Source organism: Amphiura filiformis, chromosome 15 (assembly GCF_039555335.1).
Source record: "Amphiura filiformis chromosome 15, Afil_fr2py, whole genome shotgun sequence".
NCBI classification, from domain to species: domain Eukaryota; kingdom Metazoa; phylum Echinodermata; class Ophiuroidea; order Amphilepidida; family Amphiuridae; genus Amphiura; species Amphiura filiformis.
This window is the reverse complement of record NC_092642.1, coordinates 46,785,785-46,849,401: the sequence shown is the minus strand read 5'-3', so window position 1 is coordinate 46,849,401 and position 63,617 is coordinate 46,785,785. Positions and strand designations below refer to the sequence as shown.

The window sequence follows — 63,617 nt, the reverse complement described above, 5'->3', positions numbered from 1 at the left end:
AGAATACAAAAGTTCAAGCATGTGTAATGCTTTGTACTAGTGGTATCGGTCCCAAACATTTTTTCAAAATTAGAAAAAATAAAATTGTCACCAGTTTTATTATAAAATAGAGTTGTAAGTTTGTTCCACAAAGGAGACACACAATCGCACTCACAGAATATGTGAGCTAAAGATTCATTTGATTTCTTACAAAAGAAACACAAAGGCGAATCTGTTCTACCAATTTTATAAAGGAAATTATTTGTGCAGATAGTTCTATGAAAAACTTTAAAGTAAAATGCCCTGAGGTGTGTTTCGATGGTACATTTAAAATTATTTTCATGAATGGATGTCCAGTCAATTTCCTCTTCAACTCCCAAAGTGTCAATCCAATAAACCTCTGTATTTTCTGGTCTATCCTGAGTCTTTAAAATGTTGTATGCAAATTTTGTCACTTTATTTGTTTCAAACAAAGTTTCCACAATTTTATCAAAAATGTTCACATCAACATTCATGGATTTTCAAACCATTCAATCAGAGTTCCATTCATGAGGGAATTGTATTTCCGTCTATCTCTAATTGGAATTTCATACTCAATGACAAGATCCTCAAAAGTCTTAACTAAATTGTAACCTCTATTAAGACCAGAAAGAGTAGAAATACCAAGATTACTCCACTCGGGATAAAAGAAAAACTGTTTTGTTTTCAGCCGGACAAATAAACTTGAAAAAAATAGTGTTTAATTTTTTAAAAAAGATTTTGGGGATTGAAATACAAAGCACTGAAAATAAATACAGAAGTTGTGGTAACAAAAGGCTTTTAATTACAGTTATCTTTCCAATCAAAGACAAATTTCTAGAACGCCAACAATTAAGGATTTGCTGAATCTGAATCAATTTTGGGACAAAATTGAGTTCATAGAGAGAAGTTAATAGAACTTATTGAATGACCCCTATAGAAGAAACGGTGCCCAAAACATCTAATGCCAAAATTCGATTGGGCCCGGGCCCCGTCGAGTTGCCAAAAACCCGGGATTCCGCCCTTTCTACCTGCAAAAAATGCCCCCCCTGGCATCTCCCCCCTCCTATATTCACCACCCCGGGGATACACATTGAGCCTAATACATTGCACCACACCAGGTCAAAATGATGCAACATTTAACAGGAAAGTTGTTTCGTCACCCGGGTTTTCTCATGTAACTCACCTCCTCCTATCCGGGTCTCCTCCCCACCAAAACTGGTAAGAATGTTGCCCCTCCCCCTTCAGAAAGCTGGCTTCGCCCCAAAAACGTTTAGGCTTTTTCGGAGATATGCGATGGCGTCACAAGAAAAACGCACAAAATGTCACATTTTGAACCAGTGGGCCTGGCCTACAAGTTTGTTTGATTTTATTTTGTTTGTTTGTTTGTTTTAATTTTTAGCCAAACAAATCAGCGAGAGTGAGAAAATATTGAGGTCTTATAGAGATTTTCTCCAAAATGGTTGTTTTTACATTAAAATTTGTGTGTTAAATGTTTAGATTCTTTGCCTCTTTTTTTCGAAATAATGTGTAGGGGCCTACTCTATCTTGTATCCCCCAATCTTGTATCTTGTCTGTGTAGTGGCTCGCCATCGATAGCGCCACCATTTAGGATAATCCTCTGACTAAAAGTCGCTCTACGCAAGTTGGCGCTATATCGATGCTGTGATGTGAGAACCAGGTGAGAACTCAGATTGGACAAGAAGCTACAAGAGCTGACAAGGTTTGTAGCCAAAGCTCTCAGGGGCCACTTAAGGGTCTATACATGCGTGACCAATTTTTTAAACACCTCCTAAACGAGTTTTAACGAGCAAATTTAGCCCCTTAATAAGATAATTTAATATAGAATTAAACCCCACAATGAGTTTTTGGCTAGTAAAAATGCAACAAACGTACCCTTTTTGGGGCGCACCTCATAGGCATGACTTTGTGAAAAGCTTCTAATTTCACTCTTGCTAGATTTACTTCGCAATTGTTTTGCTAAAATTATGCCCATATGCCCAACTCAGAAATAAAACCACAATTTGTTTGGATTTTATTTTATTATTGTTTTCTGATATGCACGGGATAAAATGTTGAGCGTATATTCTTTGTTTAAAATACAAAATTAATGGACTTATAAAAACACCTAATAAATCCAGACCTTTGTATGCCTTCAACCAGTTTACCGTGTGTCTTAGAACCCGATAGACGGTGACATTTGACCATACACTAGGATCCACAACATGCTCATCTATCATGGGAACAGTTCTTTTAAGAACTAGGGCAGGTGGTGTATGACGTGCAGTCCCTAAATTCAGTAAATTTTCATCGTCAACCGTGTAATTGAATGGGATTATTTTGAAATTTTAAAACGCTTGAAATATCACAAACAAATAGGCCTATGTTGATAAATAATATAAATACAAGCTAAAACCGTTGGGGTTCGATAATGAACCCCACAAACCTAACCGAGTATATGGAAAATGCCATACGGCCGGGCGGTTTCACGAGTTGCCGGCTCGATCATGTCATCCGCCGCCTGAACTAGGGTTTAAAAACCCTAATACATTTGTACATTCATCCTTGGAAGATTTGGGTACACGCAACTTGAGGTCAAATTTTGCACTATGATTATGTAATTGAGGTTATTGGACTATGCCATTGGGATGAGACTCTTGTGGTCCATAGTACACAGTAATGTTTGCTTAATTAGATGTTATCTTAATTAGAGCTCTAGTAGGCCAAAGGTTATTATTTGCATGGTATAATTGACTTGGAACGTTTGTTTGCTGGGGAGATGTGAGTCAGGATGTAGGTATCATATAATATGCCTCAAACCACGAATTCTTGTAAGATTAGTGCAGAGTAGGTTAGATATGAAAATGGAAAGTTACACCTGATTCGTGAACTGTGTCTTTTTGAAAGACTCTTCCTGTTTATCCTTCATCTCTATTTGATTTTCAGTGTATTAGCAAGTAGATGATGTATATGTATCACAGACGTTATACATTTATAAAAACTTAACATTTTCTATTGGCCAACATAGGCGTAGATCCCGGGTGGGGATAACCCCCCCCCCCATATTTTGCCAGGGGAGATTACTTATTTGTGTCTTCTATACTCATCATATAGGCCTACCCCTGCATAACGAAATTCAACAATATTCAATATCCAAAGCAATATCCTCACTATAATAGGTCCCAAAAACAGAATTTTTCCCCACCCCACATAATCGCAAATTGACACGAAAGCTTCATTCCCATTTATTTCATCCAAAATGGTCCTGTCATACACCTTCCCCAATCAAACACATTTCTCTTGCATTTGATCATCTTCTACACTAAACTAGAAAAATCATTATAATACCAAATCTACACACCATGGAATTCACCATCACGTCCAAGCGCACATTGGGCGCCCCATTCCTTTTTTAAAGGAATTTTTATTAGCTCTTTTTGGACTCGTCGTAATTTACCAAAAATTTGAAAAGGTACTCTAAACAAATATAAAATTAAACTCGTTAAATTTTAACGAGTTTTAAAATTTTATATTTGATTATACCTGGATGAATGACAACTTTCACAAACGTACCCTAAACAAGTTGTTCAGTTTCAGAAAACTACCCTTATTCTTGAAAATCAGTGTTTTTAGACTCTTAATGCATCACGCACGTAACTTTCCTTGCCTAAAAACACACCTTTTGCTTGTTTTGTACAGATGTGAGTGCCCCCGGCATAATACCTCTCCAAGGTATGGGCGCTTGAGTGGCTTCAACTCGGATTTTGAAAGTTGCACTTAGCTCCTATTCAAGCCAAATGCAGCTCGTGAATAATGTTTGATCAGCTTTAATGGAATCTGAAACAATTTATTGAATATATTCAAAGAAAGCAGCTTTGAAATTATTTCTCAGAAATGCAGCTCGTGAATAATGTTTGATCAGCTTTAATGGAATCTGAAACAATTTATTGAATATATTCAAAGAAAGCAGCTTTGAGATTATTTCACATATTTCATATTTATACGAAATGATTTGGAATATATTCATGAGGTGAATATTCATGAGGTAACGTCATTGATTATGAATATTCATGAGGTAACCTCATTATGAGGTCACTTCATTTAGTATGGATATTCATGAGATGACGTCATTGATTATGAATATTCATGAGATGAGGTCATTCATTATGAATATTCATGAGGTGACGTCATCCCGGGACGTCATTGATTATGAATGTTGACGTCATTCATTATGAATATTCATGAGATGGCGTCATTGATTATGAATATTCATGAGATGGCGTCATTGATTATGAATATTCATGAGTTGACGTCATTCATTATGAATATTCACGAGGTGACGTCATTTATTATGAATATTCATGAGGCAACGTTATTGATAATGAATATTCATGAGAGGACGTCATTGATTATGAATATTCATGAGGTGACGTCTTTGATTATGAATATTCATGCGGTTATGAATTTTCATGTGGTGACGTCATTCATGAATATTTATGAGATGACGTCATTGATTATGAATATTCATGAGGTGACGTCATGATTATGAATATTCATGAGATGACGTTATTGATTATGAATATTCAAATGAGATGACATCATTCATTATGAATATTCATGAGATGATGTCATTGATGGGTTGACGTCATTCATTATGAATATTCATGAGATGACGTCATTGATCATGAATAGTCATGTGTTGACGTCATTCATTATGAATATTCATGAGATGGCGTCATGGCTGCGAGTGGCATGATAGAGCCGGCAAGGGGAGTTTTGTGGGGTTCATTATCGAACGGGTTTAGCTTGTATTTATATTATTTATTAACATAGGCCTATTTGTTTGTGAAATTTTCAAAATAATCCCATTCAATTACACGGTTGATTTGACGATGGAAATTTACTAAATTTAGAAAATACACGGCGCATACCACCTGATTATGACTATTCATGAGGTGACGTCATTGATTATGAATATTCATGAGGTGACGTCATTGATTATGAATATTCATGAGATGACGTCATTGATTATGAATGTTGACGTCATTCATTATGAATATTCATGAGATGGCGTCATTGATTATGACTATTCATGAGGTGACGTCATTGATTATGAATATTGATAAATTGACGTCATTGATTATGAATATTCAAGAAATTTGGAGATTCAAGAGTCTTGTTAGAACAGAAGCCATTCATCTTAATAGATGGTTTTATTTCTATGGTATAGATTCAGAGAGTCTTGATGTAGCAGAGTCCATTGATCTTAATAGATGGTTTTATATCTATGGTATAGATTCAGAGAGTTTTGTTGGAGCAGAGTCCATTCATCTTAATAGATGGTTTTATATCTATGGTATAGATTCAGAGAGTCTTGTTGGAGCAGAATTCATTGATCTTAATAGATGGTATTATATCTATGGTATAGATTCAGAGAGTCTTGTTAGAGCAGAATCCATTCATCTTAATAGATGGTTTTATATCTATGGTATAGATTCAGAGAGTCTTGTTGGAGCAGAGTCCATTCATCTTAATAGATGGTTTTATATCTATGGTATAGATTCAGAGAGTCTTGTTGGAGCAGAGTCCATTCATCTTAATAGATGGTTTTATTTCTATGGTACAGATTCAGAGAGTCTTGTTGGAGCAGAGTTCATTCATCTTAATAGATGGTTTTATATCTATGGTATAGATTCAGAGAGTCTTGTTGGAGCAGAGTCCATTTATCTTAATAGATGGTTTTATTTCTATGGTACAGATTCAGAGAGTCTTGTTGGAGCAGAGTCCATTCATCTTAATAGATGGTTTTATATCTATGGTATAGATTCAGAGAGTCTTGTTGGAGCAGATTCCATTCATCTTAATAGATGGTTTTATTTCTATGGTATAGATTCAGAGAGTCTTGTTGGAGCAGAGTCCATTCATCTTAATAGATGGTTTTATATCTATGGTATATATTCAGAGAGTCTTGTTGGAGCAGAGTCCATTCATCTTAATAGATGGTTTTATATCTATGGTATAGATTCCGAGAGTCTTGTTGGAGCAGAGTCCATTCATCTTAATAGATGGTTTTATTTCTATGGTATAGATTCAGAGAGTCTTGTTGGAGCAGAGTCCATTTATCTTAATAGATGGTTTTATTTCTATGGTACAGATTCAGAGAGTCTTGTTGGAGCAGAGTCCATTCATCTTAATAGATGGTTTTATATCTATGGTATAGATTCAGAGAGTCTTGTTGGAGCAGAGTCCATTCATCTTAATAGATGGTTTTATTTCTATGGTACAGATTCAGAGAGTCTTGTTGGAGCAGAGTTCATTCATCTTAATAGATGGTTTTATATCTATGGTATAGATTCAGAGAGTCTTGTTGGAGCAGAGTCCATTTATCTTAATAGATGGTTTTATTTCTATGGTACAGATTCAGAGAGTCTTGTTAGAGCAGAATCCATTCATCTTAATAGATGGTTTTATATCTATGGTATAGATTCAGAGAGTCTTGTTGGAGCAGAGTCCATTGATCTTAATAGATGGTTTTATATCTATGGTACAGATTCAGAGAGTCTTGTTGGAGCAGAGTCCATTCATCTTAATAGATGGTTTTATTTCTATGGTACAGATTCAGAGAGTCTTGTTGGAGCAGAGTCCATTCATCTTAATAGATGGTTTTATATCTATGGTATAGATTCAGAGAGTCTTGTTGGAGCAGAGTCCATTCATCTTAATAGATGGTTTTATTTCTATGGTACAGATTCAGAGAGTCTTGTTGGAGCAGAGTTCATTCATCTTAATAGATGGTTTTATATCTATGGTATAGATTCAGAGAGTCTTGTTGGAGCAGAGTCCATTTATCTTAATAGATGGTTTTATTTCTATGGTACAGATTCAGAGAGTCTTGTTGGAGCAGAGTCCATTCATCTTAATAGATGGTTTTATATCTATGGTATAGATTCAGAGAGTCTTGTTGGAGCAGATTCCATTCATCTTAATAGATGGTTTTATTTCTATGGTATAGATTCAGAGAGTCTTGTTGGAGCAGAGTCCATTTATCTTAATAGATGGTTTTATTTCTATGGTACAGATTCAGAGAGTCTTGTTGGAGCAGAGTCCATTCATCTTAATAGATGGTTTTATATCTATGGTATAGATTCAGAGAGTCTTGTTGGAGCAGAGTCCATTCATCTTAATAGATGGTTTTATTTCTATGGTACAGATTCAGAGAGTCTTGTTGGAGCAGAGTTCATTCATCTTAATAGATGGTTTTATATCTATGGTATAGATTCAGAGAGTCTTGTTGGAGCAGAGTCCATTTATCTTAATAGATGGTTTTATTTCTATGGTACAGATTCAGAGAGTCTTGTTAGAGCAGAATCCATTCATCTTAATAGATGGTTTTATATCTATGGTATAGATTCAGAGAGTCTTGTTGGAGCAGAGTCCATTGATCTTAATAGATGGTTTTATATCTATGGTACAGATTCAGAGAGTCTTGTTGGAGCAGAGTCCATTCATCTTAATAGATGGTTTTATTTCTATGGTACAGATTCAGAGAGTCTTGTTGGAGCAGAGTCCATTCATCTTAATAGATGGTTTTATATCTATGGTATAGATTCAGAGAGTCTTGTTGGAGCAGAGTCCATTCATCTTAATAGATGGTTTTATTTCTATGGTACAGATTCAGAGAGTCTTGTTGGAGCAGAGTTCATTCATCTTAATAGATGGTTTTATATCTATGGTATAGATTCAGAGAGTCTTGTTGGAGCAGAGTCCATTTATCTTAATAGATGGTTTTATTTCTATGGTACAGATTCAGAGAGTCTTGTTGGAGCAGAGTCCATTCATCTTAATAGATGGTTTTATATCTATGGTATAGATTCAGAGAGTCTTGTTGGAGCAGAGTCCATTCATCTTAATAGATGGTTTTATTTCTATGGTACAGATTCAGAGAGTCTTGTTGGAGCAGAGTCCATTCATCTTAATAGATGGTTTTATATCTATGGTACAGATTCAGAGAGTCTTGTTGGAGCAGAGTTCATTCATCTTAATAGATGGTTTTATATCTATGGTATAGATTCAGAGAGTCTTGTTGGAGCAGAGTCCATTGATCTTAATAGATGGTTTTATTTCTATGGTACAGATTCAGAGAGTCTTGTTGGAGCAGAGTCCATTGATCTTAATAGATGGTTTTATATCTATGGTATAGATTCAGAGAGTCTTGTTGGAGCAGAGTCCATTGATCTTAATAGATGGTTTTATATCTATGGTATAGATTCAGAGAGTCTTGTTGGAGCAGAGTCCATTCATCTTAATAGATGGTTTTATATCTATGGAATAGATTCAGAGAGTCTTGTTAGAGCAGAATCCATTCATCTTAATAGATGGTTTTATTTCTATGGTACAGATTCAGAGAGTCTTGTTGGAGCAGAACCCATTCATCTTAATAGATGGTTTTATATCTATGGTATAGATTCCGAAAGTCTTGTTGGAGCAGAGTCCATTCATCTTAATAGATGGTTTTATATCTATGGTATAGATTCCGAGAGTCTTCTTGGAGCAGAGTCCATTCATCTTAATAGATGGTTTTATATCTATGGTATAGATTCAGAGAGTCTTGTTAGAACAGAAGCCATTCATCTTAATAGATGGTTTTATTTCTATGGTATAGATTCAGAGAGTCTTGTTAGAACAGAAGCCATTCATCTTAATAGATGGTTTTATATCTATGGTATAGATTCCGAGAGTCTTGTTGGAGCAGAATCCATTCATCTTAATAGATGGTTTTATATCTATGGAATAGATTCAGAGAGTCTTGTTGCAGCAGAGTCCATTGATCTTAATAGATGGTTTTATATCTATGGTACAGATTCAGAGAGTCTTGTTGGAGCAGAGTCCATTCATCTTAATAGATGGTTTTATATCTATGGTATAGATTCAGAGAGTCTTGTTAGAACAGAAACCATTCATCTTAATAGATGGTTTTATATCTATGGAATAGATTCAGAGAGTCTTGTTGGAGCAGAGTCCATTCATCTTAATAGATGGTTTTATATCTATGGTACAGATTCAGAGAGTCTTGTTGCAGCAGAGTCCATTGATCTTAATAGATGGTTTTATATCTATGGTACAGATTCAGAGAGTCTTGTTGGAGCAGAATTCATTGATCTTAATAGATGGTTTTATATCTATGGTATAGATTCAGAGAGTCTTGTTGGAGCAGAGTCCATTCATCTTAATAGATGGTTTTATATCTATGGTATAGATTCAGAGAGTCTTGTTGGAGCAGAGTCCATTCATCTTAATAGATGGTTTTATTTCTATGGTACAGATTCAGAGAGTCTTGTTGGAGCAGAGTCCATTCATCTTAATAGATGGTTTTATATCTATGGTATAGATTCAGAGAGTCTTGTTGGAGCAGAGTCCATTCATCTTAATAGATGGTTTTATATCTATGGTATAGATTCAGAGAGTCTTGTTGGAGCAGAGTCCATTCATCTTAATAGATGGTTTTATTTCTATGGTACAGATTCAGAGAGTCTTGTTGGAGCAGAGTCCATTCATCTTAATAGATGGTTTTATATCTATGGTACAGATTCAGAGAGTCTTGTTGGAGCAGAGTCCATTGATCTTAATAGATGGTTTAATTTCTATGGTACAGATTCAGAGAGTCTTGTTGGAGCAGAGTCCATTCATCTTAATAGATGGTTTTATATCTATGGTATAGATTCAGAGAGTCTTGTTGGAGCAGAGTCCATTGATCTTAATAGATGGTTTTATATCTATGGTATAGATTCAGAGAGTCTTGTTGGAGCAGAGTCCATTCATATTACAATATGGTTTTATATCTATGGTATAGATTCCGAGAGTCTTGTTGGAGCAGAGTCCATTGATCTTAATAGATGGTTTTATTTCTATGGTATAGATTCAGAGAGTCTTGTTGGAGCAGAGTCCATTCATCTTAATAGATGGTTTTATTTCTATGGTACAGATTCAGAGAGTCTTGTTGGAGCAGAGTCCATTGATCTTAATAGATGGTTTTATATCTATGGTATAGATTCAGAGAGTCTTGTTGGAGCAGAGTCCATTGATCTGAATAGATGGTTTTATATCTATGGTATAGATTCAGAGAGTCTTGTTGGAGCAGAGTCCATTCATCTTAATAGATGGTTTTATATCTATGGTATAGATTCAGAGAGTCTTGTTGGAGCAGAGTCCATTCATCTTAATAGATGGTTTTATATCTATGGTATAGATTCAGAGAGTCTTGTTAGAACAGAAACCATTCATCTTAATAGATGGTTTTATATCTATGGTATAGATTCAGAGAGTCTTGTTGGAGCAGAGTCCATTCATCTTAATAGATGGTTTTATATCTATGGTATAGATTCAGAGAGTCTTGTTGGAGCAGAGTCCATTGATCTTAATAGATGGTTTTATATCTATGGTATAGATTCAGAGAGTCTTGTTGGAGCAGAGTCCATTCATCTTAATAGATGGTTTTATATCTATGGTATAGATTCAGAGAGTCTTGTTGGAGCAGAGCCCATTCATCTTAATAGATGGTTTTATATCTATGGCATAGATTCAGAGAGTCTTGTTGGAGCAGAGTCCATTCATCTTAATAGATGGTTTTACAGTATATCTATTTTATGTATTCAGAGAATCTTGTTGGACTACCGTAAAACCTCGTCTACAAGCACACAGAGTGCTCTTGATGAAAGCTAAATTAATCCAGACACCATTCATTGACAAATTATGATATTATGGAGTTTGAGCAAATTAATTACCGATACAAGCATATACAAACAAGTACTATAATTGTAAGACCAATCTATAATTGAATACACGAATTCAAAACCCACCCATGTCCATGGGAAGTGATTTTGAGAAAAAAAACATGTGTATCATTTTAATTCCTTCAGTTAGATTTACCTGGTTAATATGGTAAGTTTTACGTGCAAATGAGTAGGTTAAACTGTATTAGGTATGACGATTAGCATTTCAGGGACATCGTGGTGTTCATTTTAAATGCTGGACTTGTGTGGGTTTTTTTAATCATATACAAAGACAATAATGTTGGAATGAGATTACCACTAGTAAGATAATACAAAATAAAGCACACAGGTATGTATAATGTTGATAAGCATTCTGCCATGTAATATAAACCACACATTTTCCTTGATTAAACCCATTTTTTTTTCCAAAAGTCACTCTCCAGTAATGAACGTGTTACAAGTGGACTTTTATACATACTGGATTTCAATCAATGTGTTACAAGACTCAAATCATAGACTTTGGTAGTTCTTTCATACATGCTATTTCTCCCATGCTCAATAGACACAGAGGATGAATTTGAGTTGTTCTTTCATACATATGACAGGCCTATGTATAGCAACAATTTCCCTGGCTTGGAAGAGCAGAGTCCATTGATCTTAAGCTTCTTCCACTTGATGGCTTGGAAGAGCAGAGTCCATTGATCTTAAGCTTCTTCCACAGTTCCACTTGATGGCTTGGAAGAGCAGAGTCCTTTGATTTTAAGCTTCTTCCACTTGATGGCTTGGAAGAGCAGAATCCATTGATCTTAAGCTTCTTCCACTTGATGGCTGGGAAGATGAGGACGACCACCTACAAGATAAAATACATAAAACCTTTTTCAATATCCAAAAATCCATCATAATATTTATTCCTAATAATATAAGATATCTTTGTGGTACCTCTTATAAGATTTCTTTTCCATCATATCGAAAAGACATAGGGCCTACAGTAGAATAAGCCCAATCGGCATTGGAATTGTAGGACAGTTTTTGCAGTTTTGGGACACTTTGTCCTTTGACCTTTCAGAAAATTCACAAATATTGGGTTTTTGTACGTACAAAATATAATCTAAAAAATTTTAATCTTTGTTGGAGTAATCACTCTATCTCTGTTGACATCTCTAGGTATAATTACAATTTATAAAGTACAGGTCGGGCGGATTCATCACTACTTCTTGAAACAATGAAATTAAATAAAAAAAAAATAAAAAAAATCAATTAAAAAAAATCAATCAATCAATCAATCAATCAATCAATCAATCAATCAATAAATAAATAAATAAATAAATAAATAAATAAATAAATAAATAAATAAATAAATAAATAAATAAATAAATAAATAAATAAATAAATAAATAAATAAATAAATAAATAAATAAATAAATAAATAAAAAAAAAAAAAAAACATGAAAAGTAGTGCTGTTGTCGAAATGATTTTTTCATGTTGACATGTCGGAATAATTAAAATCCCAATATTTAGGATAAGTATTGAAGCCGGTGTAATTCAAATTTGTTCACATTAATCTCAAAATGAATGAAATCCATCGTAAATGCATGCAATAGGCCTACTATTCCACTCGTTGAGGCGATAACAAGTCGGACGGATTCATCACTACTTCTTGAAACAATGTAAATAAATAAATAAATAAATAAATAAATAAATAAATAAATAAATAAATAAATAAATAAATAAATAAATAAATGTAAAACTAATATGCAGTACTTCAGTTGGGGGTATTTTGGCACTTCTTAGTTTACCCGACTTCTGTTTTTTATGTCGACAACTCCAAATTTATGTCGACATATCGGAATATTTTTTATGTCGACAATAGCACTAGAAAATTACATACCTTTCTGAAGGAGGCAGGCTTATACTTGCTGTATCCGACTTTTCAGTCTCCTCCTGTTCTTCTTCATGTACTTCTTCCTCTACTGTTTGTGTTTGTAATACTGGTTTTCCCAGAGGTATTCCTGATGGATTGATCTCCTTGGGCGCATCAAGAAACTCTGGTTTGAGGGGCAGCCCCAGAGGGTTCATGTCACGAGGAGCGTTTTTGTCGGCACTGATATGGTATTTTTCAGTCATGTCGAGTGGGTTATCAACTATGTTGTCGTGCATCGAGAGAAATAGTGGTATGTAGGCCATGTAATCGAAAAACGATATCTGAAAAAAAGAAGATAAATGGCCATAAAGATAAATATACGCATTATAATAAAAAAAATATATTGCTCCGAATCTCATTGATAATAAAATTTAAGCCGGAGGCCGAGGGCACTCGAAAATAGAAGTGACGCAGGCATATACTGCATCTGCCTATCAGTGTAGATTTTTGTCGAAAAAGGGGTCATTCAGTTTGGGCGCCAAGAAAATGGGGGTCCGAGTGTGCAACCGCTAAAAACTTGGGGTCATTGACAGTGAAAATTTGCCATTTTGAATCTACCATGTGCCACAAAAATGCCAAATTTGTTTAAAATAAACGCACGCGAAGAGTTGGTGTAAACCCCGGGGTGTAAATGTCTAAAAAAGGGTGTCATTGGGTGTATAACGGATGAAAAAAGGGGGTCATCGGGTGTAGAGCCGCCTAGAGCGTAGATTGAGAGGCATATGACGCATACCTATATAGATCTAGTGCCCCCCCGGAATTTGTCATATGACTCAATCTTGAAACATGAAAGCTTCGATATGCAAACACACAAACCCACCCCTGCACACATACATTATACATTTTTATTAGGATAAATACTTTTACAACAAACCTCTGAATTTTCATTGACATTCATTCGTGACATAACATAGCGTTCCTGTTCTCTATTGAGTCCGCCAGCAAGGAGTTCAATCCGTATAGACTCGGCACTGACATGGTTTGCACCATGCTCAGATGCGTTGATATTGCAGTAAAACATGGCCTGAACAGAAAGAAAAAACAGGTTATCATTAGTGCCAATTGCATCGTGCTCAAAAGTTAGAAGCAGAAAAGCAGATCTACTAGTTTTTGGGCGGGTATGGCGGTGGCCGAGCGGAACGAGTAATCGGAAGGTTGCGGGTTCAAGCCCCGGCGACGCCATCGTGTTGTGTCCTTGAGTAAGGCACTTTATCTCGATTACTCCTCTCCAACCAGGTGTATAAATGGGTATCGGCATTCTTAAATGCTGGGAAGGGTAACAGACTCGCTGTAGAGGAGGTGTAGCGATCCCCCTATAGCAACATACATAGAGGAGTCTGACCCAATCGCTAATGAAAGAGAGATGGGCACTCCGATCACTGCTTACCTTTACCTTATAACAAAAATGATGTAAAAGCCTAAAAGGACATTGTTACCAACAAAATAGACTATAAAAGAGAAACAGACATAGGCCTAAATCACACGATACGTTTAAAACTCTAAATATATTGGAGTCTTGACTCCAGTTTAATTAAATTAAGATTATGGTAAATTATCTGCTGAAATTATATTTAACATTTAAAGAACAGGTTTTTTATTAGGCCTGTACGCTAAGAAAATATCATGGTAAAATTGTTTCTTTACGGTTGCCCCATATAGTCAGAATAAACAAATCACCGAAAACTAATTTGGGCACAAAATGCCGAATTTTGAGCAAAGTTTTCGACATCCCCCATCATCATTATTCCCCTCTTTCTCAGAAATAAAAAAAACCTGGAAAAAAAACCCAATTCTGGTCTCAGAGTCTGGATCAGAATACCATAATAATTTGATTTGTTCTGTTCGGGTTTTTGACAACCCTGGATAACCTAAGAAAGCCTCTATTGAAGCTTATTTCCACTGGTGTCCATTTGAACACCGGGACGGGTTGGGAACAGTCAGGGGTTAACACCCTACTCTGCGAGATACATGTACAGGTATGGCTCTCTGCACACGGGACCGACGGCTTAACGTCCCCTCCGAAGGACGGAGTACTTTCATGGTTCATTTACCCAATTTTAAATGAACCATGGGGAGAGCAGAAGTCTGAATTTAATCTACAGAGGTTGCCAATTAATTTCAGACTTTTTTTTTCCAAGTCAATATCCAAGCAAATCGCCACCGCCGGGTATTGAACCTGGGACCTCATGGACTAAAGGCAAGTGCCCTAACCATTGCGCCGCGCTCTCCTTAATTTACCTTGTATAGTGTCATTTTTCTTTCTATATCCATCAAGTCTGACTGGTCAACAAGATACTTTCCAAATGGACTGAAATGAAATAAACAAAACGTGATACAAACAAGTACACAATTATTATACACGAACCCACACGAACCGGCGCTGTTGTATCCATTTTCAGACTGCCTATCGCAATATTATATTTTTAGAAGTAATACCGTATGATTCCACCTGCAATTGCATACCATAGTGTGTTTTTGACGAAAGAGACGAAAGACACCCTCTACAAAAACATCATTGGAATTTGAGCAACTACTTAGTATATTACTGATGCAGGCGGCTGTACAAACATGTATTATTGTAATATATTGCAAAGTTTTTGTGGGGGATCTCTTTCATTTCTCTCTCTTTTAGAGGCATGGAATTCTGCGGTAGTATGTTAAATTTAGAATCCGTCATAGTTATTAATCGCATTGCAGATTGAAAATCATTTGAATTTGTGCGGAAACACACTTTCAGTTTTATGTATACTTACTCCATGGAGCACATTCTTTCACACACTGCAGCGACAACGGCAAACATTTTAAACGTAACCTTGGTGTGTTCATCGATGTCTAGTACCTGTTCAGTGAGTACCAAAAACATAGTTCATTATCAAATATCATAATACGAATTAGTTCTATCTTCAGTATAATCTTGGTCAAGCGATTCTTTCAGTTATGCATGTTCGGTGAGCAATATTTCACTTAAGTCCAGCTCGGAATGGTCCTATAAAATTATTTGTCGTTGCTTTCCTCGAAAAAAGTTGGAAGTGTTATTTCTCTTTTGTATTTAACTTAACTTATCCATCATCCATGATCAATAAGTTACTTTTAACAGTCATAGGGGTCAAGCAGAAAGCCATGGGAAATGTTACACTTGCTACTTGCTAAAAACATACTAAAACTTGTAATGCGCATCTTAAAAAATTAGTGTGAAATTTATTACAATGCAAGCTCGCCTGCTTTGGAATTGCTCACGTGCATTAAGTACTTTTTAAAGACATTTCAAGACTTGGGTTTATAGTTTTTGACTTTTGCGTTGCCATTTAAACAATATTCTCAAGTTACTTTCACGAAAGTCGTTTTAGGACTAGGGCCAGGGTTTAATTATTTTTGACTTTTGCATTAAGCCTACCATCGTAGACAATATTCCCAAGTTAGTCTGTTACGTCTGTTTTAAACGTCATCTCATAAAATCTCCGGATCAAATCGTTATGAATAATGAATGAGAACTATAAATTTATTATACATTACCTTCAAAACGTATTCAATTTGTTTTCGTTTTATTTCGGATAGGCTCTGTACTCCGTCGAGGGCGTTCCGCAGTTCCTATAACGAAGCATATATGAAACCTAACAACGGTTAACGTTGGTTAAGGCGAGTCGGAGCGGTGCCTGAGATAGCAGTTAGGCTTAGGAACTGGTGGGTTCGAATACCCTGTCCTTCAACCCATCTCCCAGTAATTCCAGGTGAAGTGAAAAAACTTCATCATAAATCGGATAAATGGGTGTTTTGACGTATTTTTTGCCGAATTGTCTAAATCCGTGGCGTGGAACCCCCTCGGGACCCCCGAATGGGTCACCAAGAAATGTTCATTTTCTCCCCCCCCCCCCCCCCATGTTGAAAATCTTCCTAAGCCACTGGCGGTGTTTGTGCTCAAATATTGAGAAAAATAAAGCCCACACAAGAATAATATTGGTTAAAACTTTAAGGGACTGTGTAACGTAACGAGGCTTTCTTACCTGATACTCAAGACAGCAATCCTGATCATCATCCTCAACAACGAACGCTCGTCCGAATGGTTCTATCTTAGGGGCTTCGATCAGTCGGTAATGCGACAGAAAATCAATACTTGTATCTGCAATTTAATCAAGTAATTTTAAATTTAATTGATTGACTGATTGATTGATTGATTGATTGATTGATTGACCACCACGAAACATTTTAGTCATAAGGCTGCGTTTAAGTAGAACTATACGGTATACGGTATTCGCTATACCATATACGCTCATTCGATCAGGCTGAGTTCACATACCGTAAAAACTCGATAGTTAGCATATGTGCTTACTATCGGGTGGTTTGAAACAAGCAAACATGAAGAGCCCCATCCACAAAAGTGTAAAGGGTTTTGAGCAAATCATCGATACACATAATTAGGGGAAAGCGGGAGTGTTCGCCCTAGGGGCAGGTTCGCCCACCCCTTGTTTCTCAGCACTACGGCTATCGAGGAATTTAGTGATGGCAAAATTAGGTGACATAGGTCATGATAAACTTCTCATATTCGCTACGCGACATATAGGGACGTGTTCATCGAACTGCAGCCAAAACAAAAAAATTACACCAAAACGTAATTTTTTCTTGCATTAATAATGTTGTTTTATCATTGATACATAAATACAGATGGTTTTAATGGAAATCTGTATTTGGAACATATGGGATTTGTTAAAGATTTAATGTAGTTATAAACTCCTTAATCGATTTGTTTATTTTTGCATACCCTGAAGAAAATACAAAAATGTGCACAAGGGGCACGTTCGCGCTTTTGAGGATGGGGCACATCGTCATCATCCCTATATCTTCGTGTCAAAAATTGCTGTGATAGTACGGCGAATCCTCTCGTTTTTCAAAAGCTACGCATGGCGATTTTGTTCGAGATAGGCCGAGCTAAGGATAAGCATACCATTTACATGATATGAGATATCACACCGAGCCTGCCGCATAGTTTCTATTCTACGATTTGTGCATGATGATCAGTACCACACATGTGTTGCCATTATAGAAAATTCGATTTGTGGTCAGGTAAAACGCAGGTTTTGTTTCCAGTACACTAACTCGAAAAGCAATACACTAATTAGCGGGGCCTTACTGTTTGATGTGGATAGATTTTACTGCATTTTATAAGTAAAGATTTTGAAATCCAAAGTAAAAATTGTGATATTTTCAACTGTTTGAGAAATGAACTATACAAAGTAACCCCATTCTTCCATGGTAACCCGTGTAAGATCCAGCTGCTGTATCTATAATGCAATACATTACTGACTTTCTTTATCTGCGTCAATAATAGAATATCGATTTCAATCGAATTGAATACATGTCTCCATTTTGAGTTTGTACTACACCTCTGAGCGTTCAAGCGATCGATATCTAGCCAATCAGATATACGGTAGGCTTCCTTTTCTTGCGTTCGGTGAAATACTAATCGCCCGTCGCTCACCAACGGAGTATTAAGTTTATATTTATAACACTGGTTGTCGACACTGTGTGGGGCGTGTTGTGTTCGCCCTATATCTTCCCCGGGCGAACTTGCCCCAAACTGGAGGGCGGACCTGTCCCATCAGCCTATTATGCAAAATATTGATAATTATACCATTATACAAGGTAAAACTACTGAAAAGCATATTTTTTAAAGTTATGTGGTATCAGTATTACACATACCACCGTTATGTCCTAATCCATAATCCCCCGAAGTTGTAAACATTATACGTTTAAGCTCACTTTGGACCCCTACATTTTGCCTTGACCCGACCCCTGCAACAAATTTAGTGATTTCCCAGAAGAGAATGAATGCCCTGTATACTCTTGCTAAATGTTTGCATTGAATAGGACCTATGTTATTGTTACGCAATGTTTAAACCTTTTTTGTGATTAGGGTGAACTTACCCCACCATATGGGCGAACCTGCCCCATGGGGCAAGTTCGCCACTTTGCAAAACTTTTTTGTTTGCTCTATCCTGTTGCTATTGTAAGGCCTATAGTTCTGAGATTGTGGTCATATATAGCTAAGACATAGGGCTTTCACATGGGCTAATCAGGTCATCCCTAACCTTAAAATTGACATCGCTAGGCTGATCAGAAAAAAATAGGGCGAACACTCCCCGCTCTCCCCTACATACGAACAAGTAAACCTACAAATTTGTGTCTCAACCCCATTAGCTCAGTTGGTAAAGCGCCGGACTTTGGTACAATTTCATGTTTTCAAAAGCGCTCGATAGTAAGCAGATATGCTAACTATCGAGTTTTTACGGTAGTATACATCTATGTGAACTCAGCCTGATTGGAATGAGCGTATATCGTATACCGTATACAGTATTAGTAGGCATATACTTCTATGTGAATGCAGCCTAAAGGTGAACAGATTTGTCTTCCATGCATAGAGGGTGTAAAGATTTACTTACGTTTAATTTTGATTTCATGTTTATTTGAGTTGTTTGACGTAGTAGGCCTCTCATTATTGTTGATTGGTTTATCTGATTGTAATTCGGTGGCCGTGTTTAACACCAACTGAAGATGAGATTGCATGGCCTCTGGTTTTTCTTTGAATAATCTATTGACTCTGCGAACTCCACGAACTGTATACGCAAGGAAAAAAGAAACATGCATTAATTTAATGAACCGGGTTCAAGTTGACTTTTGTACCAATAAGTAATGGGAAAATACATGCGAGTTTCGATTGAAATAAGTGACAGTCTTAGCAGGGAGCCGGAAGAAGAAATGTTTCAGGGATAAAATATAAATGGAGACGGCAAAGAGAAAAGTGTCATTAAAATGATTAAAAATGGGACGAAAAATGGCCAAATGGGAACGATTTTTTTTGCAATCATATCAATGGTCAATACACGCAAAATGCTGAAAACAATTTAGGCATGCTTACTTTTTCCAAGCTCTGAAGGTGAGCTGGGTGGATCTTCAAATCCCGCCCAACCTTCAGTAGGAAGAGTTTCTATTACGTCATCCTCCTTGGTTACGTTGTCATCGTTACGCGATTGTAGACGTATCTCAGAGATTTCGCTGGTAGTTTCCTCTTCGCTACTATCGTGGGTCAGATGAGTAAGTACCTTAGGTTTACGTTTGGTAACATTTTTACGCTTTCTTTCGTCCCTTTCAAGTTTATCCTTGGCTGATTTTAATAAACTTTGGAATTCTTCGTCATCTGTTGAGCAATAAAATATGTTAATATATAATTACAAAAATGATTAGAGTCATAGGCCTAAGTGTGTTGATCTATTTGATTTAAGGGAAGACTAGGTATTGTGGGTCGAAGCAGCCAAAAAATATCGATTTTCATTATCTAAATCAATATATTATTGAAAAATAACACTTTGATGTTTTGCACAAGTTCATTTTGCAAGTCATATGCTTTGAAAACTTGCTTGATTTATTGTTGTTAATGAGTTATGTGCGTTTTACAAAAGCGTTGTTGTTTTAGCCCTCTTTATAACATAACTCAAGAACCACAGGACTTACAACAGTATATCTGTGATATATGAATTCTTCTACAGACTCGCTATGAAATGACCAATGCAATTATTTTGGCCAAAGCTCACTATATTCGTAAGATGCCACGAACTACCAAATTGCAACAGTTTAAAATAGTTGCTAACTTATACAATCAAGAAAAATGACAAAATTGCATTCAGTTTAACGAAAAATAAACATCTATAAAGCATGTAGGATTCAACATTTCAAAAGTACAATACTTTACTCCCAGGTAATATGATTATTCAGTCGGAGAACTTAAATGAGTATCACTAGACTAATTCCAATCAGCCGTCTACACTTCGCATGTACTGTGTATGCTTCGTAGTGACGACTGATTATCTTACAGCCAATATCATGACGGACTTCTGAAAACTATTCAATGCGACTTTGGTTGTGCGCCGTAGCGCGACTGACTAGCGGCGCCCGTGTACCGCGTCGCTGTACCGCGCCGCTGTGACAAGATCGCGCTCTGAACTTCTAAAAACAACAAACTCGGTCAAAAGGTCAATTTGGACACAACTGCGCATGCTCTATGCCACAGGAATCCTGTTGCAAAATCCGTCACTTTTTTTCCACATAGTTTTCTCAGTCGTCAATCCAGACGAATGACGACTGAGGGCAGCAGTCTAGAGTATCACACTGTCAATAAATGTTGACATTTTGAAACTTACCGATACCATTCTCTTTGGCAAGCCTCTCCTTTTCAAGTCTCTCTTCTTCACGTTTCTTTTGCCACTCACTGTAAATGAAGATAATACAGATGTAAATTAACATTACAAATATCTCACAAATGAAATTATGTCTGGTGCTGATTTGCATATCTATGGTCAGGGTCTAGCTCACAGAATTAAAATTTGTGGTCTAGCTATAAGAGATTTCGAATAAATGGTATTGCGATAATTGGTAAAACAACATTGGTGTGGTAATTGTTGTCTCATCTTGAAGTATGCGTGTGGTGGTATCTATAATGGTATGTGGGGCGTGTGTTTGTATCAGGGGCGTAGCCAGCTTTCTTGGTCGGGGGGGGGAGGCAAAATAAAATTTTCGGGGAAAAATTCGCAAATGCATAATTTTGACCCGGTATTATCGGGTATTATGCATGTATACCATTTTTTAGAGAGAATGTACAAGTCTTTGAGCTACCAAAAAGGCTTTATTGGGACAATGTGCCCGCGTGGCGAACAAAAAAAATGTATTTTACACTATTTGGCCCATGATCTGGGTGAAAAGGCCCAATGTGGACAATGTGCGCGTACCCAGCAAACACAAAAACGTTTTAAAAACGTTTTAAATAAGTTATATTTTGGCTTTTGGTTTAGGTAAAAACGTTTTAATAACATTAAAATGTCGGGTTATAGAAAGGTCATGATAACGTTTTAAAACGTTTTGTATGAAAACACACTACAACAATATTTTTAAATATAAACAAAAAATGTTATAGTAAACTATTTTTGCAAACATTTTTGCCAAATATTGTGTCAATACTTAAATAACATTATGTTAAAATATTTGAACCCAGCAAACACAGAAATGTTCTTAAAATGTTTTTTTCAAAACCTTTTAATAACATTTAAATGTCGGGTTATATAAAGGTCATGAAAACGTTTTTAAAACGTTATTGAAAATATTATGGGCAAACATTTTTCGCAAAATATTTTTTCAACCCTAAAATAACATTCTGTTTAGAATGTTTTGTATCAAGTTTTCAAGAATGTTTTTGGAATGTTATTAAAACGTTTTTATACCCTTTATATAACCCGACATTTAAACGTTTTCTGTAAAACATTTTTGTTTGCTGAGCAGTAGATTATCAAAAATGTTTTTAAGTTTATGAAAACGTTTTATACTCTTAATATACCCTTTATATAACCCGACATTTAAACGTTTTCTGACAACCTTTTATAACCTTTTGCGAATGATGTCGAAAACGTTTTGTGTTTGCTGGGTAGCGCGCATTTTTTGTTTGTATTTTACCCTATTTTGGCCCATGATCAGGATGAATTTGGGTGGAAAACGGACTCCTTGCCCCTTTTCTTTTCCTTTGCCTTCCCGATTCGCTCTTTGATTTTTTGTCTGAGGGGCACATTTCTCTTTCATTTTTTGTCGGAAGTCACTCTGCCTCCTGCCCCCACTGGCTACGCTACTGATTTGTATACTTACTCAAACCATTCCATTCCTCTACCATCCGTTTTTGTAATCATCTCAGTGAGACCTCGTGTACTGCCTTTGCTCATCTTGACCATGGTCTTGACGGCTTCTTTTGGTGGCAGATATTTGAATTCCTTCTTTTTACGGGATCCACGAACAACTCCTGAGTCATCTATCGTGTCATCATACACCCAATCCTCAGGCTCCTGTCTGTTGTGTGAAGAAAGAAAATGTCAAAATGCATTGCATATTGCATCGCATATTGTATTGCACCGCATATTGCATCGCATATTGCTTCGCACATTGCATCGCACATTGCATCGCACATTGCATCGCACATTGCAGCGCACATTGCATAGCACATTGCATCGCACATTGCATCGCACATTGCATCGCATTGCATCGCGCATTGCATCACACTTTGCATCGCACATTGCATCGTATTGCATCGCACATTGCATCGCATATAGCATCGCAAATTGCATCGCATTGCATCGCATATTGCATCGCACATTGCATCGCATTGCATCGCATATTGCATCACACATTGCATCGCATATTGCATCGCACATTGCATCGCATATTGCATCGCATATTGCATCGCATTGCATCGCACTTTGCACCGCACATTGCATCGCACATTGCATCGCATATTGCATCGCATATTGCATCGCACATTGCATCGCACATTGCATCGAACATTGCATCGCATATTGCATCGCACATTGCATCGCATATTGCATAGCACATTGCATCGCATTGCATCGCACATTGCATCGCATATTGCATCGCACATTGCATCGCATATTGCATCGCACATTGCATCGCACATTGCATCGCACATTGCATCGTGCATTGCATCGCGCATTGCATCGCGCATTGCATCGCATATTGCATCCCACATTGCATCGCATATTGCATCGCACATTGCATCGCACATTGCATCGCATATTGCATCCCACATTGCATCGCATATTGCATCGCACTTTGCATCGCATATTGCATCGCATATTGCATCGCACATTGCATCGCACATTGCATCGCATATTGCATCGCACATTGCATCGCACTTTGCATCGCATATTGCATCGCATATTGCATCGCACATTGCATCGCACATTGCATCGCATATTGCATCGCACATTGCATCGCACATTACATCGCACATTGCATCGCACATTGCATCGCATTGCATCGCACATTGCATCGCACACTGCATCGCATATTGAATCGCACATTGCATCGCATTGCATCGCATATTGCATCGTACATTGCATCGCACATTGCATAGCACATTGCATTGCACATTGCATCGCATATTGCATCGCATATTGCATCGCATATTGCATCGCATATTGCATCGCAACGCATATTGCATAGCATAGCGTAGCATTAATTGCATTGCATTGCATTGCATTACATTAAATGTTACATTACATTGTTACATTCATCATCATCATCATCCTTTGGCTGCGGAGCAGGCGACCACAAAATTTCTCAATGTTCATGATGTACAGGATAACAATTTATTTCAAAAGAATACCATGCATCTGCAAAAATTAATACCAGAGATCTTTCTTGCAATAAACATAATACCCCGTATTTGGAATGCTCTCCCTGCACATGGCACATATCCCTGCTATAAACTGCCGGCCATCAGACCTCACACGGAGGTTAACTGCTATCTAGGCGATCACTACTAAGATGCTCCTTTCTTGCTGTTGATCCCCAGATATGATTTGACATAAACAAATCACATCTATATCGCTGTTTAATTATATTTAGTATGATGGTATGATAATGAAACTTACTGTTTCTTCAAGACACGAGATATAGCCTTCCGAAACATCTTCACAGCTTTCTTCTCTTCCTTCTTTTCTTCTTTCATTTCTTCCATCATCTTCTGTTTTTCTTCTTCATCTTCGACGTCATTCATGTCAGACAGATCACTACTTCGTACACTACTGGCCGAGCTTGCAGAACTTACTCGCTCTAGCTCTTTCGCGATTGCCTTTTTCATCCTGAAATAATTATAGTTACGTCGTATAGATGAGTTGACTTCTGACGTCAATGCCTGGCAGTATGCGCACGCATCATCACAATTTCCATTGTTTTTTGCCTGGCAGTATGCGAGCGCATCATATTTTGTTCAGGGCTCGTGTTTTTAAAACTCCCGCCACATCACAATAAGGCGATTGAACAGTGTAGTGGTTACTTGGGGTTCACTCAAGCATATCGATATACCAGTCCCTTGCCTTTGTTGATAAACATTGAGGTCAACTCATCTATACAAAGTATAGTAATGAATCATGCAAAATAACGGGAGAGGAAACACAACAGGATTTAATAATAAATGCTAGAAGAGGAAACTTGGCGAAGAACCGGGTGAAGAACTGGAACGAAAGAGCAAACTATACCAATTCAGCCTTTGTATCGGGACAAGGAATTGCATGCATTCACAACTTTTCCAAAGAAAAAAAAACCCAACCAATTCCTCGCGTTTCAACGTTTCGTGCCCAACCCCGGATTTATCAAGTGTCTTAATTTAAAATTTCGTGTTCTCCCCTATACCTGCAAAGATGTTGTGTCCTTGAAAAATGTATGGACCACAATGGCCTCATCCCAATAGCATAGTCCAATAACCTTAATTAAACAATCAGAGTGCAAAATTTGACCTCAAGTTGCAGAGTATGAGTTTTTGTATCCAACGTTTTAAAGGCCATTCAATGAATGTATAAATGTATTGGGATTAAAAAACTGCGCACTATAGATGAGAATGTTTTGGATCCTAGTGTGTGTTCACTCGCTTTTACTGAGTAAATATTGATCGATCCATAAAAATATTAATATACTTACTTCTTTTTTTCTTTTTCTCGTTTTCTCTCCTTTTTTTCTTCCTTCTTCTCTTCTTTCTTCTCAGTCAGTTTTTGTTCAACCTTTTGTGCTTTTATTAGTGCCTTCTTTTCTTGTATCGCCTGTTCTTTTTCTTTGTCTTCAAGGGTAGCATCTACATCACTTATTTCATCGCTATGAACGGAGCTTACACTGGTGTCACTCACTGAAGAATCGCTGGAAGATGACAGGATTTTCTTCCTAATAAAAAGCCCGGGATAAAAAGAGACACGACGTCAAATAAAAGGTGAAGGGCCTATTGATATACGGTAGGTTGTCTTTTTTACTCTAAATTTTGGATGTTGTTGCACAGTTTTTAAAAGAAATTATAGTGCAGAGACGACAATAATATACAACATAATTATAATATCATGAACCTTAGTACAAAAGAAGTTCTGTTAAGGAGAATACACGAGGACATATGGGTTTATAGGTGTTTTGAGAATTTACAGACTAACAATCAGGCAGTAGTTAATTATACCGAATTGAACTTTTGCTTCTGCATGAATCCTCGGCAAAATGCACATTGATTTACTATCAAAAACAGGAGATAACTAACCTTTCTTGTCTTTTTTGTTTCTTTTCCAGTCTTTTAACTTCCTTTCGTTCCTTCTTCTCTTGCTTCTTCGTTTCCTTAACAACCTTTTTCTGAATCTTCACCTCTCGTTTTGCTTCCCTCTCCACTTTTCGTACCTCAATTTTCTTTTCTTTCTTTTCAACTTTTTCATCACCATTTTCTGTTGTTTCTTCTCTGCAATTTGAATTTTGCGTAGTTCTTCACTGACGTTGTCTTCAACGTCGCTGACGTCACTGATACTACTTGGATCGCTGACGTCACTGATTTCGGAACTACTGCTGGAACTTTCCGACGATGAGGATGATGATGATGAGGACGAGGAAGAGGATGAGGACGATTCCGTTGCCGAATCACTGAAAGTGTTGACAGTATGAAGGATAAGTTTAAAGTTTCCCATATAAAACAATATCAATGAGATGAGTCCCTACTTATTTTCAAGACTATTTCCTTATTTTTATATCATAATAATTATAAGATACAGGGTGTTTCAAAAGTCTCCTTAGGGATGACTTCAAAACTCACCCGCCGGTTGCCCGTCGGTAGCGAACACTTCCATCTGGTTCGAGTCGGTTTCTATTGTTCTAAACAATAGAACGCGGTTCAACTGCTATTAACCGCTGGTCGAGTTTTGAAGCCGCCCCTTACCATTTTATATTTTCATATCTTATACATGGATTTTCATATAGCAGTAGGGAAGATCAAAAAACATTATTTGAAAACTAGCGGTTTGAAATGGTCAAGCTTTTCGGATACCTTGTATATTAAATTATTGAAAATTCTATAAACATCATTATTTTTGTCACACCTGCTCCACCTGCTCTTACCTTTCTGTACTGGATGATGAACTGTCATTGGATGAGTTGTCGGAAGTTCTAGACCCTAACGTAAAAAAATAAGAAAATAAGATTCCCATTTATCACAACCTAGTCACAAAGCACATATTATTTCCTACTTTAGCACTTTCTCTGAACAGAGTAAGAGAAGGGTTCAAATGATAAAGGAAGTCCCTTTGTACGAGACATACAGGAGGAAGTTAAAATACTTGCAGCGTCAAGAAAACAGCAAAATCAAGATCAAGATGTTTCGTTTTCGAGGCAATGTTAGGGGGTTATTAGAGCCATGAGTAATTTTCTAGGGTGTTTGATTGGCGTAACATAATAAAAAAAATAGGGTAGGTCGGTCGGCATTTATTATTATTATTATTATTATTATTATTATTATTATTATTATTATTATTATTATTATTATTATTATTATTTTTATTTTTACACACACTTGATAAAGGCTTAGGAACTTTTTTTCTTTTTTCATTTTATAAAATTAATTAACTAATTAATTTATTTTTCTTTTGCAACAGTCTAGGGTCGGGCACTCGGGCCTATTTTTAGGGTCGGTCGGGTTACGGCATTATTGAATACAATCACATTACTGACCTGTTTCAGAGTCATATGAGTCTTCAGATGAGCTTTCGCTTCCTGATGAAGAGTCTCCTGCTCCTATTGCTGCTGATTTGGGTGGTTTCTCTTTTCGTTTCCTTGGACGACGTCTACGGCCTACTGATGAGTCAGAATCACTACTCGAGCTGTGTGTCGACAACAGATAGATGCAAAAGTAATTAAATAAGCCCAATCGACATTCTAACTTCCGGTTTTTGAGAGCAGTTTTGGGACCCTTTGACAAATCAGGAAAATTTACGTAATTATTATTATTTTTCTTATTATTGTCATAATGTTGATCATTAAAAATACTAAATAATTAATTTATAAAATACTAATATTTTTTATATTTGTTTTAATAATTGTTAAACATTTTAGATTATATTTTGTACGTACAAAAACCCAATATTTCAGAATTTTCTGAAAGGTGTCCCAAAACTGCAAAAACTGTCCTACAATGCATTGCAAACTTCCAATGCCGATTTGGATTTGCTTGTTGGTGGGGGTTTGATTTTGTTGGGGTGATTGTTTCTTTGCTGTTTGATTGTGGAATAATTTTTAGCTATTTTGCAGTGCTGTCGTGTTCATGAACCCACTAGCTTGTCTTCGGACTAGTCGCGTTTGAAAAGTAAATTATTTGAATACTATTTGAGCTCTATAAAATACAATTTGACCGATTGAGCCCATATTTTATTAGTATAGAGCTGCGAGTTTTGAAATATTGGACGAGACATAGCGAGACAAATAAATATTGGGCGTAAAGCACCCAATTGTATCATTATTACGTTTTGGATCCAATATTTTCACACAATTGGATTCATCAAAACAAATGAAAGTGATGGGTCCATTTTATGGAAAAAGAAATCCAGACTTTTTGTCATGCTTGTGGCCATTATAGAGATTTGGATTGAAGCGAATATTAACATTATGGACATTCAACGTTAGAGTTATTGCATAATTCAAGAAATGTTATATTAAAAAGGCATTTCGTGATCCACAGCATCATCCCCCCACTTTTCTCAAAAAAAGTTGAGATTTTTATATCAATGGAAACCTCTGGCTACATAATGTTTATGTACAAAATATTTCTTGCAGATTAATTCGTTTGGCAAAGATATCGTGAAATTTTAATTTCGTTCTGTATCTGGTGCACCAGAACGAAATTACAACACATTGTCTATGGAGCAGTGTAATACACATAATCATGCATAACTCGCAAACGCAAAATCGGAATCAACTGAAATTTTGGGAATAAGCTTTTTCGTGGATATCTACTAAAAATGCCATAAAAAGAGGATGCTAGGATCACGAAATACTCCTTTAAATACTAATGAATACTTCAGATCAACGGAAATAAGAAATACGTCAAAATGGCACACACAAAACTTACATAACTTTCTTTTTTGATTTCTTGGACTTCTTTTTGCTGCTAGCTTGGTAGTGATCAGACCCAAAATCCGGAGTCTCCCTTGTTACGTGTTTATCACGTTTCTTCTCTTTTCTTGAAGATCGCCTGGGTTCAGGCTTTGAGTCCTCAATTCCTCCCTTCTCGACATCAGATGAACGCACGTAGCCTCGCTTTTGTCGTCGCTTTTCTTTTTTTCGACGTTTCTTTTCTTTCTTCTTTTTGTGTTTCCTTCTTCTTCTTTTGGATGTTTCATTTTCTTCCGAGTCAGATTCAGATGAAGATGAGCTCTGTTGTTGATTCCATGGACTTAATTCTTCTTTTTGAACTTCATAAGGGATAAAAACACAGAAAATTGTGAACAATATTTAACTCTCTTCACGCGGGTGTCGACTGCAGACGAAAAGTTTCAATTTTTTTTTTTTTTTTCAAAATTTCAGAAATGTACATTTTCATGACCATATTTGGAATCAGCATGAAAAATGTATTAAAATGAGTACAAACAAGCCTAGTATTGATTCAGTAGTTCTTAAGATAGCTCTTGATATTTTGAGAACACATTTCAAAACTTGAACTTTTTCCATTGAAGCGCATGGCTAGCACGCTATTGTGTAATGTATTTGGTCAAGTCTTAATGCAATAAGTAAAAGTGCCGTAATTTCTTAATTATTTACGCCCGACACACTATTAACTATTTACTATTTTTTTTCAAAAGGAAGGAAAGTATAAATAAACACAGATTTAGTGTAAAATTGACCATTTTGGAGAAAATCACAGGTTTTTTGGTCCATTTTTTAAACTACATGTTTACATGTTATAAACAAATCATACTTGAAATTAATCTAGGCCTATACTAAAGTATATTTAGTTCTCTGGGTTAATAGGATGAACACATTTTAATCTATATTCAGAGCAGACAGCGCACATTAACTTTGAAAAAAAAACCCCAGTGCATCTGGCCGGAATTGAACCGGCGACCATCGTATTACTAGCACGACGCTCCAACCAACTGAGCAACAGTGGCATACTGGAGAAGAGCGTGCCTCTGTTGCTTAGTTGATTAGAGCGTCGTGCTAGTAATACGAAGGTCGCCGGCTCGAATTCGACCAGATGCACTGGGTTTTTCTTCATCGTAAATGTGCGCTGGCTGCTCTGGGTACAGATTAAAACTTGTTTGTTCAAATCGTATATGCTGGCTTACCAAGAACTTTTTCTCGCCTTTTCTTCTTCTCCTTCTTCTTCTCCTTCCTACTGTTTTCAATCTCGATTATCTCTGGGTTGTTGTCGGAGTGGTCCGATATGTTATCCTCCCAGTTGACTTTCTTTGATCGTGACACGGTGTATCGAGTCATTCGACTCTCTTCGCCTTCCCGGATGCTTCGTCCGATACCACTCTCAACGCTCTCGACATCTCTATATGGATATGAAAAATGTAGGAATATTTATGTAAATTTACTTTTAAAAATATCATTCAAGTAGTACAAATCAAAGTATTTATGCCTATAGTATATGTAAGTATGGAAGGGAGCACGGTTGCCGAGTGGAAATTAACAAATCAACCATCACAGATCACGTGCCAATCATTTTTAAATTATTAAAATAGACTGGGACAGCTCATCAATCCTTGATAGGGAAGAAAACCGCAGGGCAAGATGGGTCAAGGAATCAGTATGGATTCGCAAAAGAGGAGACAACACCATGAACAGAGACGAGGGGAAATCGGGGGGGGGGTACATTCTTAAGCCACATCTTTGATCCTCTGCTCAAGATCAATGTTGGAGACAGGAGTACTTCGCGGTAAAACAATAACATCCGGCCGGGATTCCCGGTCCAAGCAGATGGATCAATAACAACATCAATCGCCTTGAGAAAGCCAGAAGGATTCTAGCGAAACTGTCAGCAGAAAAACGACCATTAACATGAATTATGTGTTTATTAAGTGTTGCTCTTATAAACACAATATGGTGTTTAAATATAAACACTAGTTTTTGCAGTGCTGTGGTAAATTTGTGACTATTTTTGCATTTTTCTCAAAAAATAATAATACACTGGTAACAAAAGTTACACATTTTATTGGGGCAAGGAATCCAATTACTACACTGAAATTTCAGTGACTCAAGACAAGCGGTTCAGTATATATATGATAGGAAACGAGGTACATCATAGCGGTACCTTATTTCTTATCATAAATAACAAACCGCTTGTCTTGGGTCACTGAAATTCCAGTGTAGTAATTGGATTCCTTGCCCCTATAATATACATAACTTTTGTTACCACTGTGTTATTAGTTTTGAGAAAAATGCAAAAATAGACACACATTTATCGAGGGGTGTAGTACCCCCTTAAGAATACTGCGATTTTGCGTTTGCATAATACTCAACACTGATCCCGATGGTTCAAACCTGGCCAGGACGCAATTCCAATGGGCTATTCCATTTAAAATACACACTACCCCTGTGGAAGATTTTGATTTTTGGACATATCCTTCACAGGGGTAGTATGAATTTCAGATGGGATTAGCACATTAGGCTGCTCTATTTGAATTTCATACACCCTCTGAGAAAGATTCAACTTGATTCTTCCCCTGAAGGAGAATGAGTTTCCAATGGAGCTGCTAATGTATTAATTCCATTTGAAATGCATACTCCCCCTGTGGAAGATATTTCCAAAATCTTCCACAGGGATAGTGTGGATTTTAAATGGAATAGCCCATTAAGGATCTAAAATGAGCGTTTATTGCGTTTCGACAGTATTTTTTTGTGGGACATGAGAGCACCTCAGACCTATCGAATTGCATTCTGAATACGAAGCATGTCTTTCTGATATCAAATAATTTTCATTTTTGAAAATCACAATATAATACAAATTTTATGACAAATTATAAAAATTTGATATTTTGCAAATTTTGATATAATACAGTCCTCGAAGTAAATTATATAAATCTAATGACATATTCTTAAAGTGTATGTAGCAGGGAAAAAAAGCAGACGGTCAATTGAAAATTTTGACCTTTCATATTGAAGATATGGATTTTTTTCCCAAAAAGACCTAATTTTTTTGGAATTTTTAAAATTTTCAATTGATCGTCGGCTTTTCATCCCACCTATACTTTAAGTATATATAAATCATCAGATTTATAAAGTTTACTTCAAGTACTGTTAAATATCAAAAATATCAATTTTTAATGATTTGCCATAAAATGTGTATTAAATTGCGAATTTCAAAAATCAAAATTATTTGATATCAGAATGACATTCTTCGTATTCAGAATGCAATTCGATATGTCTGATGTGCTCTAATGTCCCACAATAAATACTGTCCAAACGTTCATACCCCAGCCCTTAACTTCATACAAAATTCTTACCTGTTAGGGGGATATCTTATATCTCGATGAGTCCGGTGCTTAATTTCTTTTACCTCTTTTCGTTTCACTGTACAAAGAAATATATAAGAAGAGTAAGAAAATTACGGGTCTTGTGTTTAGGGTCATGAAAATCTCGTCCCAAATCGAATTAAATCCGGCACTATTAAAAATAAAACAAAAAATAAAAATAAAAAACAAGACCACTGTTAAATTGCAATATTAAATTTTGATGTTTTAGAGTCACCAGGTCTTATTTGACTTACCGCTAACCCTGAATTTTGACAAAAATCCCTCACTGCAAAAACAAGTGTTTATATTTAAACACCATATTGTGTTTATCAGAGCAACACTTAATAAACACATGATTCATGTTAATGGTCTAACACTAATGTTCATAAATTAACACTTGGTGTTATATTACAAACACTAATGTTTGTAATATAACACCAAGTGTTAATTTATGAACATTAGTGTTAGAACCATTAACATTAGTGTTAGACCATTAACATGAATTATGTGTTTATTAAGTGTTGCTCTGATAAACACAATATGGTGTTTAAATATAAACACTTGTTTTTGCAGTGCAGCTGCAAACATCAACTACCGCGTATTTTTGTGTGTTGTATGTTGGTGTGTGAGTGTGTATTATGTTTTGTTTTTATCACATGTTATCAAACGTTTTAAACATATTATATTTAGGGTTTTAGTTTTGGTAAAAACGTTTTAATAACATCAAATATCGGGGTTTATAAAAGTCATGAAAACGTTTTAAATTAACTAAAACGTGTTTTTTAAATTTTATAATTTTTTTATGAAAACACACTGCAACAACAATATTGTAAAATGTTGTCAAAATGTTATTGTAAAATAATTTTTGCAAACATTTTTGCCCAATTATTTTAAAAACACTTATAACATTATGTTAGAATATTTTGCAGTAAGCAATTTTTACACTTTATGCCTATATACCCTTTATATAACCCGACATTTAAACGTTTTCTGGCAACCTTTTCTAACCTTTTGTGAAAAATGACTGTCGAAAGCGTTGTTTGCTGTGTTATCAGATCTTACCTTTGACGACCTCTCCCTGTTCATTCTGCTCATATTTGTGTTTAGACGATTTGAAGTCCTCCAGCTGATCATCTTCATTTAACCCCAGAAGTTTCTTCGCTTTCTTTTTATCTTTTTCATCACCTTGTAGTCTTTTTCAGAAACAAAATGATACTGGCTCACCACTTCACCCGTTACTGTTCGTACGTAGGTTTTTATGCGTCGTTTCTTAGATTTCGCTGAAACAAAAAGAGTATAATACACGTGGAATGCATGGTTTAATGAATTCATCAGGATCGATAAAATAAATGTAAATGAATGAACAGAGATGAAGGTCAATATCAACTTTCTTACGTTTTTGACGGCTTTATCATGTCAAAAAATAAACAGGCAATAATCAACATGGCAACATCAAGTCCATCGTGACTTTCGTGAGGCATTCTATTGATTTTGATTGGATGACAGTTTTCATCAAGTATTCAAAATGTGCTATTCCAATTGAGAGTCATACACCCCATATGGAAGCGATGACGTTAATCTTCCACACAGGGAGTGTGAATTTCTTCTAGGGTTACCTGAATGGGCGACACCATTTGAAATCTGCACCCCCTGTGTGCATGGCTGATTAAGGGCAAGTCTTAATTACATTTAGGCCTAACTTTAACAATAACGACATCAACGTAGACTTTCCTTGCTCTGGGTGCTCTTGTAATCTTGACCCAGTCCCTCTAAAAATAACGTGATCAAGATTTATGGGTAGGGCAGGGGAGATCCAGGACGAGACTCATGGCGGAGTATCAGCATGTATGGAGCTGTCGTTTCTGATTCAAATACACTGCAAAAACAGCAGAGCAATACTTAATAAACACTTGAACACTTAATAAACACTTGTTTGTACAGTGAAGGTATAGGGGTGTTAATTTATAAACACTAAAAAACGTAAAAATATGAAAATGTTTATGTATTTTACCAGCACACTTTTGACCTTTAATACGAAGGGGGGGGGGCGTAGATGGGTCCTGTGTGAAAATAAACACAAACACTGTTGTGCTTCCTTAAAGTATTACGACCACAAAAGGAGGTTTACATAATTATAAGGGGTATATCTGTTACTTATAGGCCCACACACGCCCTCATGTTCAGGTACCCCACGTGTATCCTGGGGTGAGTAGGGGTAGGGTGTATGGGGTGTTACCTTTAGCAGCCATTGCAGCTATATCAGCCCTGGCTCTTGCCTCGGCTTCTGCTCTCAAAATGGCGGCTTCACGCTCCCGTTCACGTAGTATCCGTTGCTTATTATCTTCTAAATCTGTTCTTTGGTTCTGTAGGTGAAACCAACACGGCAAGATATGTTGTTAAGTAACCCATTATGTTACCAAACACAACATAATTGTCTTTGAATAGTACTATAATAATACACGTATAATTTGTTTTTGTTTTTAAAGGGGGTAGTCCGATTTTATCTCGCGATGATTTAAACCCGTTACTAAAACCTTTTTCTAAAAAAAAATGCTCATTTTTTGCAGAAATCTGCCGTGCTAGTTGGATAATCCTTGTATCAATTTCTTTTTGAAAATTTATATTATGTACTTATCATCATTATTTTTAAAGATATACTAAACAATGTCTAAATTTCCCCCCACTTTGAGTGATCCTGCGTGCCCTTTAAACATTGTTTTTACAATGGTCTCATTTGATTATTTGAAACATGAAAATGTTGCCTATTTATTATTTTTTGAGATTTTACCAGATGAAAAATAAAATAAAAAAGACTATACCTTTTCAATTGCATCTAGTATTTTCTTAATGTAATAATAGCTGTGTCGAAATCCGCCACCAACACGAAGGTATTTGTGCTGTTTTGTAATTAAACATATAAATGAGACATTGATTACAACAACACAATGAAAGATCTCAGGAGAGGAAAAAAACATTAATTTATTATTGCATATTATGCAAAATATAAATTTTAGATCGATACTGGCGCTCACCAAAATATCAGAGGTGCGCTTTCCAATAAAGTGGAATTGCCAACGCAAATAAATCTTATTTCATGACGTTATTAATGCCTTTTTCTTTTGTAATATCCCTTTTTGCGTATTCATATCCATATACACACCATAATATATAGTGCCCATGCACCAGCCCCCTCCCCATACACCAAGCACACACACCCCACCCTCCAACATGTATTTAAACAACTTACACACACCCTTGCAACAAACCACCTTATGATGATCCCAGTGCATCATCCCACACAAGTATGAGCAACACACCACAGCAATAAACGACATCAACGTAGACTTTCCTTGCTCTGGATGCTCTCCCAATCTGCCCTCTCACAACAATTATGGGACTAGTAGGACATACAAGATCCAGGAAACTCTAGCTCAAGAACGAGGCTCGTGGGGGAGTATATATCATCATGGATGGAACTGTCATTTCTGAGTCAAATAGGAGGAAGCTGAGACCAAAAGGCAGTTACACAAATCCAGAGTCAATCTTTTCCTGTGTACGTTTGTTAAGTGGAATTATTAACCATATGCGCATTCATCAATCTCATTTTGTCTTTTTAACTTTTTGTTGTCATGGCATACAGGACTGTGGTCATAATCAATTTGATGGAAGAGCCAAGGAAATATAAGGTATATAACATGATGGACGTCTCCTCATTCAGTAATATTGAATTAAATAAAAAAAATTATAAAAAGTATAATCGTGGATTTCATTACTTACTTTTTCACATTTGATATGTGCTGTGCTGAGTTGGCATCGTATACATTTTTCGGGTCCCAGTAACTGAAAATTAAGTTAAAATGGTACATTACCGTAAAATGGGGTAACTTTGGGCACTTTTCAGAGTTTTTAAATCACTGCTTCTAAACAGAACCAATTATATTTCTAATTAACTCTTTTTTTATGACATTAGGGGTCCCATCTACACCTTGAAGTTGAGAAAGATTTTTTAATAATTTTGTAAGGGTGCCCTAGGGGTTAAAATTAACCTGACCAAAGTTACCCCGCATTTGGGGCAACTTTGGTCAGAATATTACATTCCATGAAGAAAAAAAAATCAAAAAAATTGATCTTCGCTGTATATGGGAAAGTTTTTTTTTTTGTGACATTTGACCCCATGCAAAATTAGTCAAGCACACATCCTTGCTCACAAATATCGATTTTTATTTTTACTGAAAAAAATGTAGAAAAATGCAACTTTTTGGTCAAAAATCTTGACACCAAATATGACTAAAAACAATATTGCTGTACGAAAATATGACCATTTAAAAAAATATATTTGATCGACGAAAGTTACCCCGCTAACCGAAGTTACCCCATTTTACGGTATTAAATTACTTGCTTGGTGGCAGTGGTGGCGCCGGGGACACACCCTCCCCCCCCCCCACACACACACAAAATTGGGCTGTTCCCCTGGTTCCCACCCAGTCAGAACTAAAACTCATCGAAAATCTGTTGGAGCAAAAAAATGTCAATGGGCTATATCCAGTTGAAATTCATATACTCCCTATGGAAGGAATGGCCTGAATCTTCGGAGTGTGAATTTCAAATGGAGTAATCAGGGTGACCCCATTTGAAGTATACACCCCCTGTGTGGAAGATTAAGGTCATGTCTTCCACAGGGGTGTATATATTAACTGGAATGGCTCAATGGAGAATATCCCTATTCATCCTAACACTAGGCCTACCCATGGTTTTTTGCTTTCGGAAGGTAGAGAAGGAACAAAAAAGGAGAGAAGATGAACAAAGAAGTCACTTGGGTCCCCCGGGATATAAACATTATATCCCTCGCGTGCCAAACACGGTAGCCACGGGGGTTTCGCTGGCTCGGCCAACGAATCCGTGCGTATACGTCATGGCATCACGTGGGATGCATGCATGCGCAGTGGATTTCCTTGTAATAGGCCTACTTACCCTCGGAATTACTGCTATTGTTCTTGGACGATGCCTGGGCGCTTTGCATTCCAATGGTGGACGAGATACAAAACTCATATAGCGAACCAGTGTTTCACCTCTCGCACTCTGGAGACAAATATTGTTTTCAGATGATCATTCTTTTAAATTGTTTAAATACTAAGCTTATATACATGATATAGGTTACAAATTACACCCAAACGACAATGTGTGCTGATATATTTTTATAAATAAATATGATAATGTTGGTGATTTAACGTGCGCTACACTTTAGTACCAGCACACTTCAACAATTATCCCGCTGCCATATCAGAATAATTTCCACATCACCAAGTTAGCAACTGATGCGCAGATACTCTCAGCCGACTTAGATTGTGATTACCCAACAGCTTCCCATTTTAAACCTGGGTAGAGTGAAGCAATTGGAAAGTAAGCCCTCTTGCAAGGACGCAACACACTGGCCATGGCGGGGCTCGAACCCGCAACCTTATGATTATGAAGCTCGCACCCTAACCATTAGACCACCGTGTATAAGAGTTGGGTCATAAAGAAAGTATATATACTTTGGTACCGTAATCTATGTTTGGAAGTTCTGATTGCGGGACTTATTCATTCTGAGGCAGACACACCTACACACAGACGGACACCCCCCCGACAGACAGACAGACAGACACATACCCACACCCCCCTGTTTGTAAATACGTTCAAACGAGGACCTCGACTTTAGAAGGATCTAACCGAGGACTTACACACCCGTTTTTAATCGACACACCGTGGACCTCACGCAAACACACAGGCAACTTACTATCCAACTGAGACCCGTCCTATACCCGCTATGGGGGACCTATCTTATATGCTATCTTATATGCATATTTGCATCATTTACGTCATCCTGGGCATAGTTTCAAAACGAGGACGTCCTCGTTTGGAGGTGTGTCCTCGTTTTACGGTGTGTATCCATATGTAGGTCCTCGTTAGACGGCATTTACAAACGCATGCCTTACCGCTATATACGTATGGGTGAATGGCTGGTAAGCGCTCTACTGTTGTACGACTTATCATGTCCGCAAGTCAGACTTGCAGACACACAGGCAGACAGACAGACAGACAGAGACCTACAGACAGACAGAGGCAGACAGACAGACAGACATGCCTTACCGCTACGTATGGGTGAATGGCTGGTAAACGTTGAACATCATCTACTGTTGTTCGACTTATCATGTCCGCAAGCTCTATTCGAGTCGGAATACCTCGACTTAATAATTCTATAAGCAGACAAACAAACAAACAAACAAACAAAGAATAATAAATTAGATGTTGTGATAAATATTTCATGATCAATGGTATTTCCCAGTCTTGAAGTCGAGTCTCCTTGGGACTCTGACTTCATTTTGGATTTTTTTGGTAACCCTATACACAGTAAATCAAAGTGTTTAGATAAATAAACACGGGGTGTGTGTATATTGTTACACTTTTAAACACTTATAAGTGTTTACCACAGTAAATGCATATGGCAGTTTAAACTAGGCCTACTACTCCCAATTCCAGAAAAAAACAGCACTAATTTGTTTGTTGGTAACCCTATACACAGTAAATCAAAGTGTTTAGATAAATAAACACCTGCTGTGTGTATATTGTTACACTTTTAAACACTTATAAGTGTTTACCACAGTAAATGCATATGGCAGTTTAAACTAGGCCTACTACTCCCAATTCCAGAAAAAAACAGCACTAATTTGTTTGTTGGTAACCCTATACACAGTAAATCAAAGTGTTTAGATAAATAAACACCTGCTGTGTGTATATTGTTACACTTTTAAACACTTATAAGTGTTTACCACAGTAAAAGCATATGTCAATTTAAACTAGGCCTACTACTCCCAATTCCAGAAAAAAACAGCACTAATTTGTTTGTTGGTAACCCTATACACAGTAAATCAATGTGTTTAGATAAATAAACACCTGCTGTGTGTATATTGTTACACTTTTAAACACTTATAAGTGTTTACCACAGTAAAAGCATATGGCAGTTTAAACTAGGCCTATACTACTCCCAATTCTAGAAAAAAAAAACACTAATTTGTTTGGATTACAAAAAATTATTATTATCATCATCTTTGCAAAATAAAATATAATAGCTAACTCATAATCATTCTGGCAATAAAAGTAACATTTTAATATTTTCGCAATTTGAGGGAAAATGCGCCAAAAACATGCAATTTTGCAAATGTTTGTTTTCTTACAATTGAAGTCACAAAATTCAAAGACTTGGCCCCTTATTTCCAACAATTGTCCAAATATGAAAAGTTAACTTTTATTTCCAGTTAAGTTAGAACTAACTAAATGATTATGAGTTAGCTATGTTTAATAATAAAGGATAATATTTTCTAATTCAAACAAATTAGTGCTGTATTTTCTGGTAATGAAGCAAACCCCGAATTAAACCCTTAAATAATTGAATAAATACATTCAGAGTATTTGGATGTTTTTGATATCATGGAGCCAAAAAGTTCACCGTTGAACGGTACATCCTAGATCATGTAGATAGGTCAAACTATGCGTTTTAAATCGTTTTTGAGTATATGGTTTTCACACTCTTTGAGCAAGTTTTAAATGAGCTTGGTTAAGGGGGTACTACACCCATTGCATTTTTGTTTGCGTGTTTTTTTTTTTGCAAGAAAGATACCGATGCCACCAATAGAACGAGAAGATTTGCCCCTTCATTTTGCATACCACTTTGTCCAAATTTTTTTCTAATTTTTTCACAAAGTGTAAAAAAACGCAAAAAACAAAAACAAAACAAAAATATAATGGGTGTAGTACCCCCCTTTATGTTAACATAAAAAACAAAAACTTTTATAATGGATCTGGCCTTACCTAAAACATCCGGCATTTCTGGAGCATCAAAAAAGTCAGTTGCTGCAGAAAAAACACTTTGTTTTTCGAATAGAGACAGCGGTGTTGGTGCATTTGGAATAGAGCGGGCGGTCATGGAGCTTAGCGACCGTGGTCGACGAACCAGAGGCGGGCGCTGGCGGCTTGGTGGAAGGGTTGGTAACCGATGGAAATCCGCCATTATGATGGGACAGGTTTCCAATCCATCTATATTATGTGCTCAGACCGGGGCTCAGGCTCAGGCATTTTCACAGGTACCTTTGGTTTTACTGAAAATAAGAAAGAAAGAATGGTGAGGGCATGAAAACAATTTAAAAATCATGTCAATAGCAATGGTTTATAGCAATAAACAATTTCAAACATAAGAAAATAAAGAAATAGAATACCCTGAAAACAAGAAATGTCTTTAAAAAGACAACACCATGGATGAAATTCATGTTTCATAATTTTACATTGACAAGTACTTGGAATGCTAGTAATTTTTTGTGTGTAGCACATGCACAATTAACCGGGTTGGAAATGTTGTTACCACGAATACCACCAATGACATACTATAAGCTAAATTGAAAAATGTGTGTTAAATAGGTCTACATTTAATTTATACTTAATTTATACTTGTACAAACAAAGGGATACAAACCCATTGATACTAAAATCGCTGAAAATGTACCCAGGCAAATATAGGCCTACCTTCACCCTCCTGGGGTCAAATTGGGATTTTCATTATCTGAATCAATATTATTAAAAAATAACACTTTGGTGTTTTGCAAATGTTCATTCTACAAATCATATACTTTGAAAACTTGCTTAATTTATTGTTGTTAATGAGTTATGTACGTTTTACAAAAGTGTTGTTGTTTCAGCCCTCTTTACAACATAACTCAAGAACCACAGGACCTACAAAAGTATATATTTGAATTCTTCTACACGCTCGCTATGAATTGAGCAATGCAATTTTTGCTAAAAAACTCACTACCATTCGCAAGATGCTGTGAACTACCTTTTTCTGCTGCTTCGACCAACAATACATCGTATACCCTTAATCAAGGTATAGGCCTACTCATCAAATTATCTTCATATCGGGTGTTGTAATAGCTGCCAGATGTCATATGTGTACAAATAATGCAGAAATTGTCAAATTGTCTATAGGGCAGCTATTGCAGATAGGACATTCTTGCTCTAACACCTCAAGGGTTTTGGGGCAAGATTGCTTTATCAGCAATAGCTGCCATCAGGTGTCATATTGTATAATGTATAGAAATTGTCAAAATTTCTACCGCAGCTATTGCAGATAGGACCTTCTAGGTCTTATCCCTTGATATGATGATAGGCCTACATTTGGAACTACATTTACACTATAGCTTAATTTCTCTACTTTAAGGGCTCGGATAGCACTCGTTTTCACGTATTTATTGTGGGACATGAGAGCACATCAGACATATCGAATTGCCCTTTGAAAACGAGGAATGTCCTTTTGATATCAGTCAAATAATTTTTTTTTAAATTCGCGATATAATACAAATTTTATGGCAAATTATTAATTTGATATTTTTGATATTATTAACCGTCCTAAAAGTAAACTTCATTAATCTAATGAACTTAAAGTGTATGTAGCTGGGATGAAAAGCTGACCATCAATTGAAAATTTTGACCTTTTACATGTTTTATATTGATATACATTTTTCCCAAAAAGACCTAAATTTTGTTGGTACTTTTGGGAAAAAATCTATATCTTCAATACGAAAGGTCAAAATTTTCATATGATGGACAACTTTTCATCCCAGTAATACATACACTTTAAGTACAAGAGCTGGAGCTGAACTCCTAAATTTGATCTAATTTGATGAAATATGTGTAATGTGTAATATGTTAATTATCATAAATGTGCAATATTTAATATTTATGTTTTGAGTTCACTTGTCTCGGTGGGTTGGAGGGGTCACACCCTCGGGTGATAGTTTTCGCGCTCCTGGCTCCTCCTGGCTAGCCTACCGGGACAATCTTTTATAATTTTTATTTTATGACATGCTTTATGTGTATTTTTGATGTATTTTAGCCAGTTATGTAAATAAATAAATAAATAAATAAATAAATAAATAAATAAATAAATAAATAAATAAATAAATAAATAAATAAATAAATAAATAAATAAATAAATAAATAAATAAATAAATAAATAAATAAATAAATAAATAAATAAATAAATAAATAAATAAATAAATAAATAAATAAATAAATAAATAAATACATATCATTAGATTTATAAAATTTACTTCGAGGACTGTTAAATTTCAAAAATATCAATTTTTATTAATTTGCCATAAATCAAAAAATCAAAATTATTTAACATATTCTTTATAGGGTCTATGGTTAGCACATACATAACACTTCAATATAAAGGTGCCAAAATCGGGATTTTGATGAGTTTTAAGGTCCTCCAGATGAGGAAATCACTGAATAGGCCTTTAATATAATCTGCATTAGGCCTAATCAAATGAAACATTAAACCGTGAAGTAAGTGAATGACAAGATAACCCAAGGTCACTTCTCACTTGCATGTTTAAAAACAGTTTCAAAATGTTGTTCAACATCTAACCAGTCAGATGTTCGAATCTCAATCTTTAAAAAATCCTTACTTGGTTTTGGTTTCCTGACGCCATCAACCTCAAGTGTACGGAAAGATATTACATAATCCGGGCGAAAAAAATCTGCATAATTATGATATCGTTATCATATTTTTGTCTGGAGTGAAGTGCCTATGTTGTGGTGCAATATTCACTTAAGTACCGTATGAACATGGGTGAAGTCTACGGTGGCAGGATTTAATCCCATGATGCATTGCACAAATATTACACAACACATTAAATATTAAGGGGTACTACACCCCTCGATAAATTTTGTGTCTATTTTTGCATTTTTCTCAAAAACTAATAACACAGTGGCAACAAAAGTTAAGTATATTATAGGGGCAAGGAATCCAATTACTACACTGGAATTTTAGTGACCCAAGACAAGCGGTTCGTTATTTATGATAAGAAATAAGGTACCGTTAGGATGTACCTCATTTCTATACTGAACCGCTTGTCTTGAGTCACTGAAATTTCAGTGTAGTAATTGGATTCCTTGCCCCAATAATATACATAACTTTTGTTACCAGTGTGTTATTATTTTTTGTGAAAATGCAAAAATAGTCTAAATTTACCTATAGGGTGTAGTACCCCATAACGGATATTGAAATTGTGTAATGTTAAATATAAAAGGGGGTTGCTTTTTGAGAATTGGTCACGTGGCAGTCTCTATATGGTTTTCATTAAATATGTTGCAATGCATGACATGAACCGGAGAAGATGTTATCTTATAGGCCTACATCTTCACTGCAACAACAAGAAAGCCCAAGAAGCACCATCGAGAGATCTCGACGATATATAGTTCTAGGTCTATGTTCCAAAATATACCGAACTTATTCAATCAGGGAGCGCGGTGGCCGAGCGGAACGGGCTCCGACTCATAATCGGAAGGTCGCGGGTTCGAGCCCCGGTGACGCCATCGTGTTAGGCCCTTGAGTAAGGCACTTTATCTCGATTACTCCTCTGTATAAATGGGTACCGGCATTCTTAAATGCTGGGAAGGTAACATAGGGCCTACTCGCTGGTAGAGGAGGTGTTGGCTATATAGATGCAAATTATTGGAAACTATGGCCTCAATCTTCCACACACGGAGAGAGAATTTCAAACGAGGTTACCTGAATGTGTGACTCCGTGTGGAATCTATACTCCCTGTGTGGGCGATTAAGGTCGTGTATTCTATCATTAGAGTCTATGCTTCTATGGTAGGGGGTGTATGGATTAAAACTGGAATAGCCCATTTGAACTCTGTTTTGGTAAATTTATGAGCTCAAGGAAGTTGATCTTTCTGAATCAAATTATTCCTATCCCATAATAGGGAGACAATTGTGCAGTCAGTTGTTAGCATTGACAAATAATGTTTTTAAAATACTAGATATAGACCTACCGGTACCTCCTTAAAAAAACACCCAAAACAACAACAAACAAATAAAAAAAATTATAAAAAAAATTCTTTTCCACGCTGGCTGTATAGGCCCTAATCTTTGAATTCATTGCAGAATAATATATCTAGGTATGTCAAAAAGCTATATCTGGAATAGCTGCCCTATTATACATTTAACAATTATTTTCTGCATTCTATGTTATACACAGTCTAAAATATGACACCTGGCAGCTATTGCAGATAAGGCCCGAATCCCTCGATAGGCCTATTATAGGCCTAATTGGTCAAAACCTCGTAACTCAATAGCTGCTAGGTGTTAAATATTGAAATATAATTTATTATATTGTACATATTTAAGACATAGCAGCTATCAGAGTTACGAGGTTTTAACAGAACGGCTTATTGCTTTGATAAACGTGAGCTATCTGGATCACTGTGTGTAATAATCGCATTGCATTGTGGGGTGGAGTCAATATCCCCTGTGACTATCGACTATTGGTAAATCTATTGGTACGTGTTTTTGTATAATGTGCCTTTTGCCCGACATGAGCATCATAACAACCAGTTTGTGGGTGATCAATACATCGATTAGAATAAAAAATGACACGATATTGATGAAATATTACCCATTGATTAATAAATGGCACCATATGGGGTCCGTTTTAATTTTGTTTGTTTTGTGTTGTTTTCTTTTAGCCTACATCACATTTTTATTCTTTCAAAATTCTCAGAACCATTTCAGTTTAACTCTGTCTCCTGCCAAAGTAAAAAAATATTATTTAATAAATAGTATTAATATTGCAGATGCTACTCTCTATAATGTAAAAAAGTGAACTAAAAGAGTGAGTTTATAGGCCTATGCACTCCAATAAGAGTGAAAATCACTCCAAAAAGAGTGACATTTTCACTCTTCAAGGAGCCATAAGGCTGCGTTCACATAGAAGTATACTATTCGGGTATACGGTGCACGTTTTGCAGGTGCACGCGTATAGCTCAAATCGAGCAAGGCAATTCCATAGTACCGGGTCACATAAGGCTACGATCACATAGAAGTATAGGCCTACTATTCGGGTATACGGTGCACGTTTTGCAGGTGCATGCGTATAGCTTAAATCGGTTAAGGTAATTTCATAGTACCGGGTCACATAGGCACTATTCGAAAAGGCCGTATACCTGCGTATAGTATAGTATAGTGGGAATCGTGCGTGCTCGATTTTAGTGCAGCGTATACCGTCCTAATTTTAAAACTAAACCATTTGTGGGTAAATTCATTTTTTTGTAATAGATGCACTATCTAATTCTGCACATTATGACACCTCATTCAATGCAATGTGACCTCAAGAAGTAAAGTTACAAGCATTTGATTAGACGACGAAAATCGGTAAACTGACCTACAAATGTGTACTCGCTATTAGCTGTACGAAATACGCTCATTTGACCAGGCTGAGTTCACTTAGTATACTCCTATATGAACTAAGCCTGATCGAATGAGCGTATTTAGTATAGCGCATAACGTATCCCGTATACTTCTATGTGAACTCAGCCTAAAGGACCACTCTTGAAAGAGTCCCTTTTATCTCAAAACACGTTCACCAGGTTTGGTAATAACGTTGTACCCCAGTGATGTACCAGTTTTTGGCTTCTAGATATAACTTTAAAAGAAAAGCATGTAAGCTACCAATGCCCCCAATAGAAGATTTGCCCTTCATTTTGCATACCACTTTGTCCGTTCTTTCTCATTTCTTGACAAAATGCAAAATGCAAAAAAGAAAAAAAACCCAAAAACACACTAAAAAATGCAACGGGTGTAGAGGGGGGCACTTTTTTATATTAAGAGAGTTACCTTTTGCTAACAAAAGCTGCAAGTTATAACTGTCAGGAAGGGTTTCTGTCCAATTTAAGCCAAATAATGAGGTAAAGTAAAACATTGGCTTAGGAAGATTTTCAACATAGGGGGGGCTGAAAATTGAGATATATTTGGTGGGCCACCCGGAGTCAGAAAATTTTGCGAAATATAGGTCACAAACACCCATTTTCCCTCTATTTTATCACAATATTGTTAATTCAACTATATATGGGGAGGGCTGAAAGGTATTAGCTAGCTCCCACACCAAATTTGTTCAGGTGGCTGGGCCCCCAATCCGCTGGTTCCTAAGCAGTGGCGTATAGCTAGGGGTGGGCACTACAGGGTGGGCAGGGTGGGCGCCTCACCCACTCCCCTGGAAAAATCTGGGGAACAAGAATAAATAAAAATGAAGTAAATGAAAAAACAGGGAAGCCTAAGAGTGATATGGGGAAGGAATAGGGAAAGGAGAACGAAAGAGGGGAGGGGGAAGAGCTAAAGAAAACTACTTGCATGAAGGATTGGTGGATCAATTCTACTCCCCATTCCAGAAAAATACAGAACTAATTTTTTGGATTAAAAAATATTATTCTGTTTTGCCAAATGAAACATATAGCTAAATCCTAATCCTTTAGTTAGTCCTAACTAGGGATAAAAGAGAAAGTTCACTATTTTACTAATTTCTTGAAAAAAAAAGAGCCAAAATTATGCATTTTCGGCATGTTTTCTGACAATCGCGTCACAAAAATCACAGACTTGGAACAAGCATTCAAAATCTTGAGTTATGTCGAAATTTTGCTCTAATTTTCACTTTTTTGCGTTACTTTAATTAAATGGTTGGTAATAAGAATGAAACATGTCTTTTCCAAAATTTAGAATGCATAAACTGAAATTAGTCTTAGTACAAGTCTTTGGGCTTGATTTTCACAGCATACGAAAAACACCCTAAAAATGCATGTTTTTGGCCCTTATTTCCAAAAATTGGCTATAACTAAAGGATTACGATTTAGCTATGTTTCATTTGGCAGAACAGGATAATATTCTTTTTAATTAAAAAAAAATAGTTCTGTATTTTTCTGGACTGTGGAGTAGAGTAGAGAGAGTCAAGTAATGTAAAGCGCCTTGCCCAAGAGCACAACACGATCGCACTGCCGGGGCTCGAACTCGCAATCCACCGATTACAAGACAGAGCCCGTACCGTTGCGCCACCGTGTTATCCACAACACATGTAGCTGATTTCATGTGGTTAATCCTAACTTGCACTTTAACAGTATAAGTGTGACTTTGAACATGTGTAAACATTAATATAAATAAGCAACAAAAAAAGTTTAAAATATGCCAAAAATTTAAAAAAACAATATCATTTAAAAAGATCGTACATGCTTAAAGCGACTTCAGAAATTGAACAGATTTTTTGAGTGGGTCTTCGACTGATTTCTAAAAAACCATAAGGCATGTTGCCCGATATAAATTACAATATACTTTCTAGGCAGACAATATTCTATTATATTTCCTTTGAAAAACCAAACCTACGCTAAATAACCCGGGCTAAATACAACAACAAAAAAAAAGCCAAAAATTCATCCACTTGCCAAGTTCAAATTCCACGGGTCGATAATTTTAACTTTATTATCACTGATTTCTAGCAAAGAAATCTGCATGCAGTGTATAGGGTCTATGGTTAATACCAGGTTATATCATTCTATTGAATTGTCCATAATCTGTTATATTTATTATTATGGAGACAAGGTCACGTCGGACTTGGCCTACATGTAATTTTTTATACTTTTAAGTGTTTGCCTATACTATACTGCTAGGCAAAAGTCACGCTTCAACCAGAGTATTGACCATATGTCCATAAGTTTCTAATCAGGGTGAAAGAAATGGACGTTTAGTTTCATTTTCAGAATAACCAGTCCTGGTATAAATGGATGGTATCATCTTCAGCAAGCCGGAACGTAGGCCTAATCGAACTTTCAGGTAGGTCTTCACCCTTAATACGCGTTGCACAATTTGTGGATACGATTTAAACCCCGGAGGGGGTTCTCCCTGGTTGAAGGTATACGGGGATGTGCCACGGTTTTGGGGTACCTTTTCAGCGATTTTGGTATATCAATGGGTGGGTTTTCAGTGGAGACCAATGCGCCCAATTGGGCGCATTTTGGCAAAAGTGCCCTTAAAAGCGCCCAATTAGGGCGAATTTGGGTGATTTTTGGGTACTTTTTGTTGAAAATTGGTATATTGATGGGTAGCAAAAACAGCAAAAAGTAGGTACAGAGAAAGTCAGCATCCGAAAGTCTGCGTGGCACATCCCCGTACAAATTTTTTTGAAGCCCCCCCCCCCCGGGATTTAAACTTGATATTGTATCCCCCTGTCTTGTTGAACATCATTGAAACTGCATGGTGAATGTCGCCTTTCCTGTGGTTGCATGAATTGTCTATAAATCGCTAACCACTGGTGTGCTGTCATTCCCCCGTGGGTGCCAGTGTTCGTCCTGCCCTGATAATTAAAAAAAATACAGACTGGACCAGGAACTCCTAAAGAACTATCGTTCTGTGTCCCTACTGAAGTTTCTTGCGAAATTGCTCAATGAGAAATGTTGCATATAGGCCACCGGTCCCACTATATTTTCAGAAACTGCACATAATGACCCGGGAGAATGACGTTCTCCAAGAGATTCCAAGGCATTGACAGCCCGATTGACAGTCACCGTGCAGAAGGCAGCACTCATCCTTTTGGACTTAAGCAATGCCTTTGACACCATTGATCACCATATTTTGTTCCATAGACTAGAACATGGAATGGACGCGGACAGTTTGCACTGGGGGCGCTCGCACATTTGATCCTCATCAACTCACTGTGGTGTGCCACAGGGATCAGTGTGTATAAGTGCGCGAATTTGTCAGTTTTTTCTTCGGTCTTTATAATACTCACATGGGGATAATTTGGATCTCATTTATACGTCTTGTGTGTCAGCTTTAGTTGTCTTAATCTTTGAATGCAATCACTGCTAGTTCATGATCCACTTTGATCATTCACCTTAAATATATTTGTTTATGTGTTATTGTTTTCAGAGTGATGATATCAAGCCAATGATATTAATCATGGCATTTTCGGCTGCAAGCAACTTATCTAAGAAGAAAGAAAGAGATAGACTCGAAAGAGTGCTCGTGGCCTATCAGGGCGCTATCGATCATGATGAGGCTGATAAAGAAGTATCACAATTCTTATACGATTCAACAAACTGTACAGCGAATTCTGAAGAACAGAATGAAGGTGACGAAAGCGAAAGCTCTGGAAATCAAGATGGCGGTATGGCACACCAGGAGGACGCTGGGAAATGCGTCAAACTTCCATGGCAAGAATTCACATTCGCCGCATTCTATTTTCTTACGGGTTGCGCACCGGCAATGCTTTTACCGTATCTATCCGTATATTACCGACAACTCGGTCTTAACTCTCGCGAAATAGGAGTACTAAAGAGTCTCCAGCCTTGGATTGCGATACCGGCTATTCCATTATGGGGTTGTTTAGCGGATCGACTCCACGTAACACGGTTCTTATTCATGGTTTCATTAACGGGTTACCTCGTGTCTAATGTTATCATTGCCTTTACCCCTAAAGTTGACGAAGTGGATTGCCAAACTGCAATGTCTGAGATATGTAAAGATCCTAAATCAATCATAAAATATGAAGTACAGCAGCGATTTGAACCAGTGACTGCAATTTACATGCCGCATATGCCCCATAGTGCCGAAACTACACTTAGCACTAATGCCACTAAACTGTGTCTGCCTGATGGACAGTATATGGGTTATTTTTATGAGAAGAACGATTTGTCACGATTATTAATATATTTAGTAATCATAAACATCGTAGGTGAAATATGGCAAGCACCGACTCCTGCTTTGGGGAATGCGGCTGTTTTGAATGGACTTGGAAAGAAAAAGAGAAATCATTATGGGTACTACAAGGCCGTGGGTGCTGTAGGGGCAGCAATAGGGTAAGTGATCATCATCATCATCATCATCATCATCATCATCATCATCATCATCATCATCATCATCATCATCATCATAACGATGAAGAGACGATGGCGATGACAATGACGATGATCATGATCATCATGATGAAGAGGAGGAGGCGGCAGGCAGGCTGGTATATAGCGCTTGAAATCTGTTCAACTGCGTGGGCAACAATAGAGCTGTCCACCTCGATGAAAAGAATTTCATCTGTTATTTACCTCCCTGGGATGTGGAGAAGGAAGATGAGGATGAAGAAGAGGAGCATATCTACATTGCTGCACAGAGTTGCAGTTGAAGCTATCTTTCCATTCACTGATGGTTTTTGGATAGAAAGAGACAAAAGAATACCAGGTCGTTCTTCCAGTGGTCAGCCTATAGGTCCGTTCATACTACCACCGCATTTACGATGCGTTGCTTTGCGATGCCGATATATCAATTACTTTTGCCGCAACTCAACTCAACTCGTCGCATCATACTTTCCGCGCATTTTTCTTTTCAATTGACCTTTTTGGTAAATCCCCTAAGCCCTTGCGAGTACATCTGAGATGTCGTCACGCTGATAATGTGCAAATCGTTAATGCAAACTTCAAGGCTTTCATATGCGCAGTAGCGATGTTCACTGAACGATGTTCGCATCGGCTTGACGTCAAAATGACGACATTGCAGGGTACTCGCAAAGGCTTATGGGATTTACCGAAAAGGTCAATTTATTCACCATGTTCACAGTGTGTTTGTCAGTGGTGAGGCGGTAGATTACACAGAAGAAAGCTATGAGAAATGTGGAATCGAATTGACACGGGTAAACCACAACGTTTGTTTCATCGGCTTTGGTGCTTTGATCATCATCGTTCTTCCTATTGCCTGGTCCATGGATAATTCGGCATCAAAGGTAAATAAATATACTGCGCCAAAACAAGTATCCTTACACTTGGAAAAATAATCACAATTTCAAAACTGAACAATATTGGGGTAAATTTGTTTTTTAATAGATGCACAATCTAACCCTGCGCATTTTGACACCACATTGAATCCAACGTAACCCCAAGAAGTAAAGTTATTGAATAGACGAAGGTCCAGTTTTAAAAGGACAAACTGGCATATACATTGTATATTATACAAGGCCCAAAAAGATTCCAATAAAGCGCAACAAAGAGACAACACAGTTTCTTCAAGCTTGATTTCAAGCAGTTTTTATTTCAGTTTTTACTTCTCAGTACTTTTTATAACTTTCATTTTATTTGTCAGTTCTTTTGTTTCAGTTTTCTTTTGTTCCTTTTGTTTTAAATTAAAGGCACGCATAAATTAGTCATTCATCACTCTCAAACCAGATGTCTAGACCGTGGAGTTTTGAATAGGCCAGTTTGTCACTTTTAAAACCGGATCTTCGTCTAATCAAATGCTTGTAACTTTGCTTCTTGAAGTCATATTGGATTCAATGGGGTGTCCCGGAGGGGGTTCTCCCTGGTTGAAGGTATACGGGGATGTGCCACGGTTTTGGGGTACCTTTTCAGCGGTACCCGGTGTCATAAATGTGCCGGATGAGATAGTGCATCTATGAAACATTTAAATTTACCCAAATATGGTTTATTTTTAAAATTAGGATTTTACTTTTTTGGCGCAGTATAAGTGAGTCAAGTAAAATGGGGCTATTCCAGTTGAAATCCATACACCCCTATGGAAGACATGACTATAACCTCCCACATAGGGAGTGTATATTTCAAATGGAAGTACTGAAGTCAAGATCATCATGAGTAATTTTATTCAGACATGTGGTGGATATAGTATATAGTTGACAAAGTACAGTGCAAAGAGGGCGCTTAGACAGTGGTTGCTGCTCGAAAAAGTCAGTAGGGGCGCTTATTAAAGGAAATCTGTACCATAAACTAATCAATGGCTATATAGTTGCAGTAATAATAAAAACGACAAACAGTAAAAGTCCCAAGCTTATATAGGCCTACGTCCAAATAAAGGAGAAATTCGTTACGACAATCAGCGATCAGTTTGTAATCCATGGTGGCGGCCATATTGATACCCGATGTATTTTATTACGCTGTAACGGTACCCCTGATTTTGAAACCAGCTAAATCCATGCCACGAGCCTCGTCCTCGTGAACTTTGGTGACACGAAGCGAATACTACCAAAGTTCAGATTCAACATTCGTTCAAAAGAAAATGCGACAATTTTTACCCATAAAACTACAGAAGAACATAAAAAAATGTATTTTAAGTAATATTTATGATCAACAATGTCTTTTGAGAACGAAAAGTAAAAATAGCACTAAAAACCAAAATTCGCTGTAGGGATCGCGAATGCCATACAGCAACACACGCTCGCTGTGGGTCTGTGTGAAAGGTTACACTACCGCTTGTGGCAGAAAGGATTCGCAAGCAGCTATCATGGCGGCTTCCATGAATCGCAGAAACGAAGGATTAAAAGTGCTTTTTTTTTGTTAGGAATATTCCGAAATTCATATAGACCGTCTGGTATGTTTAATTTAGGTATATTAGCCATTGATTATTTTATGGTACAGATTTCCTTTAAAGGGAGGGACGATAAATAGATCGAATACGGTATTTTTTATTTTCATTTTGTTGTTTCATGTTTTATCAACTCATTTATTTATTGCTTTCTGTTTTTTAGGACAGCAAAAAAACCCACTAAAGAGTACCATTTTCGTGATGTCGTCGCGTCGCTCTGCACCATACGTTACGGTGGTGCGTTCTTGGCTATAACATGGTTGTCTATAGCAGTTGGTGTAGCAAAGGCATTCGACTATTGGTATATCGAGATCTTAGGTGAGTAATTTCAGTCGTTGCAAAGACATTTGGGATTGACGTCCATGTCAGTATAGACGAATCCAATTTCACGCATTCCTACTCCTCAAAAGCAGCCATAGCCGCGACGGGACCCAGCTATCTCGCCTAAAATGTGAAATGATGCGGCCTTGAAGAGCATTTTAAACTGCATTCTATCACCCGTGTTACACGCAGACAAAAGAATGATGACAGTCTACAACACAAAAGAATCTAACATCGAATTTTAAGCGGGTTTAATCCACCCAATTGGGCACTCACAACACCTGTTTGGTGCATACGGGGAACCAAATATGGCCGACGAAATCCTGACCATGACTTGCCTCCTTGGATTCGTCAATACAAATATGACGGCAATTTTGTGCACACTGATCTTGATTCGTGTGTGATTGGCTGTTCTGTAAAAGCGGCGCGAATGATCCACTTAGAACTCTTGCCCCCCAGTAAAAAACCCAAAAGTCCTTAAGGTGGTACTACTCCTGATAAATTTTGTGACTAATTTTGTATTTTTCTCAAAACATAACTATACACTGGTAACAGAAGTATTATAGGGCAAGAATCCAATTACTTCACTGAAATTTCAGTGATTCAAGACAAGTGGTTCATTATATACCTATGTTAAGAAATGAGGTACAGTCTAGCGGTACCTCTTTTCTTAGTAGTAGTAAGAGTATGAGCGGCGTGAGCCGCGAATATTCTTACAAACTAGTAGCACCCACCAAAATGCTCTTATAGAGGTGTCCTCTTTATGGCCATCTGTCTTGGTCTCAAACTTGTCATCAACTCCAACTTGTTTCTCTATAAACCTGTCAACAACAATTCCTTTACTTAAGAGGTTATCTACATGTAGGGTCATGGCAGGTAACTGGGTAATTCATTGAGCAAGGTAGACATGGTAGATGGTCAATGTATGTGTCCAGATTTATAGACTGAGTTTGACAGTTTGTTGTTGTGTGACAACCTTAATTTCTTCCTATACATTTTTACCTTGCTTTCTTTACTTCTTCCTTACTGTCTTCTTTATTTTCTTTCCTATCGTTTTTCTTTCTTTCATTCTTTCTTTCCTTCTTCATATGCATTTCTTTCTTTCTTTCCCTTCATCCTTCCTTTCTGTTTTCTTTCTTTCTTTCTTTTTCTTCTTCCTTCCTTTCATTCTTTCTTTTCTTTGTTTTTTCTTTCATTTTTCATTCTTATTTTCCTTCTTTCGTTTCTTTCATTCTTTTTTTACTTCTTTCTTTGTTTTTCTTTCTTTTTTTCATTCTTTCTTTCTTTCTTTCCGTCCTTCTTTCTTTCCATTTTTCCTTCAAAATCCAAACTATCAGTGTATTAAAAGAGTATCTTAGCTTTAACCAGCTAGGTCCCTCACATTGAGATGTTTCAAACATCTGTCAAATATGGTACATATCTCTTGTCACTACTATAATTAAAAGGTGGTCTCCTAACAAATATGATCTGGTTTAGTTTTGTATGTGAGGTGAAGGTCAGAGTATAGTTGCCTTTGCAAATCCAAAATATTGGGTATTGGTTTTACACCCACATATGTTTACAACATCAATCTGTCTCAACAATCTGTTATCAGTCAAGTATGTCACATATCTGTTGTCACTTAATTGAAAGTGTTCTCTTGTTGAAAGTTCTTTTAAAAAGACACAATGCAGTTCATATTGCATTGTACAATTTAAATATGGAAAATTATAGCACTGCTGGAAAAGGGTACGGTGTGCTACTATCATAAATAACGTACCACTTGTCTTGAGTCACTGAAATTGCAGTGTAGTAACTAGATTCCTTGCCCCTATAATATACATAACTTTTGTTACCAGTGTGTTATTACTCGTATTTTTTTGAGAAAAATGCAAAATATTATCAAGAGGTGTAGTACCACCTTGCCAACATTTTGTCATTTTCTTTCCTTTCACATTATTTTGTTTTAAACAGGTGGTTCTCACTCGATAATGGCATGGACGGGTATGATTGGCACTCTTGTCCTCATTGCTACATTTCTCGCCTTGCCATACCTCAATGATCACTTTGGGCATCTTCCGTTTCTCGTGTTGGCGTTGGTTGTTACCGGAGCTGGTTGTGCTGTCAGTGCATTTATTGCGAATCCTTGGTGGATGACATTACCTATGTGTTTAAGAGGTATGTTGTAAACACCGGAATTTTCGTATCTGCTTTAGTTTTCATTTCGAAGCATGGCGTACACAATAGGAGGGAAGTATTCAATATGGGTAAAACCCGCCAAATTCAAAAGCCTTTACCCATTTCGTGCAGCACCATCCTATTGTGTCCGCCATACCTCTAAGAGCGAGTTTCTCGACAGGAGTCTTATTAAGCCGTAGTCTTAAGGTTATTAATTATTTTAAACTGTTGTGATTTGGTAGTTCACAGCATCTTACGAATGGTAGTGAGCTTCGGCAAAAACTGCATTGCTCAATTCATAGCGAGCGTGTAGAAGAATTAAAATATCACAGATATACTTTTATAGGTGATGCGGTTCTTGAGTTACGTTGTAAAGAGGGCTGAAACAACAACACTTTTGTAAAACGTACATAACTCATTAACAACAATAAATTAAGCAAGTTTGCAAAGTATACGATTTGTAGAACTAACTTTTGCAAAACATCAAGGTGTTAATTTTCAATAATATATTGATCTACATAATAAAAATCGATTTTTAGGTTGGTTCGACCAACAATACCTCGTCTACCCTTAATGTGGCCTTGAGGCTACTAAGCCTAGCCCGCTCTCGAAGCCCGAGTCTTAACTCTAGTCGGATTTCTTAAACGCAAATTCAACCTAGTCTTAGTGGCCTTGTAGGCTTAACGCTTGACAACCTCGTCTCTTTCAACCAGCGACTTAATTGTATAGGCTGTTGGAGGTAGATGTACATAAGCTGTGGTCCTCACGGTTTACCGTACTAACAAGGTTGCCGTCTCATTATCGCAATGTTCCCGGCGCCAAGACTAGCCTGGACCCGCGGTCTTGTGCTTGGGCTTATACCGTACACAACTTGATGCAAGAATATTTTGTCTGTTTTTGTGTCTTTTATGTATTATTTTATTTCCACTTGACTTTTTATGAGTCCAACTTGTATGAATGATACGTCTATGCTTTATACTCGTGATTCTTTCTTTGCATCCCAAAAAGGGTAAAACTGTAAGCCTAATGGAAAGGAATTTGTGATTCCCCTAAAAAGGAAAGCAACCAACGTGCTATCTACTGCTGATCAGTAGTCTTCTCAGATCTCACATGAAGTTATCTGTTGGTACAATATTTATAATTATTTAAGCAGAAGATATAGCAATATTATATGCATCTTATCCGTAAATTCAGTTTTAATACTGCATGCATTATTGTTTCGTATCAAATATTTACTATATATTTACCAATTTTGTCCTTCTTCTATAGTATTAAATTGATGTCCAACCTGGTATAATATAGGCACTCCAAAATAATATTGTAATAGGCCTACTTATGAAAAGTACGAGTATCAAACTATTAAGGCTTGGATAGGGACAGGTGGTATCATATAGGTCTTCATGATGATGATGATGATGATGATGATGATGATGATGATGATGATGATGATGATGATGATGATGATGATGATGATGATGATGATGATTATGATGATGATCATGATGATGATGAAAGATTTTTTTTATTATTTATATTCGTTGTTAAAAAAAACATCATTCAAAATAAGTAGGTCTTATGATAGCAACAGCTGAACTCAAATGAACACAAAAATAAAATGCTGAAATGTTCAACTAAATCGAACAATTACTTACCCACGGTGGCGTAACTAGACATTTTCATTTGGGGGTGGGGTGGGGGAAAGCGGGGGCAAACATAATAAATGAGGGGCAGGCATCGTTCATGCTGTTTGGGTTTGTAAGGGGTGGAGTGGGTCTGAGGAGTTATGGGATCTGCTTGGAATCTGTCCCCGGAACATTGGCGTAGATTTCTTTTTGACATGGGGGGGGAGGTGGGATTGAAAAATAATTGGAGTTTTTAAGGTTAAAATGACCAAATAATGAGGTTAATTAATAACTCTTAGAAGTGGGCCTAATTTACCTTTTTCATGGGGGATGGGGGGCAAGAGCTCCCCCGCTCCCCCTAGTTACGCGACTGCTTACCCAGCAAACACAAAAACGTTTTAAATAAGTTATATTTTGGCTTTTGGTTTAGGTAAAACGTTTTAATAACATTAAAATGTCGGGTTATATAAAGGTCATGATAACGTTTTAAAACGTTTTGTATGAAAACACACTACAACAATATTTTTAAATGTTTTCAAAAAATGCTATTTTAAACTATTTTTGCAAACATTTTTGCCAAATATTTTGTCAATACTTAAATAACATTATGTTAAAACATTTGAATTGAGCAAACCATTACTCGTTGATGCTCGATAAACGTCCCAATAAATCGGACTTAGTCACCGGTCAGTTCTACAGCATAGATATCCATGGCTAACGATGGTTAACTATGGAAACATGTTAAAGGACATCAAGAAAATTTTCTAAGTAAATGTTCTTAAAATGATTTTTTCAAAACCTTTTAATAACATTTATATTTAAATGTCGGGTTATATAAAGGTCATTAAAACGTTTTTAAAACGTTATTGCAAATATTTTGGGCAAACATTTTTCGCAAAATATTTTTTCAACCCCAAAATAACATTCTGTTTAGAATGTTTTGTATCAAATTTTCAAGAATGTTTTTGGGATGTTATTAAAACGTTTTTATACCCTTTATATAACCCGATATTTAAACGTTTTCTGTAAAACATTTTTGTTTGCTGAGCAGTAGATTATCAAAAATGCTTTTTAAGGTTATGAAAACGTTTTATACTCTTAATATACCCTTTATATAACCCGACATTTAAACGTTTTCTGACAACCTTTTATAACATTTTGCGAATGATGTCGAAAACGTTTCGTCTGGGTACTCATGTTAATTGAAAGACCGTCAAAAATATGAAAGATAAACTTTGCGTTACAATTTAAATAATTTGTAAATTGAAATAGACCAAGGCTTACGACCTAAGACCTGCTCTGAGGCAGGGCCAAGAAAAGCCGCTGTAAGCCTGGTCTAACAGGCTTGCGTAGACTACGGCTACAGAAGACTGATTTCGAGAAATGCAAATTTTACTGAAGCCTGGGGCTAATCCTACAAGCCTGGCCCACGGGCTAACGAAGCCTCGAGGCTATGGTAGCCGTGCTTCGGGAAATGCGTTTTCAGTTAAGCCTGGTCTTACGACCTCTTAAGCCTTGAGGCTAGACAAGCCAATTGCTAAGCCACCCGTCGAGAAATTCGCCCTATAATGCTAATATCGTTTTTGTGTTTGATGAAGCTTGATGAAGTCAGTAGTCTAACAATTTTTATCATTACTGTCATAAACACCTCTGTCCCTGAGGGACGACTCGAATATGTCGGTCGCAAAAACTGAGGGCAGTGTAAGAGCGGGACCTTGTGTAAGAGCTAGACATCGACAGTGTAAGAGCATAGCGTACGACGACATTAAAATCCCAGCCTTTCCCACTGCAATTACGTACTATTTAAAAAAAAAAAAGTATTTCTTTCATATATAGATTGTTACATTACCTTTATAGAAATAAACAGAACACAAAAAGAAAGTCCTTACGCCAATGATACGTCATCAATCTAACAAAATCTGATCATGGGAGAACAATTTGATTCATACTCGTTAGCTCCAATTTGATACCACATTTGCTACCAAAAGCTCGAAATTTTAATTTATTAAATATTGATACCATTTACAATTACTTGTGTGAATCAGTTTTAAATTGTTCTACATTATTGATACCAGTCTTTAATATTTGGTGCGATTTCAAAAGTTGCAAATTAAAACCCTGGATTAAAACAATCAAGCGAAATTGCTATGCGTGGTCAAGCTTGCTTGCCCGTTATAAGCCCCTGTCGACTATCCCAAGTGCCCGTATAGACGAATCACATTTCACGCATTCCTACACCTCAATGGCAGCCATAGCTGGGTCCCCGTCGGATATTTTCCACCTAAAATATGAAATGATGCGTCCTTGGCGGGGATTTTAAACTGCATTTCATCACCCGTGTTACACGTAGACAATAGAATGATGAAAGTTTACAACACAATACAACATAACATCGATTTTTAAGCGGCTGTAATCCACCCAATTGGGCAGTCACAACACCGGTTTGGTGCGCCGGGGACCCAGTCATGGCCGACTAAATTCTGACCATCACTTGGCTCGTGAGATTCGTCTATATAGCGCGGTTTATTCAATTGTTCATTTGAGATGCATGATTAACGCAACATTTCATGGCAGCAGAAGGGACAGATCTAGTCTCGATCCTCCAGTCCTCGAATACTCCCGCACGGCTGCTCCACTGTGCTGTATTCTTACACCAAAAGAATTCAGGCCTGAGGAAATTCACATGAGGAAACTACCCCGACGACTCTCATGTGACGTCATCCCATCAAGTGTGCCATAGGTCAATAGTTCACAAAAAGTGGAAGTTTGTGTAATTTGGGGTTTTTACTGGGTGAAAACAGGTCTGACTTTCCCCCTCCCCATGCACCCCGCGTGGCGCTGTCACTGGCTAAGGGTGTTTATTACCAAGATTTGGCATGTTCACAAAATTTTAAACAAATTCTAAAATACACCTTTTAAAAGATCACTCCAGAATGCACAACAAAACATACTCAAGTCACAGATCTCGGAAACCTGGGGTCCTTGGTTCGATTCCCAAGCGGGATCACTTTTCTATACTTGTCTCCTTTATTATTTGTGATGGCGAAGTTGGTGAAAAATTATGTTTATTATTTATGATTCTCGCCGATCATGCCACTATTTTTCCATGTAACAAAACATAATGTTTGTCAACAAAAAGTGTTTATTTTTAAGCAGTGTGTATGGACAGGGGTGACATGTCCCCCCCCCCCATCTTTCGGCAAAATAACCCATTTTTTGTTCTTTTTAGCCACTTTTTGACAATTCAGGCCGATCCTCCAAATCAATAGGCAGCTTGTACAGAGTGCCGTGGACCTGCGTGTCCGTGGCCTCTGTTAAAGAAAGTGTCCGGCATATTAGAAAAATAATTATCAAGCACGAATCACATGGTTTTATTTAAAACAAACTCATATTAACCATAAAAACGAATAAAATCAGCCATCTCTCAACATGCGATATTCAAAATTCCCGCGCCGAAATTGTCTAGAGCAATGACGTCTAGAGCAAGGACTGCTACAAATATTCCTTCATACCACGATCCGTTACGGAGTGGAACTCACTACCAGAAGACACAATAACTATATCTGACCCTATCGCATTCAAAGCTCAACTACAGCAGCTGTTCAAGTAATAAAGCAACAAAAAGCACACACACCGCAACCGATTCACTTTTCCCCACTTGGGGTGTTGAACTGTATGAAACCAGAACCAGAACCAGACGTCCCAATAATTCAATGAAGCATGACGACAAATGAGCACAAATAACCATGACGACGACTTTAAGGGATGAAATCAAAACTCGACTGCCGGTTTACCGACGGTTGAACTGTATTTCATTGTTTAGAACTATAGAAACCGGCTCCAACCGGACGGAACCGTCGAGTTTTAATTTGTATCGCGATTGTACGTGAACATTATGACTAGCATCAATGATCTACATTGGTTAGAAAGCCGCTGTTCAAAGTTAATGTGTTAGCGAAAGCTAGCGATCTCGCAAATCATGTTCACGTCTCTAGATTCTAGGTATTTAATCTAATCTAATTATTAGTATTAACACTTGAATATTATTATATTTTTGACAGGAATAGCCACAGCAACGTCAACCCAATCAGCCGGAGCCTATCTAGCTAACGCAGTCGACAAAGACCACATGGCAACCTTACAAACCATAATGGCCGCCATTATATTCGGAGTTGGAAACGGTGCCGGAAGTTTACTAGGAGGGATTTTAATCAAATCGTGGTCGCCATTTGTTTGCTATTCAGTTTTTGGTGTTGCTTCTTTTATATTTTCTGGACTCCTGACATTAGCGTCAAAAGAAGACGTTTAATGATTTGAAGCTATTTGAATGTTTTACGTGATTCAAAATATACGTCATTTCCTATTTTCCTGTATATCCTTCCGGAGGACAGTATTGGAGTCCTGGGGGGGGGCACCCGGGATTTTGAGGTGGTGGGTCTTTGAGAGCTGACGGCGTACCGGTAAAAGGGGGTCTTTTGGAGCTGCGAACCGGGCTGTGAACAAGTAAAATGGGGGCTTTTGGAGCTGCGAATAGTAAAAATCAAGGGTCTTTCTGGGCTTATAGGGGCACTGAAAACGAAACTTGGGGTGACTAACTAAGGAAAAGTTAGTTAAAACAATGTCAAGTACGACTAACCTGTAACTAATACGGCTGGACTGGACTAAACTATATGTTAGTAGGTCAGGATACACTAGGGACTTAACTATCAAAATACTAGTTCAACCTTGACCTACTAACATAATAAATTAGTTCAACTAGACCTACTAGAGCTTACTAGGGATTCTACTAATATATTGGGGTGTTCTACTAATGGGCTCTACTATCAAAAACGATGTCAAGTACGACTATTTTTTTTTAATAGGGCATTCTGTACTAATGTTCGACTAGTTCAGCTAACTGAACTAGTCTGTGGTACTAGCCCAATTCTAGCCCGGTAGAAGTGGTCGAAGATATGGAAACTTACGTTTTATTGACCTTTTTCCCAACCTTGTATTTTTGAATAACTTACAAACCGTTTTAGCATGGTTAGAATTTGAAAAACAGATTTGGCCCCGTTTTTTGAGCCCTGTTTTCTACTACACACGGCATGATGAAGGTTTCCACGAATTCGGCAGCCATGGCAGCCTCAACCATGCATGCACAAACCCACGGTCCATGATCATGACATTTGTGTTCCGATTTACAATCTCATTTCAAATTCTAACGGTTTGTAAGTTATTCAAAAACAAGCCTGGGAAAAATGTCAATAAAACATACCTTTCCATTTCTTCGACCATTTCTAACGGGCTAGAATCGGGGCTAAAATGTCCATCTCAAGACGCTAGATGTGCTATGTCTACAGCTGCATGTGTGAAAATGTCGTCTATAAGCTAGTAGAGACTAGCTCTACTAGCTTAATTTGTCATAAGTCATGTGATCAAAAGGGCGGTAAATTCAACTTTAGTACAACCCTTGGTACGGCCCACAACCATGATTCGTTCTACCAATTCGTAAAGCCAGAAAAGTTAGTTGGACCAACTTTTGCGGTGCAACTAATTTTCACTTATTAGTACTAAAGTACCATCATTTGGCATAGTTCGGCATGTCCGTACTAACAATTTCTCTCACTGCATGCTGTACTAGCCAAGCATACTAGATGGACGTTTAGTCCGACATTAAAAACTAGTTTACCAGGGGAAACTAGTGGTCCTACTAAACAAAAGCTTAGTTCAGCTTACATAATACGAATTTTTGTTTTCAGTGGGGTCTTTCGGAGCTGCAAAATCCAAAAAGGGGGGTCTTTCCGGGGGAGCATACCCGTATGAGTGCCCCCCGGGGACTCAACAGTCGAGTCCACATAGTTCGAATCCAATCTAACAGAGTCCGGCCGAGTCCACGTCAAGTCCGAATGGTGTGGATTGACATTAATTAAAGGCCAATTCAGCGATTTACTCGTTCGGAGAATCGTAAAGTGCATCAAAATCCAGATTTTTGCACCTTTGTTAGTATCATGTGCTAGCTAATATAGCCTGCTAGTGGTTAAGTCGAAAGTCGTGTATTGAACAAACTGAGACATTTTTCCTGAAACAGTTATACTACTTCTACTTAAAGTATAATATTATTACCTATCCGGTGCGATTGTCTCGAGTAAGGCTGACGAATTTGGAAACCCTGGTTAGTGTACGCAAGCTATAGCAGCTGACACCGTATAGTAATTTACACAGAAGGAATTATTTGCAACATGTGCAATGTTTATGAAATAAGAATCAGATTTTAAGATCAAAATGGCCATATAATAATTATCGGCTGGTGGTAGAGTTAGACATAAAAAGTTTGTACAAAAAATCTCTGAAATTCTTGTAAGTTTTCACAAATGTATTTTAGGGGTGAACCAAACCTGCCTGGTTATCAAATTAATCAGTGACAAGCATAATAAATGGATATTAAATCTGTTAATCTGGACTTTTTTGATAGCAACAGTATCGTGTCTCACGCAACATCAGGCTGACTGATCAGGTTATGAACTATTGACCTGTGACACACTTGATGGTATGACGTCACATGAGGAAACCACCCCGACGACTCTCATGTGACGTCATACCATCAAGTGTGCCATAGGTCAATAGTTCACAAAAAGTGGAAGTTTGTGTAATTTGGGGTTTTTACTGGGGGTAAACAGGTCTGACTTGCCCCCTCCCCATGCACCCCGCGTGGCGCCGTCACTGGCTAAGGGTGTTTATTACCAAGATTTGGCATGTTCACAAAATTTAAAAAAATTCTAAACTAAAATACACCTTTTAAAAGATCACTTCAGAATGCACAACAAAACATACTAAAGTCACAGATCTCGGAAACCTGGGGTCCTTGGTTCGATTCCCAAGCGGGATCACTTTTCTACTTGTCTCCTTTATTATTTGCGATGGCGAAGTTGGTGAAAAATTATGTTTATTATTTATGATTCTCGCCGATCATGCCACTATTTTTCCATGTAACAAAACATAATGTTTGTCAACAAAAAGTGTTTATTTTTAAGCAGTGTGCATGGACAGGGGTGACGTGTCCCCCCATCTTTCGGCAAAATAACCCATTTTTTGTTCTCTTTTAGCCACTTTTTGACAATTCAGGCCGATTCTCCCCCGCCCAACGCACCCCCACATTTCAAGCCAGATTGGCGCTAATGAGCGTAAAGGTCCGTTCATACTACTACCGCATTTGCGATGCGTTGCTTTGCGATTAGGTGCGTTGCCGCACTGCATTGTACTGCAAACTACTGCATTGTG

The 63,617-nt window shown here is 37.1% G+C and overlaps 3 protein-coding genes across 3 annotated transcripts; 1 reads left to right on the top strand and 2 right to left on the bottom strand.

Annotated features, from left to right (window-relative positions):
* Positions 1-10,559: 10,559 nt before the first annotated feature.
* LOC140171732 (uncharacterized) lies at positions 10,560-25,443 on the bottom strand. The gene is made up of 13 exons (XM_072195045.1): positions 25,211-25,443; positions 24,166-24,375; positions 22,367-22,564; positions 20,878-20,945; positions 19,599-19,877; positions 19,123-19,296; positions 16,690-16,805; positions 16,202-16,276; positions 15,442-15,527; positions 14,927-14,996; positions 13,563-13,712; positions 12,656-12,969; positions 10,560-11,616 (listed from the first exon to the last, which is right to left on the bottom strand). Exons 2-13 carry the CDS (start codon positions 24,372-24,374, stop codon positions 11,526-11,528), a joined length of 1,830 nt encoding a protein of 609 aa, XP_072051146.1. The 5' UTR covers position 24,375; positions 25,211-25,443; the 3' UTR covers positions 10,560-11,525.
* Positions 25,444-25,804: 361 nt separating this feature from the next.
* Positions 25,805-40,084, bottom strand: LOC140172009 (uncharacterized). The gene is made up of 13 exons (XM_072195357.1): positions 39,886-40,084; positions 38,167-38,273; positions 37,009-37,116; positions 35,815-35,877; positions 34,857-34,934; positions 34,274-34,400; positions 33,100-33,222; positions 32,029-32,095; positions 29,866-30,077; positions 28,650-28,992; positions 27,257-27,405; positions 26,648-26,702; positions 25,805-26,176 (listed from the first exon to the last, which is right to left on the bottom strand). The coding sequence occupies exons 1-13, from the start codon at positions 40,082-40,084 to the stop codon at positions 25,903-25,905; spliced, it is 1,905 nt and encodes a 634-aa protein (XP_072051458.1). The 3' UTR covers positions 25,805-25,902.
* A 1-nt stretch (position 40,085) lies between these two features.
* LOC140172008 (major facilitator superfamily domain-containing protein 6-like) lies at positions 40,086-60,732 on the top strand. Its single transcript, XM_072195356.1, has 5 exons — positions 40,086-40,157; positions 48,829-49,757; positions 52,421-52,575; positions 54,532-54,735; positions 60,419-60,732. The coding sequence occupies exons 1-5, from the start codon at positions 40,086-40,088 to the stop codon at positions 60,664-60,666; spliced, it is 1,608 nt and encodes a 535-aa protein (XP_072051457.1). The 3' UTR covers positions 60,667-60,732.
* The last annotated feature ends 2,885 nt before the right edge of the window (positions 60,733-63,617 follow it).

Coding starts and splice junctions, on each gene's coding strand:
- LOC140172008 (XM_072195356.1), top strand. CDS start 40,086: ATGATGGGACAGGTTTCCAATCCATCTATATTATGTGCTCAGACCGGG. Junction 49,758..52,420: donor GCTGTAGGGGCAGCAATAGG/GTAAGTGATCAT, acceptor TCTGTTTTTTAG/GACAGCAAAAAAACCCACTA. Junction 52,576..54,531: donor TTGGTATATCGAGATCTTAG/GTGAGTAATTTC, acceptor TGTTTTAAACAG/GTGGTTCTCACTCGATAATG.
- LOC140172009 (XM_072195357.1), bottom strand. CDS start 40,084: ATGGCGGATTTCCATCGGTTACCAACCCTTCCACCAAGCCGCCAGCGC. Junction 32,096..33,099: donor ACAGGGAGAGGTCGTCAAAG/GTAAGATCTGAT, acceptor TTCTTTGTACAG/TGAAACGAAAAGAGGTAAAA. Junction 27,406..28,649: donor AAATCAAAAAAGAAAGTTAT/GTAAGTTTTGTG, acceptor GTCGACACACAG/CTCGAGTAGTGATTCTGACT.
- LOC140171732 (XM_072195045.1), bottom strand. CDS start 24,374: ATGAAAAAGGCAATCGCGAAAGAGCTAGAGCGAGTAAGTTCTGCAAGC. Junction 19,878..20,877: donor TGCCAAAGAGAATGGTATCG/GTAAGTTTCAAA, acceptor ATTGCTCAACAG/ATGACGAAGAATTCCAAAGT. Junction 15,528..16,201: donor AAATTGAATACGTTTTGAAG/GTAATGTATAAT, acceptor CTCACTGAACAG/GTACTAGACATCGATGAACA.